Raw genomic sequence first — 71,382 nt, forward strand, 5'->3', positions numbered from 1 at the left:
CACAAAGAGTACCACAATCTCTACGCAAAAAGTTGTGTCGTAAAGCAAAAAGCCCATTTTTGCGGTGCCAAAATCTCAAACGCGTTCCAATCGAAGTTCTTGAAACTCTTTTTCATGGTGTAGAATTCATGCTTGTATTGCATAAAATGCTAAAAATATTCTTTCATGCTTATGAAGCTTGAAACTGTATCTTTATTTGAAAGGCAGTCTTGCAGAAAATTGGTATTGTTGACTGTCTGGGCGTTGGCACTCACGGCGAGCCGGCGGCCATGCTGCCTCGGGCCGTTCCGTCTCCTCGGATTTCGGGTTTCCTGTGAGCTGTCGGTGTCGAGTCGCTAGCTTCGCCCGGAGTTTGCAACGGCTCAACGTGCGGCGCTGCTTTGACTTCCATCACCAAACTCTCTTGCCTCAAAGTCCCGGGCGTGCGGGTGTAGTCTCCGTTTGGTGTGATGACCGACTGCGAGATTGGGGTTTTCGGTGCTTCCCGGTTCATGGGTGGAACGGACTCGCAGAGGTGTGCGCCGTACAGTTTTGGGAACCTGTATGTCGCCCGCCGCAGGCAGGGGACCCCGGAACCGGGGAGGGGGGGGGGGGGGGGGGGGGGGGAGGGGAGGGTTAATGGCTGGTTATTTACCAAATCACGGCACAATCTTCGCACACGAAATTTCAGAAAAATGAATTACGAACTAAAGCAAAGATTCAGTAATCTGCTGGCGAAGCGGCAGCTCCGAGAAAATAGGGAGAGAAAAAAAGAACGGCGCCTGCGGGATGCATAGGACAGTCAGGGAGATTTCCATCTCTTCCCCTGCTTGGTCGTTTTCCTGGGTCCCTCTCATACTGCACTCGCGAGTTGGCCAAGCGGGGGAACGCGCAGCGCACTGTGTTTGTCCACCTAGCTAGCCGCACCTTCTCCGTTTTGCTTCTATTTTGAGCAGTGACGCTTCCCAAGGAACACACAAATTTCCTCTAGCTTTTTTTTTTTTTTTTTTTTCTTGTAGCGGCGTTCTTTTGTTATTGTTATGGCGGTTTCAGCAACCACGAGGGTCGAGTTATTGCTTCCGTAAGGAGAGCCGAAACTCGAAACAAAAAAAATAATCTCCACGAAAAAAAAAAAAAAAAACTTTTTGAAAGTTTTTATATACAGATGTATCAAGTTGAGGGTATAAAGTATCCCAACTCCCAAGGCAAAACGAGGCCCTAGCAGGCGGCACAGGTTGTCAAGGGGGAGATCGCGCTGCAGTCTGTGTTGAAGCGCCGCTGTTACGGTGGTCGTCGGAGACATCAAAAAATCGTGGCATTCTCGATCGCCTCTATTTCTGTGTCGGCTTTTCGAACCACCGTTTGCTTCTTGCCGAGCCAGCCTCTTATGTTCAGGCGAGCACCCTATTATACATGCAGACTGTTTTACACTCTTTTCAAAGACGACCGCAAAAACAGGAAACATGCTGAAATAGAAAATGGCATCGCCGGTGAAGGTTTACCACCGAAGGACGACCGCGTCCACCTGTGGTAAACATTTTTCAATATTTTCAAGAATGCATTGTTATAACTATTCATAGGAACGGAGCTGCGCCGACATGATTCCACAGAAATGCGTCCACGATTAAGATACAGCTTCGTTGAAAATGTGGTCTTTCTACGTGCAGACGCCCGATTTACAGTGCATTTTACATTGACACCATAGATTGATGCCACCGTAAAGCAACTATAATATTGGATCCGATTGTGCCAACATCTCATTGCTTCGTGACAGGAATTTTGGATGAATTAAATGTATGGACGCACGGTAAGGGTAGTGATGAAGTGATACAGACTGTTCTCTGCTCTCGTCCTCCTACACCTAGAATACTGCGCCGCAGTCTGAGAACCCCCCCCCCCCCCAACCAACTCTCTCGGTCTGCATCCCTCGAGAGTGTGCAGCGACCTGCGCTGCCTACGCAGTTCTGCGGCGGCAGACCTCTCCCGATCTCCCGCATTACCGCGACATAACCACACAGGAACTCTTGGCGATGGTGGGGTGGAACCCACTCACTCTTCGTCGCCAGGTGCCATCCGTCTGGCTCCTGGCCACCTGCCTCCTTCCAAGGGACTCTGAGCTTCCACTAGTGTAGCATCTGCGCCGGACTAGGTCTGGTGCTCTGCAGCCGCTGTTTGGCCGGACTGAGCGGCATCGGAACTCTTTTCTGCTAAGGGCTGTGGCACTCTGGCGTTCTCTGCCAAGGGAGCTGACGGAGTGTCCGCCCCTCGAGCGGCAAGACGTCAAAGCCTGAAGCAAGGAGGCATCAGGCCACCTCCAACAACAATGATTAGCCTCTTTTCCTCTTCCCCTCCTCCGTGTGTGCGTGTGCGTGTGCGCGTGCGCGTGCGCGTGCGCGTGTGCGTGTGCGTGTGTGTGTGTGTGAGCGTACATGTGTGGGCATAGGCGTAGACTACGGGGGGGGGGGGGCATCAGGGCTCGTGCCCCCCCTGGTGACATCCAAAAACAAAAGGGGGGGGGGGCAGAGCCCCCCCTTTCCCCTCGGGGTTATCATTTTACTCAGACGCTTTTTACATGGCATGTAACGAGCTTCTAGTAGTGGTATGTAAACAAAATAACGCACACAGCGACGGACACATGGTGATATACATACGCTGTAAAATGTACCCCCTAAAGTAAACTACTGATAATTGTCGGTGTAAAACAAATTGCGCGGAAAAGCACCCCCCCCCCCCCCCCCCCCGGGCCGGGAAAATGGGAAGTCTACGCCACTGTGTGTGGGTGTTTGTGTATATGTGTGTGTGTGTGTATGTTTCATGTGGAAATCTTCATTTGTTCTGTTTTGTTTTGTTTGTAGTAATGCGGGACTGCAGGCCTCAGGTATGGGCCAATGGTCTTTCTGTGGTGTCGCAGCCCTTCAGGCTGAATAAAGATTATTATTATTATTATTATCCTTCTCTATACAGTAAAATCTTGGTAATGGTTGCTTTTTTTCGGTTTGAATCGCCCCCCCCCCCCCCCCCTTCCCTCTAAAATACACTTGCGATGTCGTAGGCGAGCACGCAACGAATATGCGAACACTATCTTGTCGGGAGCGATCCAGTAGGTTTGCTCGCTCTGAAGGCCGTGTTATCAATCTACCTACAAATTATGTGCGCAGGAAAACTAAAAAAAAAAAAACGTTCTTTCTGTTTTTCCCCTAAATTGATTGTATGAGTATGAAACTTTATGTTCTGTTTCCTTTCAAATATCATTTTTTCCCCAGAATTACGCGTTGTCTGCTTGTACATATCCGTCGACATTCCCCTTTTGAGTAGTGCTTTTATTTTCGTAACACTCGGTAGTATTCTGAAAATCGACTTTTCATAGTATCGATAGTCTACGAAAAGTCACTAGCAAACTATCGATCGTATTATGCCGACTATCGATAGCGCTGTCGATAGAACTGTCGAGAATCATGTGTCGATAGTTTCGACGCTATCGATTCTTTAGGAAAAACTATCGATAGTTTCCGACAGTAGTGATAGTTTAGGAAAAACTATCGAGAGTCAATTTTTCGATAGTTTTGCATCGCTAGTGGACTCACTTCACCCGCCTGGATCCGACCAAAGAGCCCTAACCGGCCTCCTGGATTTCGTCTACGAGGCCTAGTTTCTTCATATATTATCTCCCCTCTTCGTTCGTGCCAGCGTCCAGACCGCGTAGACATCGACACCCTCCCCCTCCCCATCCCCGTCGTATTATGGCCGGTGGACGCTTTCCGAATGAATTGAACCCTGTAGCTTCACGTGGCAGCTGCGTGCAAAGCCAACTCCAATAGGCACGTGGATTTCTTTTTTAATTATTGAATAGACCGATCTCACCAAGCGTTCCACGCAGCGTGACGCCGCCATAACTGTACACGCGACTCCAGCAACCTATAGGGGGCGCCACCACCAAACAAACATGGCGGCTGAGTCCAGGTCGCGTCGGCTCGGCCGGGTCGCTTGAACAGGTGGCGCGTTCAATTTAACAGATTTTCTTTTGTTTAATGCCAATTTTATAGGTATTTGAAATGAGGCGGTTAAGTGTAGCCGGTGCACATAAACTTGCAGAGCATAGTTTTGTTTTCCAATTGTGTTTTTGTTCTTTTCATGTCAAACTTTCGTTTCGGAGATTTCGTTTGAAACCGAAACTATGGGCTCTGGAGAGACGGTAATATACTAATCAGTTTTGATCATCTAAGGAAAGCGGCAATGAATGCAGAATTCTCCAACCGACATTAATTTTCAGCCAACTTGCATGCCTCGACTATGCGACTTATCTGTCCGCGAAATCGAGCTTTCGTGCGTATCCGCGTTTAAGAAACAGCTTCAGTCGTATGCTCGGCCAACAACACCGGCTGCAGGAAAATTACGAAAATTAAGCAAGCGATTCTTGAGCCAAGGAACACGTTAACCCGCCGGCACCCCACTAAGCAGCTGATACTCGTATTTCAATTCAGGTTTTAGTAGCAATCGAGAAGTCATTTTGACGAGCGGGTTATGCATTATATTACGTACTATGCCCCACTAAAGCGATATTAGTATATTCTTCGGTTTGAAATATGAGATTAGTTAACTAGCAATTAGGTGAACTGCTGAATAAAAATATATTTGACAGACAAAGAGATAATAAGTTAAACTTAACCAAATGGTTCTAGCCGGTAGCACGGAGACGAATGCGAACAAACTGAAGAGAGTCTTCATTGGAGATTCACGTAGAACCTCTCTGGCATTGAACTTGACTTCGAATCCTGAAACCTGAGCAATGTAGACGTATATTGCTGCTGGCTTAATTCGACGGGGGTATAATATAAATATTGGAGGCGCGATAGATCATAATGCCGTGACAGCTTCTAACGTTGCGAGACGCGTCACCCACCTTTTGAAAACAGATAATTTCCCTCATTCATCATTTGCAGCGAGCAGGTTTTCCTGAATCAAGTAATTGCGAAATCAGCCCAACTGCTTCAGAGTGGTCCAGAGGATTTTTCGGCGAAGAGCAGCCAAGATAAATAGCCAACGCACCGACCGGCGTGGGTGGCTCAAACTTGAAGTTAATCGAACACAACCAAACTCAAGAAAAGCAGCTATCGAACCTTCCCATTCACTTGACTGCAGCATTGGTGTTCCCTCCAGTAAAATGCCTCGTCTGACGTCCTCCCACTGTTCTACATCCTTATAAAGAAACCTCTTATCAGTTACCAAGTAGTCGTCACTTTGAATGCGATTCGAGACAGACAAGAAATCAAAACGTTTTTTCGCGAATCGTCCCCATCCAAGAAATCGAAAACACGTGATGGAAGGAAGCAATCTACTGAGGCTTCGCCACACTATTGAACACTCAGGCAAACTTAAGAATTTTTCGCACCTTCGTGAAATTACACTGTTCGCCATCGCGCCGACAACACGTGTCCGCGAAAGCCACCGAGACGCGGAGGGGCGCGGAGCGAGCGAGCGACCTGGACCGGCTGGTTCCCGGTTTTCCCGCTTGGAGGCGTCCGTTTTGCTGGAGAAAACTAGGTATTTTCTTATTCACTGATGGCAAGGGGGTTTCATAGCCTCACTTTCTTTGCACTGCGGAGTGAATATAGATTTCACGTTTAAATATTCTAAGCTTAAATGGTAAAACAAAATGGCTAGGTGGCGTAAGCTACCGCCCGATCCAAAGGGCTCAGCCGTATTCATCCATCCATCCATCCATCCATCGCGAATAGAGGCAGGTACCAGTTCACGAGATAGCTCATGCCGCCTTGCGCTCTGCTCGCGCAGAGCTCCAGCAGGGTTGTCGCGCGTGCAAAAAGACTACAGCTCCCACGATGCATGTCGGCAGCGGTGGCGTACTCAAACTTGCTGCGAGATCGGTCTATTACTGCGCACGTGGCGACATGATTCTACCGATTAAATGCGAAGAGATATTGTGTCACATCGGGGATCAGTGAGGGGTGTCCGATTTCATCATAGTTACATCATGGCCTGTGTTGGAAACTACTTTACGTACATACTACTACAAGTGGAACATTCTCTGGGCATGTACTTGTACTTTATTTAAAGTATTTTTTTTTTTTTTTGGTACTTTCTGAGGAAAGGCAAACTCCTGACTTCAAAGTACATTCCCCAAATTTGGTCTGGTTAAATTTGTATTATAAAATCATGCTTTGTCAACTCTGAAGAAATACTAGGGGCCAGTGGCGAAGCCAGGATTTTATTTCGGGAGGGGTTCAACGGCATCCCCCCCCCCCCCCCCCCCCCTTTAACGGAGGGTGCAGCTCGCCGACATGGACGCTCAGGCAGAGATTAGGGAGGCGCTGTTAAGATAAAACTGGTGACGCTGCATTGTCATTTTTCAAAACGGAGCAGGCTTCATTTACAGGAATACGGGCGGGGTGGCCCACCAACTTTAAAAGCTTCCTCACAACACACAACTCTCTCCGCTTTTCGAAGTAGCACTGCATTACCAACGCGTGAAGGCCAGACAATTAAAGCACAAGGATAACTATACTTTCACAAAAAAAAAAAAAATTAAACAGCAAACAAAATTTTTTTTGACACTGAAGAATTGGAGCAACCGACCACGCACAAACACCAGGGGCCCATATTTAGCTGGCAAAGGTAATTCTGAACAATCACAAAACCAAAATCTATTATCTAGTAAAGGTTTAACAAATCCATGCTACAGAACCAGATGCCGAAGGAAAGAGAGTGTTATCTTTGCTAGGCCGTTTTATCTTGCAGCGTGATCCAAAGGCAGCAGCAGCATATCCTCGGGGTAAGGAGAAGTCATAAGTCCGAACTCGTCGTTCCGTCACTAGGAGGAATGACATGACGCACCACAACAACACTACACGCCGATCGTGGAAAGGAACTTGACTAGCCTTGCGCTTGTGCGTAGTGAGAATATGAAGGCTTGTCTCTTCAAGTTTCTGATGTTCCGCGCAATGAAGAGATTAAGCTAATAGTAATAAGGAATTGCATCGGATGCCACTTTGACATACAAAGCAGAAAGCAAGACGGCCTTCATCGCATCCGTGAGCGACGATTTTCGCAAAGTGAGGGAATTTAAACTTCGCCAAAAATCGGAAAATTTTAGGCGTTCAATGGGCCAGAGGGAGAAACGTGAAGCGCCCGTCACGTCTGCGGTATACAGGCGGTCGTCCTCTGTCCGGAGGCCCTATTTCAGAACGTCCATCGTCTCCTCAAGATCCTAGTGGCTCTCGTTCTCTTCACTACGACGGTTGAAAACATACCTGAGAGCGTCCACTTCGAGTGAGCAACTGCTCGGTCTATACTTCGTTTCAGCTTAATTCCAGACGCAGCCGATGCTACAGGCGTGAACATGTGGCCCTGGACAGTGCTTGCACTGCACGAGCGCGCGTGCTTGGCAGGGACGCTGAAAGCCCGGAGCTGGCACTTGATGCATCGGCTACGTCTGGACCTAAGCTGAAACGAAATATAGCGTTTTTGAATGTTCACCGCGACATTAAAGTTCAAGCGGAGGACGTCCGGGATATTGTTTTCCGTGAACGCAGGCGGCTTCATTTTAATGTTAGGCGCTGGGCATAAATGAGATAATAAAGAGAACCTGTAAATTGCATTCTAATATAACTAGTCACAGTTACCTTTTTATTCGCGGTAATTTTTAGTCGAAAGCACGTAACTCTGATCACAAAAGGTGTGCGTGACCGCAGCGCCACCCGTTGCTTACAGTGCGATTGTTTTTTTTACAATTCATTTATTATTCCTTACATCACTGACATTGTTTTATATTATCACCGTGTGTTCGTTTTATCATGTTCACATTGGTTTGATTGAACTGTGTATTTCAGTGAGGATAGTTTGTCATACTTTGCGTTGAAATTGCCATCCTGCACCCCACAAATGTTTCGAAATATCCGTTCTCTATATATCTGAGATCACGTTCCGCATCCCATCGAATAAACATGAATTAAGCAATATTGCATATTTTATTAATTTGAGCTTTTTCTACCCCACAAACAGTTTTGCCGAAAGCCGTTGGAAATGGTCCGTGCTCCCCTGTTGCTCCGTGCCTCGTGTAAAACCGACTGCGTGAGCAGGGGAACGAGCGGGCCCGTCGGGGGGGGGGGGGGGGGTAGTTTTGGCATTTCGGGAGGGGTTTCGACCCCCCAAACCCCCCTCTGCCTACGCCACTGCTAGGGGCCTCACCAGAAAAGCGAGCAGACGACGCATCGCTTCGTTTGTTCGGGGGGCTGCTTTCCCGCAGCTTCCCGAAATTTCTCTACCTCTCGCTCGGTCAGCGCAAGCGAGGAGGTGAAAAATATCAGGACAAGACAATTAATCATTATGTCAGAACTGAAACTCGTGCAGAAAAATTAAGAAACTTTTAAGTCAAAGAAAAAGACAGCAGAGGAGAATGTCTCAACGGTTTAGACTTATTCTCTTTCGTCTTTTCCTTTGGCTTGAAAGTTTCTTGATTCTCTGTGGCAACACGCCAGTACAACTAGGGGTGTCGCGAACCGGCCGAGGTTCGAGTTCGACCAGGTTCGACTTTTTTGAACTTTTAGTGGAAAATTCGACGAACCTTGTATTGAGGTTCGACTCGTGTGCGCATGCGCGACAGGCTGGCCAGTTGGCTTCGGATTGGGTGGTAATGGCTAAGGGAAAAATTAAGGTTTAGTAAGGTACGTTGTTGGGCTAGTTGGTTCATCTTAGTGAAAACATGTAAAATAGCGCAACAGAAACAAGGACAAGAAGTAAACAGGACAGGCGCTAACTTTCAACTAGTTTTATTATGGAAAATCGAACACATATATACACACGACAGGCAAAGCAGCACCACGTAAAAGTTGATTAATTTTTCACCCGATCATTCAAAAACTGAAATTCATTACAATGAAGAACAACAGAAGTGTCGCTGACACATGCCGTCCCACTTTTTTTGATAAAGAAAGCTTCCAATAGCTCTCGAGCGACCGTCTCTCGGCTTCTTCCTAGTATCCGCATCTGCTGAAGTCGCGGAACACAGCCACACGTGTTGCAATGTATAGGCAAATGCGAGCCATATTTATTTTTTACTGATAATGCCTGCTCCCGTGCTCGGTCATTGATGCACCGCCCCGTATGGCCAATGTATACCTTTCCACAACTCAGGGGGATTTCGTAGACCACACCCACTGTGCAGTCCACGTAAGGGGTGACGTGTTTTTTGTCACACGGTGCTTTTGCCTCCTCATGAAGAAAGTTGCAACCAAGTACGATGTTCCAGTTGTATTCTCTGCCCCAAAGAAGTTGGCTGGGTTGTGCGCCCGCATCTCTGATGAGGAGGCAAAAGCACCGTGTGACAAAAAACACGTCACCCCTTACGTGGACTGCACAGTGGGTGTGAACTACGAAATCCCCCTGAGTTGTGGAAAGGTATACATTGGCCATACGGGGCGGTGCATCAATGACCGAGCACGGGAGCACGCATTATCAGTAAAAAATAAATATGGCTCGCATTTGCCTATACATTGCAACACGTGTGGCTGTGTTCCGCGACTTCAGCAGATGCGGATACTAGGAAGAAGCCGAGAGACGGTCGCTCGAGAGCTATTGGAAGCTTTCTTTATCAAAAAAAGTGGGACGGCATGTGTCAGCGACACTTCTATTGTTCTTCATTGTAATGAATTTCAGTTTTTGAATGATCGGGTGAAAAATTAATCAACTTTTACGTGGTGCTGCTTTGCCTGTCGTGTGTATATATGTGTTTGATTTTCCATAATAAAACTAGTTGAAAGTTAGCGCCTGTCCTGTTTACTTCTTGTCCTTGTTTCTGTTGCGCTATTTTATATGTTTTACTACGAAAAATTAAGGGCAGCGCTGATTTGTTATTTCACTTAATACAGTACAAAAAAAATTAAGTTATTAACCTCTTCAGTGATTAGAATTAGTTTGTTTTAAAGGGATACTACAACGAAATTTCGGCGCTCATTTTTTGGTCTATATGTGTTCAAAAGAGCAGTATCACATGGAACATACCAATATCTTGTTAAAAAAGTCTCGAAAAGGAATTTTAAAACGAATTAAACGATTAGCAAAGAGCACCTGGTGGATGTCGCTAACGCCTCGTTTGTAATGCTCGTCTAGGAACCTTGACAGCTAGTGACGGAGGTTGTCTCGTCTCCGGCCACGACGAGAGAAGGGGGGAAGGAGGAACTCCCCTCTTCCCGAAAATCCCTTTTGTGTGTCGCAGAAGTCGCTATTGTCCCCCTAGAAGATTATAGAAGATTAACCCGTCACTCAAAATTCGTACAAAAGCAGCCCCTTCGGTGACTGGAACGACTAGGCCATCCTCTCGACGTGAGCCTCGCCGTAGCTTTCCTCGTCTTGAGACGACCTACGTCACGATTGCGTTGGATGTCACGTGCTCTAAGCTGGGCCTTCTCCGAACGCTTGCCAAGTGGGCCGTTTATAACGAAAAATACAGCCACCAGGATCAAAATACAAACGTGCGATTGTCATTTACGGATATTGTGGATCATATTCAACCTATTTTTGAACACGACGGGAATATTTCAAATTTCGTTGAAGTATCCCTTTAATTGCAACTGTTTATAAAATAAAATAACCCTTTTCTTAAAAAAACATTCTCCAAACCTAGACATGCTTGTATCAAGGTCTGGCCACACTGTCCACAAAGTCGAACCCGTCGAACCGGTCGAATCTGGGGAAAAGTTCGAAGGTCGTCGAACCGGTTCGACCCAGTCGAACCCCGAAAGTTCGACTTAAAAATCTGGTTCGACAAAAGTTCGCGACACCCCTAAGTACAACCGGTGCCTGATTCAGAAGCCGCACTTCTGAATTTGACGCCATTTCTGAAAATAACTACTCAGTGGCCACTTGACTTTATTCAATATAAGCTGCCATTTCCGAAAATAACGGATGCACCCCCAATTACCCCTGGGGCAATGCACACCAGTAAAAAATTCACTGTATATGGGAATGAAAGGGCAGCATGAAAGACTGTGTTAAACTTTACTTTAAAAGTGCATTCTATTTATTGTACTTTACTTCAAGTACATAGCACCCGGTGTAGTTATTACTTTACTTGAAGTATATTACCTCTGATTTACTTTGTACTTTACTTCAAGTGCTTTGAGATGTACTTTACCCAACACTGATCATGGCTATTTACGCAGTTAGAAGACTACACATGAATATGACGAGCCGGTGAATCACCCCTCAATTTCGAAACGCGCGGGGTTTTAGCCTTGTTACGTTGAATGATGGCAGAGTATGCGGTATGAGCTCTTTATTCGAGGCCTGTTGAAATGCATGAAGGAACTAAATTATGAAAGAGTCGACAAGAAGAGGAGAAACGAAACAACGCATTTAGTTACACGCATAAGTTTCGGTTTCGACTAGCTCGAATACCGCCATGTTATAACTTCGCAGACAACTTCCAAAAAAACAAGCATATTTATTTAAATCAATTTTTAAAATATAATATAAATATTAAAACTAATTTTGTTTTTAATATTTGAAATTAAAGTAAAATAAAACTTAATTTACGGGTATTAGGGCCGCGGAAAAGAAATGCCAGCGCGCAAACCGAGTGCTCTGATTGGCGCTCGTCAGCTCTTCTCTTTTCCGTTGCGCAGAGTTTGAAAAGCCGTGGTTCGGTGTGGCTGTCTCTCTGGACAGTGGGCAGTGGGGCAGTGGTTTGTCAAACCGTCGAACTGGTGGCTATTTCTGTGTGCGAATCTCCTGAGGCGGTGAGGATATTCGTTGTCAATCAGAGCCAGTCAACATGTCCACCTGGGATTTCAACTGCCCGAAATTCCGGGGTTTCCTGAACGACGGGGAATCGAGCGACAGCGATGCCGAGGCTTACTTCGGTATGATTTGTTACGTTTCTTCTCACAAAATTCATTTGCGCTGTAAAGTTACGTACCCCCCGGATACATGCCGTAACGCGAATTTCCCCATGGGAAGGACGAAAGAAAAAGTACTACGTAGACTCTAACCAATTTCCTCAATGTGCCCGACGTTTCGAAGCCAGCTCGGCTCCTTGTTCACGGGTTCGAAGCTGGCTTCGAAACGTCGGGCAGATTGAAGAAATTGGTTAGAGTCTACGTAGTACTTTTTCTTATTACTTACCTAACCAGGCGGAGTTCCGCCGAAATGTTTACATTGAAGGACAAAAAGAGTTGACAAGGGCTGAGGTTGCGTGGTTTCCTAGTAGACAGTTGACAAAAATAAAAATGGCGCTTTTTTTTTTTTTTTTGGTGATAAGGGTTTGTCGATTGAGTAGGCGGATTCCAGGTGTCATCTGACACCCTCCAAATATCGCGTCCGAAGACAGTCGTTACCGCCGCGTTGGAACCTGAATGCCTAGTCAAGAGGCCACCAGGTTCAGCTGGCTTGTTGGTGGTAGGACCGAGCGTTCCTTGTCAGGTCTCCCTTTTATTCGTTGGTCGTAAATCGGCCCAGAGTACAATACGTTAACTGAACACGGCTTCTGTTTCTGTCGAAACACGTTAGCGGATGCGCCCCCGGTATTTCGCCATCTGGACGAAATACTTCACGCTCTAAGTGTCGAGTTCTCATTTCGGCAGACTGGCGTTCGACTTTGGTGGTGTTATGCATATGTGGCAGGTTAGGTAAAAGGATGGAAACAGGAACAGAGGAAAGAAACACACAGACGACAGACAAGCGGAAGGTCATTGGCGTTAAAGCGGAATGTATAAAACAAACGTGTTTTAGTGTATTGCAATCGAAAACAAGAGTTTGAGAATGAAAAATTTTAATTGTTTGAGGTGGGGTTGCAGCTTTATATGAATATGTGCTTTCTTGCTGGAAGAATGCTCGCATTTTGTTTAATGCCAACGGCTCTAACAGAGTTGTAGAGTTGTTGGTATGCTCATTGTGCCGCCTGAGTGTGAGACCCCTTTCGTGCTTCAGATGCAGTCCACCCAAGCCCTCCTGCAACAGAAGTCTCCAGTGTATTCCATGATGCATCGGACAAGTCCCGAAATTCCGGCCGCCCTTCCAGGTCTGGTTTTGGTCTTTCTCTGTACTCCATTCACCCCAGAGGCGACAGTGCAATACAAGCTATGTATTCACCGGACCGGTGAAGCGCCATTTTTCGTCACCTGACCCTGCACGTCGGTATGGAGGGGAGTGAGACCATGTCTCAATAGATAGACCAATGTTACTAAAGCCCTCAGTTGGGAAACATCCTGGAAACCTGGGCTGCTGGCGTCCACTGAGACCGAGCTAAATATGATAACAGCACCGCCCTTTAGCGACGAGTTGAAACACGAAAGTGCTTTACATACATACGCGAGATCGCCCTGCGAGATGGCGCCACTAGTCCTTGCCCGACTCGACGTGCAGCCGTGCAGTTCCAGGAGTGGACGCTGAGGGAGAAATGGCGGCGTTGAAATCGCCATTAGCTCGGTTCTCAAGTATGGATCGGAGCCACTTTTTTAAAGCAGAATCTATGGCAGTTTCCCAACTGAGTAATTCTAGTAACGTTGGATAGACCCACAACTGGTCCAATGTGCGCGTAGCTTTCACTGCACTGTGCACCTGGGATTGATTGGAATATGCTTAGTCTTGTTTGCCGCTTTGCAGAGCTCCCTCATGTCGGCAGAATGTTATTGCCCAGCCACTGGCACCTGAGAGGTCTGCTCGGTATTCTATTTGTCACTCCAGCGAAAGCAATTCTCCTTAGGTGCAACACCAAGAAGCTTCAAAAGAAGGATCTTTTGCCATAGCAGTCTACTTTTGCAGCTTGGTTTTAATTTGTAATTTGACGAAGGTCCAAATATTTAAATTTGGTTGAGTGTTCATTAGTGTGGTGAAGCCTCAGTAGGTTGTTTCCTTCCATCACGTGTTTTAAAGCCCATTTACTCCAGAACACTAGGTTGCATGCTTTTGATTTCGTGGATCGGGAAGAATCATGGGAAAACGTTTTGATTTCTTGTCTTTCTCGAATCACATTCAAGGTGACAACTACTTGGTAACTGATAAGTGGTTTCGTTATAAGGATGTAGAACAGTGGACTGAGGGCGACAGACGAGGTGTTTCACTGGAGGGAACACCAATGTTGCAGTCAAGTGAATGGGAGAGTTTGATAGCTGCTTTTCGTGAGTTTGGTTGTGTTCGATTAGCTTCAAGACCGAGGTACCCACGCTGGTTGGTGCGTTGGCTATTCATCTTGGCTGCTTTTCGCCGGAAAAGCCTCTGGACCACACCGAAGGAGTTGGGCTAATTTCACAATTACTTGATTCCGGAAAACTTGCTCGCTGCATACGATTAATGAGGAAAATTGTCTGCTTTCAAAAGGTGGGGGACGCGTCTCGCAAAGTTAGAAGCTGTCACGACACTATGATCTATCGCGCCTCCAATATTTATATTATACCCCCGTCGAAGCCAGCACCAATATACGTCTACATTGCTCAGGTTGTCCGGCCACAAAAAATACTGAATTTCTCCGTTCAGGATTCAAAGTCAAGTTCAATGCAGAGAGGTTCTGCGTGAATCTCCGATGAAGACTGTCTTCAGTTTGTCCGCATTCGTCTTCGTGCTACCGGCTAGAACCATTTGGCTAAGTTTAAGTAGTATCCCTTTGTCTGTCAAATATACTTTTATTCAGCAGTTCACCTAATAGCTAGTCAACTAAGCTCATATTTCAACCCAAAGAATATACTAATATCGCCTTTGTGGGACATAGTACGTAATATAGCACATAACCCGCTTGTCAAAATGACCTCTCAATTGCTACTACAACATAAATTGAAATACGAGTATCAGCTGCTTAGTGGGGCGCCAGCGGGTTAACATGCTCCTTGGTTCAAGAAGCGCTTGCTCAATTTTCATAATTTTCCTACAGCCTGTGTTGTCGACCGAGCAGGCGACTGGAGCTGTTTCTTCAACGCGGATACACAGAAAAGCTAGATATTACGGACAGATAAGTCACATGGTTGAGGCATGCGAGTTAGCAAAAAATTGCTCTCGGTGGAACAATTCCGTAGTCATCACCGCTTTCCTTCGCTGATGAAAACTGATTAGAGTCTGTTACCATCTCTCCGGAGCCCATAGTTTTGGTTTTGCACGATATCTCCGAAACAGAAGTTTGACATGAAAAGAACAAAAAGCACCAAAAAACAAAGCTATTCTCTGCAAGTTTAGGTGCACCAGCTACACTTAACCGTCACAGTCCAAATACCTATAAAATACGGCATTAAACAAAAAAAAAAATTGTTAAATTGAATGTGGCACCTGTTCAGGCAGCCCCGCTGAGCCGACGCGACCTGTTCCCAGCCGCTAATTTTGTTTGGTGGTGCCCACTGTAGGTCGCTGGCGTCGCAAATAGTTAGTTGGAATAACAGAAAATCTCCGGAGTAGCCCTTTAATCTGTCTTTTTCCCTAGTGTGTTCTTTTATTTTTTTTTAATGCTGTCCATGCAGTGTTTTTTTATAGTGGCATCAAGAGGTGAAATATCAATGGGCAAAAGACGCGGTATTTACACCACTAATTAACACATCTCGGGCACTCTAGCAGCGATCTGTCCTCTCCTCAGCTTTTCTGCAAAATGTTAGCAAAGTATTTCTTTTCTTTATCGTAAAATAGAAAAGGATAAAAGCGCAGAAGACGGGACACTCGCAGGTCTTTAATGTAGCAACAACATTTAATGATGTCCTCCACAATTCGATGGCCCTTCGTGCAATCCGGAAAGCTGACGAATACGGAAGGGAAGTAAGAGGACAGGCAAAGGAATGCGATCAGGAAGAGGCCACCCTGTGGTACAACCATTAAATGTTGTTCCTACTTCAAGTACCTAGGCACCTGTTTTCTTTTCTAGTATGCTTATTCATTCGCGCTTTTCCTGTCGCTACCAATGCCGTCCCGGCGACTCGGAGGCAAAGTGCCGGCCTACGGGTCCTCAGGTGGCGGGTTCGAATCCCGGCCGAGGTGCCCGCAATCCGACGGAGGCAGATTGCGGAGGAGGCGCAATGTAACCAAGTTTCGAATTTCACGTTGAGAGATCCCTGTGTGGTTGAAATTATTCCTCAGTCCTCCGCCTAGGCATGCCAGATACCCTTTGTTAGTTTGGCACGTAAAACCCCCAAATTTGACTTGGCCATAGTTTTACTAACACTCTTCTCAAACATCTCATACCTTCTGTGACTGGCAGGCTACCTACGATGTCACAGGACAGTCCGATTGAGTTGAAATATTTTAAGGGGGGGACTGGCCAGGAGGTTTAACTTCTGAATTACTCAAGTGATCGGAATGAAATTTGCAGGGGAGATTTAACACCAGATGCATGTGTACTGTGTAAACTTTCAGCTCTTTGGGATAACTTGACATACCTACATAAAAGAATGTGTCACTCTTCATTGAGAAATCTATGATATGCAAATGAAGCTATTAAGCACCACTTTGACTGCTTGAATATAAAGTGGCGGATGTGGGACTTCGGTGTATCTAGTTCTTATAAATCAAATGTAAATATTTTAGGAAGTGTTATTACCTCAGAATATGAGATGAATATCTGTCCAGTGTCGGTTCTTAAAAAACGGTAGTTTTTTCAACGTGGACTTTTACTTAAAACAAGATGAAGTAGAGAGCCTGATTCCCCATTTAATTTAAGTTCAGAAACATCTTGATTGTGGTATCGGAATACTTTTACTTTCAAACAGAAAATCCTTTGTATGAAATTTGCAGCAAAAAGTGGATTTGAGAAAGAGGCATTCAAACATTGAGGTCCTTGACTTCGTTACTGCCTCACAATCTCTTGGAAATATTTTATATCAACGTCACTCTTTTGCACATGGTTATCAAATTTAGTGTAAGGGTGTATAAAAATTCGAAATTCGGGCCCATGTTCGCCTTTAATGGAGCTGTCTTCTTCCGCAGGCCCTACACGCGGAGCCGCGCGGCCGCGTCTGCGCTGGCCAGTCCACCGCTGCAAGAGTCTGCGCCCGACCCGGCCAAGGAGAACGAAGCGCCGGCGAAGCCATCGCAGAAAATCCTGCCAGGACCGAAACCCCGAGGAAAGCCTCAGTCAGAGCTGGCACTTCACGCCGTGAAGCGTGCAACTGGCAAGGTAGGTTTAGCCACATACCTCGCTTCTCGTCTCGAAACTCCGACTTTCGCGCGTGCAGACCCCCCACAGCTCCGTAGTGTTTCTAGCCGCCATTAGCGTGTAGCCCCACTGCGGCGCCTGGAACGGATTTCAGACCGGTGTGTCATAAATGATGTCCTCCACAATTCGATGGCCCTTCGTGCAATCCGGAAAGCTGACGAATACGGAAGGGAAGTAAGAGGACAGGCAAAGGAATGCGATCAGGAAGAGGCCACCCTGTGGTACAACCATTAAAGGTTGTTCCTACTTCAAGTACCTAGGCACCTGTTTTCTTTTCTAGTATGCTTATTCATTCGCGCTTTTCCTGTCGCTATGACACATCATTTATGACACATCATTAATGTGACATAAAAAGTTGCCATTCGATTTCCTCCCGACGACGTTGCAAAAGTGTCGCGCCTTCGGCGGTCGCCATCCTGGCGGTGTCGCAGCACGGGTGTTTTGGCAGACGACTGTTCTGCTGCGGGTCGCTTCCAGTCTTACGGTCCACAGAAGCTTCAACAGCCGTGACGACGGCAACACTCACTTGTACTCTTTGCCGGGACTTGCAGCTCCAACCGCCAGGACTGTGACATCCAAGAATGTCGCGTACCGGCTTCCATGACGACATTTGTTGCCGCCTCGGGACCGCTCTTGATGTAAGGGTAGGACAGGGCGCTAAACACACCGGGCGGACACTCGCTCCAGTCACCGTAGCCAACACCACATAGAGCTGAAGGCCGCAGCGCTCCTCCGGTGACGTCGCAAGAGTCGGCTGACGAGCGCCGCGGAAAAGCGCTGCACTGAAGGCGTCGCGCATAGATTTACCGACGTAGAATGGCATTTTTAACTGACCCAAACATTTGTTAATTGGTAAAACGGACTTATAAATATCTATATGACTGAGAAACATATTTTGTTACACAGGCAGCATATTAGGACATACAATTATTGTTATGATATGAAAGAGCAAGGTTAACAACGTTTTGAAAGAGATGGGTTTTCGTTTTAGGCATCCAAATCTTGGGTGCTTTAATTATCTCTAGCAGTGAGAAGACAAACAAAAAATAAATGTCCTGAAACGTTATTGTAAGTGATGGGACCCGCCAAAATGCGTAAGAGCAACAATCAAGTTGGTGCTGACATGTAGGTTACACATCTACCCGCGTTCATTCACACTACAAATAGATGCTGTGAATATAAGTTCTCTTACCTTTGATAGCTTCAAATTGTATATTCTCGCGTATCCATACTTTCTTCTTGTATCCATCTTGACACAAATCAAACACAAGCAACTTAGATGCCGCTCTATAGCTTTCGCGATACTAAGACACAGCACGTGCACGGCATGTAGACTTTAATGCTGCTTCGCAATAATAATGCTATGACAACTGTTGCACTGAATATAAAATAATTATTTAGATTTTAGGGTTTCACATTTTCCTTTCTTTGACTTGGAATTAGCCTCATAAGCTTTTGGTTCACCCTTCCACAATAGTTTTTCAGCACAATGTTTGTGCTGCACCAGAACAAGTTCTTCAGCACGAGCTCACTTGTGTATCCTTCTTCACATGCGTTGAAGTCGGAAGTCTCGTTGGTAGACAGCAGTTCCATTGTAAGCTCGGTGACGAACTGAAGCTGGATCGGAACCTTCAGAAACTCTGCCAGCTTGGAGAGTTCTTGAGCAACAATGTAATTGTGTGTCACGGCATTAACGGCGAACATAGTTGGATAAAGGAGCCCCCCTCGATCCAATTGCTTGACAAGAGAGTAGTTCTCCTGCGCAGGTGAAACTGTTGCTGTCTTATCTTTTTCAGTAAGCGCTCTCTTGCATTTTTGACATTTCGACTTTTTCAAATTGGCATAAACTGCACCCTGTCATGGAGACTAGGACTGGGAGGGTCTAATTTATCGCTCGTAACATTGCCTCTTCTGTAACCATGGGCGTTCCAACTGGGGGGGGGGGGGGGGGGCAATGGGGGGCGGCTTGCCCCCCTGTTCTCAGAGTGGGAGGGCAAGACACATGTTTTGCCCCCCCCTCCCCCCCCCCCCCCCCCCCAAAACAGCCACCACTGGACAAGGCAAACACTGGCTGGCAGCGCCCAAGGGATAGGGCTCTGCCCCCCGGCACTGGGGGGAGGGGGGAGGGGTCTGGTTTGCCCCCCCCCCCCCCCCCCCCCATTCAAAAACAGGTTGGTACGCCACTGTCTGTAACTATACTATGTTGCAGCTGGGCCGTGTCGTGTCTACTTGTTTTTCAAGCTCCTCCCATCGCTTGTCTTCACACGGGATTGTCGGCAACATACTCTGGAGTCGCAACTTATTTTCACCTTCGGAAAGCTGCCTTATAGATGTGTGATATTGCGAGCCAGCCAGCTGCCTGTAATTCCCGAACAGTCTTCCAAGCTATCAGTCTGAATCTTTCCCAGCAGGACATAGTTCAGCCCAAGTTCAGTGAAGCAGTATTCGGTGATCTCTACAAGTGCTCGTGTTGTTTGATGGAGTGCTCCTTGAGTCTCCTTGGTTAGCGTGCCACTGGTAAGGTTCTCGCTCTCCCAGAAGTCCCTGGTCCTTGAAAGTCGTCTGAGTCGCGTTTCTTTGTTCGGCGTCCATGTTAAAATTTCCTTCAGATTTCGAGACCTTGACGATTTTATTGATTCCTTAAATAATATGCGCCACAGAAGTAGGAACAAGAAGGGGACATGGAGCGAAGGCTACAGGCTCCTGACCGTGGTTTTTTTTAAAACGGGAGCTTGCGCTACAAAGATACGTTTCTAAAATTAAAAGCGAGAGCTAGCTTGTGCTTGTCGCCTTCGCTGCCACGTCAGCGTAAAATTCAACGAAATAAATTCAATAATTAAAAAAAAAGAAAACAAAACAATGTGAAAAGATGTCAGTGTCCTCACCTTGGTATGCGTCGGTAGAACCAGGTTTTTTCGAGGAAACGCCCGCATCCATACTTTTCGCAGTTCTTCATCCTCCGGGAACTTAAACACACACCTTCTTCGACGACGTTTCATAGTTCCCATGGCACCCAAGGACACAGCATTTGTGAGACATGGCTATCCCGAAAACCGCCCGTAACTTGGCAACCACCACGCGTTAACCGCCATGCACACCAAAGACAAAAGCGACGGTTAGAGCAGTTCACATACTCCTGCCGCGAGACTTGTGCAGGCCGCCGTGCGCAAAGGAGGCAAAAATTGTTAATTGTGCAACTGCCCCGGGAGAACCCTGGGCTTGGAGAAAGCTAAAAACAAGAACAAAAAAAGGCCGAAGCATGCGCCGCTTGGCGTCCTCGGGAAAACGCATATTAAAAAAAGCGAAGAGAGCAAGTGTTGCGGAGAAGCCTTCCTCTCAGGTCAGCCCGCTCGTCGTGAATCTGTGACGTCGCAACTCCGAGCGCTGCGGCCTTTGCTCTAGGTGGTGTTGCCGTAGCCCTTCTTTCCCCTGAGCTATGCACAACAACTCTCCTTTGAAAAGGAATCGTGGGGATGCCACGTAGTGCAGGCCGGCGTTTTGTTAGAGCTAGTCTCGGAGCAAAACTTCTGCTGCTGTTCTCTATAATGCTTTTCGAGACTAATGTCTGGTACGAGTGATTTTTGTTTTTCTTACTTCTGTTTCTTGTTTACTTTGTCACCGGTCTTGAGCTCCCACCCACCCATAAATTTGAAAGATCTCGGTCTTCCTAGTTTGCTGAAAAGGATGCAGACTATCGTTGACGTCCTTTGGAAGCTTATTTGTTGGGGTTGGCTGTGGTATAAGCCTCTCAACGAAAACTGAAAGAAGTATTTGTCTAAATTTAAATTGGTTACGGGGCAATCTTTTCCTGAAATCCCATGGTCTCCGCAAAGTTTTGAAGTGTCACGATTCTCAGGAACGTGAAATTGACGGCACAGTTGTGAGTCAATTGCTTTAATTTTGTGGGCGCATTAAACGGTGCCTCATTAACTAAGTATTTCGGCCAGGTTATCTTTCTCACATTTGGACGGCGGTGACAGACGTGCGCAAGCTGCCTCTGTTCAAACTTTGCTGCAGGTCTGACATGCGTGCGCGATATATACTTGGGAGCTGGCAACTGTTTGTAAATCGCATATTCCTTCCTTTCAAAGGCGAAAACCAGAGCACCAAGAAAGGCTTTGTGCGAGAATAAATGCCAGCGGGATACCAAGGCGGCGTCGCAAGCACCGAAGAGGCCTCTTCCCGAGCAGAAAACGTTGGCGGAGCTGGTGAGGAACTTCGAGAGGACTCCGATGCGGTTCCGCACTCACACGGCTCCGCAGAACTTCAAACGTGAGTGACCAAGGTCACCCCTGTTCACCTTTTAAAAACAATATTCAGGGTCCATGATGTATTCTCCCTCGTTTTCGTATTGCGTGGCGGCTCACATAACACATTATTACTATTCTGTCTATGGAAGCATTATCTTTGCTGTTTTAGCTTTTTAGTGCACTTGGATTCGGAATTTTGGCTTTTCTGAAGCAGGATAGCTTGCTGGGCTGGTTGGTTGAACGACATATTAAAAAACAGCGCAAAAAGGATGGGACACAAAGTAGGACACAGGACCTACGCTGACTAACAATGATAGGTTTACTAGAACTTCCACGCGTGACAGGGGCACGTGCAAGAGCTTGTGCTTGCGCGTGCTAGCTCAAGCTCGACAAAAATCCGTGTGTCGATCAAATAAGTGCCAAGAGAGCATAAAACATTTGAGGCTGCCCATAACAATACTGATCTTTTTTATATGCCCTCGTTCGCATCGGTCAAATAAAATGCGCTGATGCACATGCAAAATAAGAGAACGAGTGAATGCATGACCCAGACGGAGAGTTCAAAAAAAAAAAAGCTAATCTTGGAGCAGAGTGGTGCATATTCAAAGGCGTAAGCAAAAACGAAGGTATGCAAGAGCGCGCGTGGCTCCGCCTCCGTCGCGTTGCTCGCTACCACACATTCTTGATTTTGGCTTACCATATTTACGCGAATATAATGCGACCACGAATATAACGCGAGGGCAGGTTTTGATGCCCTCAAGTATACATTTCTCGCACTCGGGGGCATAGCAGAAGTGAAAAGGCAATGGAAATAGAAGATCCTCACTGCTCAGTCCTTCCATTTACAATCCCCCCCGCGCACATAAGCAGCAGTACGGCGCCGCTTGTATGGTAGTTCCTTTTTCTTCCGCGTCGCTGCCGCAGTGTTTTTCTTTGCAACGTGCGTCACTTAAGAGCAACAATTTACCCTAAATCAATTACTTTTCACCGAGAAAATTTGCTATACTGGTCATTCTTGCTTTGTGGGGCTGTGAAATTTCTTGGTTAACAGAAGTATTTGTTAAACAGGAATTTATTGTAGCATTCTGAAGAACACATTTGCTTCGTTAAACGGGCTTTTTTTGTAGTAGAGGCGTTCGTTATGAAAGGCGTTTGGCTGTAGATGCCAGAAAAGGTTGTTCTTTGTCTCTTTAGGCTTCCGGCCGACAATCCCAGTGACACCGCACCTCGCCACCAAGCTGCGGTCACGGCCCGTGAAGATAGAAACCAAGGCTGAGAGAGATCAGCGTCTTGTGGAGGAGCTCAAGAAGTGAGCGTTTTGGCTTCTTCGTCCCTGAGCCTTGCCTGTGCATGCAACCGTCACGAAACGAACCTTCAGAAGGACTCTGAGTGGCAGTTATTGTTTTTATACGGTGCCTAGAATGCATCCTCTGTCGCTCCCTCCGTTTGGCGTCGTAACCGTACCTACGAGGGGCGTTTTATAAATCTTGCTTCCTGGTACGTAACACTTCTGTTCAGTGATAGAATTAGGATGCTGCATTCAAATGAAATATCAGAATCTCTTCTTTCCTATTAGCACGTCCCTTTTCGATTTAGTCTCCACCGCCGGCGATGCACTAGGCTCTGCATGCCACCGTAGAAGTACAGGGGGCCGCTGTTCACAAGACCGATGCCGTGCTGGAGCAGCTGCAGTTCTTAGATGTTTTGGCCTTGCCCACCTGGCAGCCCGGACCTTGCAGCGTTGGACTTTTGGCTGTTTCCCAAGATGAAGGAACATCTGAAGGGTATGCGGTGTGCCTGCGGCGAAGGCATCACCATTGCAGATCACTGCTGGTCTCTTGAGCAGCTGCCCTTGATCTTCTACGACGGCATGCAGAGGAGAGACTAGTGCACTGGTGGCTGAAGTGCATTGCCACTAGTGAGGACTATGTCGAGAAGTGACGTGCTCCTGGCAGGCATTCATTTGAATGTGAAGGCTGGTTCACACAATAACAACTGCTTACGAGAGTGTGCCTTAAAAAATCTTAGTCTCGTACGGTGAGAAAACGCGCAGGTGCCATCATTGGGTGGCCACTTGGCATTGCCATGTATTTGTTTCTTTGTCGCGCATCATTCTTTTGATGACTCAAAAAAACCTTACATTGTTATAAACTACCGTTTCTCATAGATAGCATGAACATTTGATTCGCAGATACCGCCAAACCTTCGCTCTTGAGAAATGCAGTTCACGGTCACCTCTTAGATGGCAGCTTGGCAGTGTTTTCTTAGAAGAGATCACAAGAAGTTGGTCCTAAGCAATCTCAAATCTGCGAACGGGCCTTAAAGGGACACTGACAGGGTATTTATGCTCGCCGAGGTTTTTAGTTGTACACAACGTATAAGGGCCCAACCATTCAGAAGAGAATTTGCGGCTTGAAATTCGGTTTCGTTCCACCCGAAAACCGCCGATCGACAACTGGCCGGTTTGAGTCGCGCTCATTCTCTTCTCCGTGGTCACGGGCTGTTTTCTAAGGTTTAGACACAACCACCGAATTTAATGAAAGTCGTGGGTCATTGAGGGCACACACTCAATATTAAAAATAGAAAAAATATGAAGCCCATTTTTTGTGGCTTCTAAAAAGTTGCAAATACGTTGATTGAAAAAAAAGTTGCACAGAGAACCGGAAGCATCCTGTGCATTCACTGCACAATTCTCAACGTCGCGTCGTGTCCCGTATTGTGGGACTCACGGGCTGGACGGTGATGGCAGTGGACGACGGACGTGGAACGTCTACTTTAGAACTGTCATTCGCGGTACCGGCGAATCTGTCTTAATTCGAGAGAGAAATTTTGTTCCAATTAAAAGAATTGGTATTCATCCCGTGTGACACGCCTGACCACCAAGCCAATTTGCAAGAAGACATTGCCAAGTCGTCGCCCCTTCTTGTGGCCAAAGACATCGCTCGTGGAAACGTCGAGCACGAAGTGCGTATTTTGAGTTGAATATGCATGCATGCGATTTCTTCACTAGGTGCGAATGTAGCCAATGCGTGGTGCTGCCCGACTTCGGGCCAGGAGTGCCTTTGCTGGAGAGAAATCGGCAGCCAACTTTTCGAACTACGGTAGACTGGCTGCATTACTACGAAGGGTTTCCCCAGTAGCTCAGTTGAAAGAGCTCCGCTTCACTCGCACACTTTTTTTTGCTTTATTGAAAATATATGTGACTTGCTTTATTAAAAATATATGCGACTGTAGCAAAATATTAATTAGGTAGTCTTCTGACACCATAATAAATTGCCTGGCAAGAGGGAAAAAAATATTTAGGGAGTGTCTGTCCCTATAAAAGAACACTGACACCCCCCAAAATTTATTTTTTGTTGGGCGATGCTTTATGGTGTCAGAAGGCCAATCAATATTTTGCTACAGCGTCCTATATTTTTAAGAAAGTAAAAAAACGCAACTGCTCAAAGCGGAAGCCGAAACTGAACTGGAGAAGAAATATAGAGGAGGAGTGTTGCCAAAAATCATGTGGCTGTGCAACATTTTTTTTTTCAATGGATGTATTTGCAGTATAATATGCATCATATTTTGTTTCTATTTTTAATATTGAGTGTGTGCCTTTGATGATCCACGACCTTGATTTGGTGGTTCTGTCTAAACCATAGAAAACGGCACGTGACCACGGAGAAGGGCGCGAGTGCGACTCAAACTGGCCAGTTCTCGATCAATTTTCGGGCGGGAAGAAAACAAATTTCGAGTCGCAAATTGAGGCTCGAAATGTACAAATAATGTACAAGTACAAACCTTGGCGAGCATAAATACCCTGTCCGTGTCCCTTTAACTCCCTTCAATTTCATACAGTGATCTTCAATCACTGTATGAAAAATTTAGACTAGGGGGCAAAACTTGTTCAGCGTCGTTCGTATTATAAGAAGTGCATCTGCTCGAATGCCCCCATGCAGGTACAGAGTGAGGCCCAGCAAGGTTGCTCCACCACGCAAGGCGCCGAGAAAAGAGGCCGAAGTCGTCGCGGGGCCGTCCGGCCACGGCGAGTCGCAGCGCCAGGCTTCCGCACCCACCTCGGACCGCCGCAAAACGCGCGTGGTGTCTGCTCCCGCCAAACCCGAGCACAAGTTTGTTGCTCGGCCACCACCCAAGATGGCTCTTGCCGGCCCTACGGTAAGTTCCACAGTCTGGGTATCATATCTGGTGGGCGTTTTGCTTGCTCGCAAAAGATGCGCACGTTGTTTAGACCGTCGGTCTTCAAACTGAGTTCCTACGAGCCCAGGGCAGTTTGTTAGTGAATGTGAGCATCTTTCCTGGTGACTAAAATCCCCTACAAGGTGCTTCTATATAAAACAGTCCAAACATCCCCTTGAAAATCAGATGTAATACTATAGGAGCGTTGTCTTCTTGTATCCAACTTCCATGGTGGGGACACTCGATATAGTGAACGAAGCTCGGCTGCCCGTTGCTTTTTGCACGATTCGATTGTGCCGGTAGTGAGCACATCGCTTGCGTTGCGGGGCTGGTAGGCCGCCAAGCTAGGATGCATGCAGTAAGATACGCAGCAAAAAAGCAGTACTAAAGAAAAGAAATGAACGCGCACATAGGGAGCAGGGTGCTCGCTGTCGGAATGGTAGCCTGCACCCTTTCTTCAAACACTGCTGATGCTGCGCGGCTCCCTAACCCCAAAATAAAATTAGCAAAAAAAAAGTCTTTGGGTAGTTGAGTGTTTGTGTCGACAACAACGGTTGGGCAATCGCACTTCAAAGGCCTTGCCTTTGTTTACCTTTTTTCTTTTGCCGTTGTTGCTTTTCCCGTTTACATGATGTGTCGCAGCCAATGGGTATTTAGTAGGTGCCATTTTTCGTTGCTATAGACATCAGATAATGCCGGCTTCGCTTCATAGGACAGATAATGCTTTCGCTTTAAAAGAGGTGATGTCCGCTGGCTATGGTATCAACACTTCACTTAATGGCATGCACGAAATGGTGGTTGAGACTCTGTGCTAGAACTTTATTCTTTCTTCTTTTTTTTTAATATAGAGCACTGCAATTTGCAGTTGGTCTTGCTATTGAAATTTAGCATTATTTTGTATATTTTAAATGTTTTAGGCTGCCATTTTTTGCCGAGATGTATGCATATATTTGGAAGTTTTTGTTGTGTGAAGGAAAGAGTTGACAAACGTGATGCAGAGATTGCGACTTCCCATCGCATCTCATTCACCTGTTCATTTATGCGACCTCACAAACCCATGCCTCATCACGAATCTGCGCGATTAACCCCTGTAGTCTGTGCTGCATGCTGTTGAATTTTGTACCGTCCTGGTCTCTTCTCCTTGTGCGCGCCTAGTCTAAGCCACCGAAGACGACGGCAAGACGCACGGTGGCGCAGTCCCCCGCCTTTGCCCTCAAAGCGAGGTGCGAGAGCTGGAACTTGAAGAGGAAGCAGGCGGAGGAAGCGAAAAAGGTGACGTGGCCTGTCGTCCTTGTGCCGTCCTTCCTTTGTTTGTCTCTGCACTTCGTTTTCGGCTCAAAAACCAACGACCAGTTCGCACTTTCCACTTTTTCCTCGCTTCCTCCTCTCCCCCTTCTGCCCTGTCCACCGTTGCCTGTTTCCTCCTCTCCCATGGTGAGGAGGACCTTCTGCGTAGCTGAACCTCGAGAATGATCGTCGGCTTTTAACCGTTTCGTCAACGTGAAGCCGTCCCTAAGCCGTTCAGGACAAGTATAGCTCGTCTGCTTTCCCCGATTCGCGCACTCAATCGTTTTAGACAAACCGGGCTCCCTAATGGCTTAGCGTCAAGCTTTTTTACAATTTTGCTCCCAATTTGTTTATGACTTGAAACTTGATTTTGAAGGCAACAAATGTAATTTTGAAGACAACAATTAAGCAGTTGAGGGCCAGAAATTCCCTCAAAACTTATAACGGTAAAGACCACTTAAATTCTTAAGACTGGTGCCACCTGTTGGGTAACTGTAAAACACTTGGCGCATCATTTTTTTTTTTCTTGTAAAATGTTTGACAATGTTACAAAACGACCATTTCTCATAGATAGTATGTACATCTAGTGTCACAAGTACTGCAGAACGTTAGCGCTACGAAGCACAGTTCCAGGGTTACATCATAGACAGGGCCAAAATGCCAGTGTGTTCCGTCGTCGTAAGAAGTTGCAAGAACAACTCAATCCTATGCAAGCGCAAGTGTGTGAATTTTCGTAGTGCAATGGGCATCATATAAGTGTGTCATTGCTTGCTGAAAGAACTGGGAGTGTCTGTCCCTCGTCCATTTCAGTGTTTTTTTATTCTTTTTGTGTGAACTATCTATTCTTGTTACAAAAAGTGATGAGTACAGTCTAAGCTCGTTATAACAGACCTTGATTTTGACCAAGATTTCGGTCTGTTGTAAGAGGAGTATGTTGTATGCAGATACGAAGTTGAGTCAGTAGTATGTATATAGGAAAACCAACTGAACTTCACAAATCAGTATGTTATATCCCAATGTCTATTGTAACCAGGTCTGTTGTAATGAGCGTAGACTGTAATATTCTCCAGTACCAGAGAGGGACCCTCAATCATCAAAATTGCCTTGCCTGCTACTGAACCTGCTGAAAATGTCAAATGCTGCTTCCATCATTGGTATTGATTACACATTCATGCTTTAGTATGATGCTGCTTATCCAGATCGAAACTGCCAGTGGCGGGGATTAAGCAAAGGATCAGCGGGTCCTATGATGTGAGCTTTCTCTCTGCTTGCTCCTGGCTCAGTGCACTAACAGTCTTGGCCAAATTGTGCCGAAACGGAGCACAGGTTTCTGGGATAAACACATTTTTTCTCCTTTCCTAATTACAAATGTCCACCTCTTATTAACCCCTTAACCGTTTTTGACGAGCCAAGCTTGTTCACTCGGAGCCGTCCCCAAACTGTTTAGCACGAGTGTTGCTCGTTTGCTCACCCTTGCTCACCCCTTGGCCGTTTTGGACGACCCAGGCTCGTTCAGAGCTTAGTTTATGGCGCTGCTGGGAGTTGATAGCACATGTGTTTTTATTGTGCATGTTCATAAAATGGCGACCTGCGGTGCAGATTCATGTGGCCCAAACCGCAAATGCAGTAATTAAAAAAACAAAAACAGGTTAGGATAAAAAAACTGCCAAAAATAAAGAAATGGCAAGGGTTTAAGGAGTTATTATTTTTCTAATTGCGATAGTGGTTAGACATTGTTCGAGTTTACTTGTACGAACGTGCACATTTGAACGGGGTGGTTATTATAGGCAACTAAAACCTGTTGCCTGCCTCTTTTTTGTTTTGAGTGATTGTGTTTTTAGTTATTTTTTGTTATTGTTTCCTAAACCTTCTTACAGTAATCTCCTACTGTGAGACCAAAAAGTTTGAAAACCCCTGGTCTAGAGGAACTGAGGTGGTTGCAGCTGTCGCAAGACTTGTGGTTTCCTCGAAACGAAGGAGTATGATGGCTAAGACGGCTAAACCACTGGATGTCTGTCCCCCCAGCAGGAAGAGGCGGCGGTGGCAGCTGTGCCCGCCAAGCGCCCCTCCAGGTCCCGCCAGAGGCGGAACGCCCCGGGACAGCAGCAGCAGCAGCAACAGCAGCAGCGGCCGACATCTCGGCAGCGCAGCACCACCCCACAGCCGTTCTCGTTCCAGACTCGGCAGGACGAGGCCCTCCGCAAGAAGCAGGCCAGGCTGCAGGAAATGGGACAGGAGGAAAAGGAGGTGCGTAGAACTAGAGCCACTGTACGTAACAGCTTTGTCTGCCAGAGTGACGCTACACTTTTCTCTCTGCCGCCTTTTGCCGCAATCGGTCTAGCGCGGTACGATAGCAACTGGCCAAGATGGCTTAGTTTCTATAGCAACCGACAGAGCCAAACAAGACCGACGATTGTCGAAGTACCTTTTCGGAGCACTGCCCGCGTACCTGTCGTCTCCTTCCTTTACTTCTTGAGTAGCGTAAAGTTCAAATTGTCAGTGGCACGTCTATGCGTGCGTTGAACGTGCTGTGAATAAGGTGCTCAAAACTTTAGAAATGCTCGTGCCAGTATGCCAACCATGCTTTTATGTGGCTTTTACTCACCTTTGCCTAGTACCTCTACCAGCTTGCAATGAACGGATGAAGAGATGAAATTGGCCATTCTAATAAAGAGACTGGCAGGTGTTGCTAGCAGTTTGGTTACTGAGGTGATCTCCAGGCCCAAAAGGGAGATCACTATTGACGCATCTGCCATGGTACATATACAGTCGCCGACCGATTTTTCGGAGTCTGATAATTCAGACTTGTTCAATAATTCGGACCTAAAGGAGGAACCGTGACTTACCCCATAGAAATAGTGTATATTCACAACCAATGTTTCGGACAGCTTGAGTCCGAAAGTTCGATTATTCGGACAAAATCGTCACAAGCAATCAGCGGGAAATACCACCAAGAAGTGGCCATTTTGAATTCTATGTTGGCCGCAAATGGATTGGCTTGGTTTGGCAGCGCGACTTGAGTACTCCCGAGTCTTACCGCTAGGTGACGCTATGCTAGCCTTTTTTTTCCATTTAGCCGCACGTCATCGTCATCATCATCATTATTATCATTTTGCTTTGTTTCCTTCCATCCCTTCGAGCCTCCGCCCCACTTTTGCATCGCCAGTCGCCATTTTGCGCTCGTGGATTTGCACCTCTCATCTCGTTCCTCGCATCAGCAGAAAATGAGACTGCGATGACGACTACCGCCCGCAGCCATTGACAGCGGACACTACGAATGCATTAGCATTGCTGTTGAATGTGTACGACAAGAACACGACGCTCGCGCAATTGCAAGCAGACATCATCGCGAGCAGGTGTACCCTGGAAGCAAGCCACTATTGACGGCTTTTTAAAGCCTGTTTAGGCGTGATAAAGGCAAGCTTTTTTCATCTATTGAATTTTTGGACTGCTTGATTATTCGGACCATTTCGGGGATCACGTCCGAGTCCAAATACTTGGTCGGCGACTGTAGGTCTTTTTCCATCGTGTCACTACTCTGGCAGTGAAAGGCAGTGGCTCTAGGTAGAACCAGTGCCACTCTACAGTCGCACCTCGCGAACATTGACCCTGTTAGTATGGATACCCCCAGACTTCCTTTTCGGAGCCGAACTTCATAAACACGCGCATTTTTGTCTCATTAATATGGACAACTTACATTAGGGATGATTTGGGTTAGGGGGGGGTTATATTGCCGCACGCAGGGATCGAGCATTGCTTGCTCGGTCCCCTTACGCGGCTGTATAATCGAGACATTGCTTTGTGCTACCGTGAAGAGTAGCACGGGGACTTCGCCGACAGAGTGAGGGGGAGCTAGCACCTTAAGTTTCTAAATCACCAGTGCCTGTCGTGCGACGTCGTAGTGACGGGAGAGTGTCGAAAGGATGGAAAATTTAAAAGGAGACGCCGACCTCGCACTTCTCCAAGCTGTTCAGACGTGGAACTGGTACAACTGTGGGGCCCGCAACGCATCCCCGGGGAAATTTATCCGCTAAATTTAGTGGGGAAATTTTTCCGCCAAGTTTAGCGGGGAATTTTTCCGCTAGATTTAGGTGCAATGTGACGTCACTCACAACTTTCGTGACCCTTGTGACATCACGTGTCGCGTCATTATGGGAAACGTGCCACAATGCAATGTGCGGTTATGCCGACACCGCTCAAGCCGGAAGCAGGCAACTAAGAGCTGCGCTCTAAAACGGGTTACAGAAATCAGGCCGGTTGGAACATGGCTGCATGCTATCGCTTAAGTAGGCAGGCAATGAAGTACTTCACGCGACAGTCACGTGGACACTGCACGTCGGGGCACGGACACCTGCAACGCACTTAACATTTCTAGACAAGTGTTCTGGAATATCTTACGTTTTTGCATTTGTTTCGAATGTTCATTCACAGAAAGCGAGCCTTGCTCGCAATTTCGGCGTGTGTCCGACGCGAGAGCGAGACGGACTACTTTCTCGTGCAAACGAATGAAGTGCCACCACGCTTCCTCTTTGCAGCCGCAGCACTTCAAGGCCAAGCCGGCTCCCCCGGCCCTCCGCGTGTTCAGGCCGCGGTGCCGGTCCGCCCCGGTGACGTCGCCCGCGCCCTTCCGTCTGGCGTCCCTCACAAGGCACGAGGAGCGCAAGAGGAATTTCCAAGAGCAGGTGAGGCCCACAAAACCTCTCGGTGAGCGTGCTTGGGTGTCTATGCCACTCGAGTAAGAGATTCATGGAGTGGTGCCGTGGAGAAACTACTGCAGGGCCTACGAAGTTGTTTGAATGCTACTTTGTTGCTCTGTATGAGAGTCCCTCTTTCTAGCGTTTTCGGAAAGTCTGCACATTTCTGACTGAAATGCGTGCATTCTAAGTCGATATATTTGGAATGACACAGACGATTGGGCTAGACGGTTTGTTCTTGGACCACGGCCCCTAGATTCAATCCGTGCCGTTGCGTCGCTTTCCGGGGAGAACGATACAGACTCCGTTTCTCCTCAGTTTGAGGGAGTCGCCGCGAGGTGCGTTGTGCGGCGGGGGACGCACGTCGCTTGTCTGGAGGCGGGAAGTAGAGGTCCGTGCAAGTGTACAGGCCCGCCTGCAGGCCGCAGGCCAGGCTCAGACTTCACAGCTGGGACCATCAAGAGCCCTGACTAGGCCAGGCTTTGCGTTCGCATTTACGAGGCAGGCCTGGGATTTTCCTGGGCACAAACATCTTGCAAAGCTCTTTGGAGGAGATGGGTAGTAGGAAAAAATGTGTCACGCTGATGGCATTTCTTTTATTTATATTTTTTTAGGCAGTGCTTATACGAGCAGGAGATTATTAGCGACGTGTGGGTCGTCGGGCTCTTTTCTACCACCCCGAGTGGCGTGGCGGTAATTTTCATCGTCAGGGGTGCCGCCAAATTCTTTCTTTTTTAAGCACGAACGCATATGCAGCCGCATACAGGCACCCCCTTGAGTGTGCGAACCATCCGTACACACGAGCTGGCACATCTTTAATATGGGTAAACAGATGCCGCTTTTGCATTGTCAAAAATTTTTGCCGTTCGTGTCGTGCTGCAGCAAGATGCGGTTGTGTTTGTAGAAGTATTCCTTGTGATAATTTTATGCAACATGCCCCACTGAGACGTAACGCGATCGTGGGGCATGTTGCTACTGCTTCGTTCCCCTCTGTCGTACAATCGGATTCTTGTGCCAGCAGATGTGCCGTCAGTTTTTTTGGAGTATTTATCTTGCACTCAACCAGTTCCTGCTTCAAATTGAAGACTTCTTGATCGCGATTCACATGAAGTCCCAATCATTCCTGCTGCAATGCAACCAGAGTTGCCAAGTGAGGCTGGAGCTTTTTCTTGGAGCACATTTATATATGGCAGCATTGCTCAAACTTAGCAGCGAGTCACCGACGATATGGAGTGGAATCAAGCTGATGTCAGCAAAGCAAGTATCGAAGCAAAGGGTTGTCAGACCGAGTTTGGCTTTAATTCCTTCAAGGCTCACTTCAAAAAGTTGGAGAAGCTTCTTCAAATGCAAGCAAAGCATCTCAGCGATAAACTCTCTTTGCTCCAAACAGCCAATGACAATAGGAAGTTTTAGAATAACGTACGCAATTTTAGCGCACGCTAGCGCTAAATTTAGCGCTTGTATTGGCGCACGCGATGCGACAGAATTTTAGAATAGCGTTTCTCCGTCGCGGCGCAAAAGCCCAAGCACCTCGCGCTTGCGACGCCACCAAGATACAGTCACAATTTTTATTTCACGCACGAAATGCTGTAACTTTATTAAAAATAAAAAAAACAACAAGATTTTTGGTCCCGAGTACAGTGTAGACCGCATATAACGTATGTCGCGGGAGTCGCAAAAATCCACACTATAAGCGGTACCGCGTTATAACCAAAACATCAATTTTTCAGGCCAAAATACATGCCATGAGACTACTTAGCTTTGTAAAAGAATTTACTTTATGTTAGGTGAAAAATAAAGCTTAGTTTGAGGAAAGTCTTTATTTCACCAGACTAGAACAGTTCTGTCTCAAGTGTGTCACACATTTTGAAAGAAATGAGCGACTTTTGCCTGGCGCAGCCTTTTAACAGCGTCGCGGGTTGCGGACGGACGTTGCGAGCGTTCAGGATTGCTAACCCTAATCACTTTTCTCCGGTGATGAAAACGCGTGAAAATTTGCATCCTTCATACGGTACGCGCCAGTAACACCTTGAACTTGAGCACAGGCATGAAATGCTCCAAATAAGAAATCCGGGCGATGTTCGAAAACACAGAAAGCACCACTCTAGTCGAAGTAAACAAACACGACGACACAGGCGTTTCTGCCGTCTTGAGAGTGCCGCCACGACATCGCCACACGAGTAGGTGGATCTTCCCTTCTAGTACGTGCTGGGTTATCATAACGACACACAACGAAAATTCACAGTCAAGGGTAGCGCTTTTACGCGGAACGATGAGCCTCCATCACGCAATCTACGTCGACGATCAAAACCAGCGCCATGTCCGGATAGACGCAGCCGGCCAAGCCAACACCTAGGAGGTGTTGAGCCGGCCCGCGACCGGAGAGGAGGATGGCGGGGAAAGGAGAGAGCCAATAGTGTGTACGCACTGCCGGCATGCAACGAGCGCGAACACTTCTCCTCGACCTGCGATTCGTCTGTCGTTGCGGTTGTTTCCAACCATCGCAGCGGAGGGACGCGTGCACGAGAACGACACGTGCATGCGTCCCTCCGTCGCTATGGCAACTGCAGCCTCTCTCTTCGCATCTCCCGGTTTCTTCGAGCAACCTCCTTGCCCCGCGAGTGCCGCTCGCGGCTCGCGCAGCTCGCGCCGTTATCTAGCGCCGCAAAGGGAAGCGTGCTCGCTGCGCCGGTCGGTCGGCACGGCCGCCGGGCTCTTCCAGAAACCGCACTATAACCGGTATTTCCCTTCGCGCGCCTGCATTTTAAGCGGTATGTAAATGCATGGAGTTCTATGGGAGGCGAACCGGTGGTTTAAAAAAGCCGCGTTATACCCGGTCCTGCACTATAAGCGGTTACGTTGTAAGTGGTCTATACTGTATTATTTTAGATTTGTTTGAACATGAGAATACGACGCGAGCGGTTGACCAGTCGTGTCCGCTTGCGTCGCCTTGGCAAGAGAGGTCTCGTGTACTAACCTTCGCACATCGTACCTTCGCCGAGAAATGTTCGCGCGTCACAAGCATCAAGTTGCCGGTGATCGTAGCCAAACCAAGTGCAATGTCATCCCGTATTGAAAATCGCAGTCGCGAGGATGCCGCCGACGTCGCACTTACGACGCCGCCAAAGCAGCCGCCGACAAAATCCTGGAAGCCGCCATTTTTTTAACTCTGCTCGTCTCGGCTTTAGCCAACTTCTTACCATGAATCCACCTTGGAGAAGTGCAAAGACTCTTTGCGTACGTACGCTATTTCCGAGAAATAGCGCACGCTAAAATTTCGCACGCAAGGCGCAAAACCTGGTTTGCGTTCTGAGCATGTGCAGTGGCGACGACGCTATTCTTTGCGCACACAAAACTTTAGCGTGCGCTATTCTAAAACTCGCTAATATCTGAGCACATTTAAAAAACGACCAAGGCAACATGCTTGTTCAGTGTGTCCTGAAGGTTGAACGAGCAGCACAGGACGACGCGGCACTATGTTTCTGAAGCAGCAACTTTTGAGTTTTGAAAAGGAGCGTTTATCCTGGACTGAGCCCATACTGAGATATTGTCCTGTGAAAAGCTTGCTCGAGCAAAGGATACAATCACGCGAAGGAAAGAAACTTGTTCAAGCTGCCCTGCCGTACTACACCGCAGAAGTATGTTGGATCATCCGACGGCGAGACTGGTATCACGAGCCTTATTTTGGAGCGCTCGAAAATAGGAGCTGGTCTACGATATTGGCACGAATGACAAATGGTGAGCCGGCGAACAACTGAAAAAACTAAACGTTCAATGGGGCGAACTTGTGCTCAAAACAAAAGAGAGAAACGCTAGCGTCGCAGACGTCCATGTCTGCGAAACGGCAGGATCGAGCGCTGGGGCGAGACTGACTCCGGCTCGCTCCGCGGAGCCCCTTATGTACACGCGAGGGCTTCTGGAACATTCGGTGCCTAGAACATTCGGACCTCAAATACGCAACGGGGTTCTCAAATTTACTAGAATGCGTAAGTTTATAAAGGTAATAAAAATGTATGTTGTATGTCTGCTGCCTGGAATCGAACTATGGCCTTTCGCGTGGGAACCAAGTACGATAATTGTTAGGCCACGGGCGCGCTGCCTACTTGGTCAGCTGCGTGCGTGGCATTATTCCCCCCTTTAGAATGAAATCGGCACAAAACGAAATCAGAAATCCAGAACAAAAGGACAGCAGAATTGAGAACCACAGTTAAGGCAAGACACTGGTTCTAAAATCAACTTTTTTGTTTATTAATGGATTATAATGAAAATCAGTGTGTATATGTGTTTTGGCTTCCTCTTTTCAAATATTCAATTAGTTCTGCAATATCTCAATTACTTTTCGAGTTACGAAGAAAATAATGAAGCCTAATTAGGTCATTCCTTACGACTCATTAAGGAACTTTCTAATACGAATTTTTTTGCATAAGTGATATGGATTTGTAGCTAAAGACCTGTCATGCAAGATGATGCTATTTATATTTTTGTAAAGATAGATCAGTGTATAAAACTAGTCTAATTAGGTCAAGTACACTATTTACAAAGCCTAACGAGGTCACATTATCACTAATAATAAAATTTCGGGCCCATACTGTCATACAAAAATAGCGTCACCCTGCAGTTCACTTCTTTCTGAATTCAACGGTTTAAAGTTTATAGAAATCCTTGAAGAATAATATCATGAAAACAACCGTAAGGCTAGGCATGTAGACGAAAAATGCGAAGCTGAGAAAATTGCAGTTGAAGTTTTGACACTCATTGCATAAAATTAAGGGATCCCATGCAATAATGTTCAGCAATATGAAGCATAGTTCTATCTGAACAAATTGAGATGAAAAATTCTGCAATCCGTTCACAAGAACCTTTAAAGGGATACTACAACGAAATTTCGGCGCTCATTTTTTGGTCTATATGTGTTCAAAAGAGCAGTATCATATGGAACATACCAATATCTTGTTAAAAAAGTCTCGAAAATGAATTTTAAAACAAATTAAACGATTAGCAAAGAGCACCTGGTGGATGTCGCTAATGCCTCGTTTGTAATGCTTGTCTAGGAACCTTGACAGCTAGCGACGGAGGTTGTCTCGTCTCCGGCCACGACGAGAGAAGGGGGGCGGGAGGAACTCCCCTCTTCCCGAGAATCCCTTTTGTGTGTCGCAGAAGTCGCTATTGTCCCCCTAGAAGATTATAGAAGATTAACCCGTCACTCAAAATTTGTACAAAAGCAGCCGCTTCGGTGGCTGGAACGACTAGGCCATCCTCTCGACGTCAGCCTCGCCGTAGCTTTGCTCGTCTTGAGACGACCTACGTCACGGTTGCGTTGGATGTCACGTGCTCTAAGCTGGGCCTTCTCCGAGCGCTTGCCAGAGGGGGCCGTTTATAACGAAAAATACAGCCACCAGGATCAAAATACAAACGTGCGATTGTCATTTACGGATATTGTGGATCATATTCAACCTATTTTGGAACACGACGGGAATATTTCAAATTTCGTTGAAGTATCCCTTTAAAAAATATTATAAAACTGAGAAATAATGCCTGCAATGTAAAATAGTCATAAAAGAATGAGTAGACTCTATAAGGGACAACGGGAGGAGGCACCAAGGGTTGCACGTTCCGAAAGCAGATTTTGTTTGGCCCTGAAAAGGGCCTCTGTTCGTGTAGCACTTGAAAGGGGAGCACCTCACAGCTGTCCAGGACTGTAGTCCCCAGCTGTTCCAGTTTGGTGTTGCCTGGAGAACCTCTGCTTTGCATTGCTGCTGCTCTGGTGGGCAGCGTTGGCCTTACGCAAACGCAGATTGTCCTTCTCCATGCTTTGAGAGCTTTCATGTCCACTACAATGAACTGTGTCCCAGCGTCGCGCGTCTGGCCTTCTGTGGTGCCGCCGAGAAGGTCGAATTTGCGCTGGGTCGCCGACTTTTCCGATAGCGCACGCTTGCATTCGTCCGATCGTGCGACTCGTTGCGCCTTCTCGGCCGTGGAGTAGTATGCGGTGTCGACATGAACCGCGCTCGCAAAGCTCGACAAACTGCCGCTGCTGCATGGAGTCGCGATGTCTCCGGCTGATGTTTCCGGAAGATCCAAGGCATCCGGCGGTGCCGATCGCGGTGCCGCACTTGCAGCAGACAGCTTCGGCTTTTTGTTCCACGGTCGCTTCCTCTTCCTTCTGAACGCTTGCCGCGTGCTAGATTTCAACCGAGCGTCGTCCGGCATCTCGAGAACTCGAAGCGAAACAAAACAAAACACGCGCGACTTCGTAGGAAAACGAACCAACAATGTTCAACGCAAGCGCGCAAACGGGAACTAAACGTGCGCTCGACCACGGAGGAAACAAAGCAGACAGGCCTAAGGAGACGGGCCCAGGAGCAGACGACGCACCTCTCGCCAGCGCGGGAACGGAAAGGAGAAAAAGAGCGGAGGGGCGCGTTTAGGCCAATAGCAGGGGCGCTAGGCGCCGCGCGTGCTCTGACGTACGGGCACCTTGCTAGCCGGCCAATGAGCGATCGCAATTGGGGCCTTCGAAACCCGCGGAATGCGGACGTTCCCCGATGTTGTCGCGATAACAAATGGCATGGGGACGTGGGGAAAATAAGCGGCTTTCCAACAAGACCAAGATGGCCGCGATCCGACGAGCGATCGCGAAACGCGCGGGGCGCGAAGTTCCACTTGTTTTCATTGAACTCGCTGTGTCAGGGCTCTGCGGGGACATCGTAAATATCATTTTTTTCATGCTTAGACATTGAATTCGGCATTGAAACTTTGCAGGCAGGTACCTTAGACTACAATTAATCCAAATAGGTGAATTTTGAAAAACGTGAAATTTCGTGTTTTTTGACCATTTTAAGACCCGCGTCTCCCCTTAAGAGTTCACTCTTTGACGAGAGTCCAAAGTTCTATCGTTCGTAATATGGCTTGAGCCGAACAATGTGCACCACCTCGGGTCGTGGCTGGCGTCCTGCAGGTGGACGCGTTCCGTCGGGAAGAACATTGTAGTTCAGATCGCTGAGGCGTCGGATGATTTTGTAGGGCCCGAAATAGCGTTTCAGAAGCTTCTCGCTGAGACAGCGGCGCCGTATCTGTGTCCACATCCATACCCGATCTCCGGGTTGAAAGTGGACGTCCCGGCGACGAAGGTTATACCGGCATGCGTCGACTCGCTGTTTGTCTCTAATCTTTGTTCTCAGTGCGTTGCGAGATCAGTTGAACGTCGTCGTTTCCATCGTCAGTTGCCACATGAGGCAGCATGGTGTCGAGCATTGTGGTAACCGTTTATTCGACCGTTTACCTGTTGGAACGGCGTCATTCCGGTGGTTTCTCGAACCGCTGTATTGTACGCAAACATAACATACGGCAACACCTCGTCCCATGTCTTGTGCTCTACGTCGACGTACATGGAGATCATGTCGGCGATCGTCTTGTTCAGCCTCTCCGTTAGTCCGTTGGTCTGCCAATAATAAGCAAGGGTTCGCTGATGGCTGGTGTGACTGAGCCGAAGAATGTCTTGAGTCAGCTGTGCCATGAAAGATGACCCGCGATCTGTGATTAGCACTTCAGGTGCCCCGTGTCAAAGGAGAAGGGACTCGACGAAAAACTCGGCAACTTCAACCGCTGTTCCTGACGGCAGGGCTTTCGTCTCGGTGTATCGTGTAAGATGGGCGTCCACACCCACACCCTGTCTCCGGGCTGGAAGTGAACGTTTCTGCGACGAAGGTTGTAGCGCCCCACGTCGACGCGTTGCTGGTCCTGAATCATGAGTCGGGCGAGCTGGCGGGCTTCTTCGGCACGTTGAGCAACCACCTGGGCGTCGCTCTCATTGTCAGATGGCTCATAGGGCAGCATTACGTCCAGCATGGTCGTTACCTTCCGACCATGTACCAGCTGGAAAGGGGTGAATCGAGTGGTCTCCTGAGCGGCCGTATTGTAGGCGAACGTGACGTAGGGCAACACCTCGTCCCACGTCTTGTGCTCTACGTCGATGTACATAGAGATCATATCGGCGATTGTCTTGTTGAGTCGCTTGGTCAGCCCGTCGGTCTGCGGGTGGTATGCAGTGGTTCGACGATGGCCAGTGCCACTGAGACGAAGGATCTCTTGCGTGAGCTGGGCCATGAACGAAGATCCACGGTCTGTGATGAAGGACTTCAGGGGCGCCGTGCCGGAGGACAATGGACTCAATGAAAAACTTGGCGACTTCAACAGCCGTGCCTGCTGGAAGGGCTCTCGTCTCGGCGTACCGTGTGAGATAATCAGTGGCGACGATAATCCAGCGGTTTCGCGACGTTGACGATGGGAAAGGGCCAAGTAAATCCATTCCGATCTGCTGGAACGGCATAGACGGGGGAGAAATCAGATGAAGTCCTGACGGCTTCGTTGGCGGTCTCTTGCGTCGCTGACACTCGTGGCATGATCGAATGTATAGGTGAACGGTCTTCGGTAGCCTCGGCCAGTAGTACTTTTCTCGAATCCTGGCGAGCGTCCTGCTGTAGCCAAGGTGTCCAGCCGTTGGGTCGTCATGGCATCCTTGGAATATTTCGTCTCGAAGGCTGGCTGGAACAACCAACAGCCATGCTGTGTTGTTGACGAAGTTCTCCTTGTACAGCACCCCTCGCCGCATGGAGAATGTATGCAGGATTCTTAAGAAAGCATGGGGAACCGAACTCGCTTGTCCCTCTAAGTGCTCTATGAGCGCTCGCACTTCAGGGTCGTCTCATTGGAGCGCTGCCATGTCGCTGACGTCCAAAGCGCCGAGGAAACACTCATCGTCGTCGTCTTCGATACAGGCAGGACCGGCTTCGGCAGGAGCTCTTGACAGACAGTCTGTGTCATGGTGCTTCCGGCCGGACTTGTAGACAACGGTCATGTCGAACTCCTGCAGTCGTAGGCTCCACCGGGCGAGGCGTCTGGAGGGGTCTTTCAGATTCGCGAGCCAGCAGAGCGAGTGGTGCTCCGTGACCACGCGAAAAGGACTTCCATACAGATATGGGCGAAACTTCGTTATTGCCCAGACGACAGCAAGGCACTCCTTTTCAATTGTAGAGTAGTTCCTCTCCGCCTTAGACAGTGTCCGACTCGCGTTTGTGATGACTCGCTCTGCCCCATCCTGCCTTTGAACAAGCACCGCGCCAAGTCCGGTGTTACTGGCGTCCGTGTGAATCTCTGTATCAGCGAACTGGTCGAAATGGCCAAGAATCGGGGGCGTCTGGAGTCTTCGTTTCAGCTCATCGAATAACCGCTGGTGTTCGTCTGTCCATTCTAACTTTACGGCGTCCTTCATGAGGTGCGTCAGCGGTGCGGACAGCTTGGCGAAGTCCCGAACAAATCGTCTGTAGTAGGCACAAAGTCCGAGGAATCTTCTCACGGCCTTCTTGTCAGACGGCGGCGTAAATGCAGCCACGGCGCGGGTCTTCTCAGGGTCAGGGTGAACACCTTTGTTGCTCACGACATGGCCAAGGAACTTAAGCTCACCATAGGCGAATCAACACTTTGTTGGCTTGAGTGACAGGCCGGCGGTCTTGATGGCTTGAAGCACGGCTCGAAGTCGTTTCAGGTGCTCGTCGAAATCTCGTGAAAATACCACGACGTCGTCGAGGTAGACGAGGCAGCTCTGCCATTTCAGACCTGCCAGCACGGTGTCCATGACATGCTGGAAGGTGGCTGGCGCAGTACAAAGCCCGAACGGCATCACTTTGAATTCGTACAGTCAGTCGGGAGTGACGAAGGCAGTTTTCTCCCGGTCGCGTTTGTCGACTTCAATCTGCCAGTAGCCACTCTTCAGATCCATCGACGAAAAATATTGGGAGTGGCGCAGTCGGTCTTAACGTATCGTCGATGCGGGGGAGCGGATATACGTCCTTTTTCGTCACAGCGTTCAGTCGACGATAGTCCACGCAGATTCGCAGGGTTCCGTCCTTCTTCTTTACAAGGACGACTGGGGACGCCCATGGACTTCTTGAGGGTTGAATGATGTCGTCGTCGAGCATTTCTTGGACTTGATCCTGAATCATCTTCCTTTCCTTTAAGGAGACTCGATACGGCGACTGGTGGACAGGGAGCGCGTCGTCGTCGGTAATAACGCAATGTTTCGCCATTGGTGTTTGGCGAACTTTCGACGTGACAAAACAGTCACGGTATTCAGCGATGAGATCAACCAGTTGCCGGTGCTTAGGAGCTGGGAGCTCAGGGTCAATGTCGATCGGCGGCGGCAGCGTGCTGTTCTGCGACGAGGTTTCTTCGGAGATTGCGGTGACCACGACTGGCGCCTGAAGCTCCTCAATGTGGCCCACAGTGGTACCCTTCGTTAGGTGCTGCGGCTCCTCTTGGAAGTTTGTCACAAGAACAGTTGTACGTCCTTCTTGGAGATCCGTTACGCCTCGTGCGACGCCAATTCCTTTCTCAAGGAGAAGTTGGACGCTGCTTTCCTGAAGAGCGTCACCGTGTATGGCTGCGTCGGTTATAACGGTGACGAAAACACTCGACCGCGGTGGTAAGTTCACATGGTCGGCGATAACTCGGATTGTGGTTGACGTCGTGTTGGTCTCCACCGGCGGTAAAACAGGCTTTCGCAGCGTCAGCTGGTTTGCCCCGAGGTCGATGACGGCTCCATACTCGCAGAGAAGGTCCATTCCGAGGATAACGTCCCTTGAACAGTCTTGCAGAACGACGAACTTCACAGGGCACGTCTCACCGTGGATCTCGACGCGAGCAGTGCATCTCCCGACTGGTGTGATGAGGTGCCCTCCGGCGGTTCGTATTTGTGGTCCATCCCACGGCGTGGTGACTTTCCGAAGGCGGCGGGAGAGCCTCCCACTCAAGACCGAGTAGTCTGCTTTGGTGTCCACGAGTGCTGATGCGTCGTGCCCGTCAATGACGACATTTAGGTTATTGGACACCGCTGCCGGGGCGTCGTTACGGTCTCTGGTAGCGTTCGAGTGGGGGCCCTCTGACGTTCGTGGAGGATCTTGGCATCTGTTGTCTTCGGCAACTCCACCTCCAGGGGTTGCCGCGCCTAGTTTTCCCGGCGTGGAGCGAGGGGCGACAGGCTTTCACGTCGGGGTCGGTGCATCGGCGAAGCTGGACGTCGTGGCGAAGGCGACCGGAACTTTCGGCGGAACGCAGGCTCGGGGGACTGAGGTTGTTGCAGGTACTCGTCGATTTCCCGAGGGCGTTCACCATAACGGGGTCGCGGGTCGTTTGGGTGGAACCCCCGCAGCCCAAGTCATTGGTATGGGCATCGGCGGTAGGTGTGGTCTGCTTCCCCGCAGTGGAAGCACAGAAGGCGTCGGTCGGGCGTTCGCCACACATCGGTCTTCCGGGGTGTACGGTGTTCCTGGCTGGCGTACTGGGACTGGTCGTCGCGGCGTCGGTCGTGCTGCGGCGCAGGAGACTGACGTCGGGGCGGCGCAACATAGGTGCGAGGAGGAGGCGGTGGCCGTCGGGCCACTGCGGCGTAGGTCAGGGTGGGCTCCTCGGGTGCAGCTATGCTGGCAGGAGACTCCGGTTGAATTGCCTGCTGAACTTCTTCGCGCACCACTTCGGCAATCGACAGCGAAACTGGCTGGTTGGCAGCAGGCAGCAGCTTCCGAAGCTCCTGCCAGACAACGTCTCGAATGACCTCACGGATGCCCGGGATACTGGAGGCAAGCTCGCAGCTAGACGGAGCGAGGGCAGCGAGGCCGGGTGGTCGATGGTAGTGGCTGGCTCGGGCTTGCAGGGCACGCTCGATGTTCGTCGCCTCGGCGACAAAGTCTTCGACAGTTGTCGGAGGGCTGCGGACAAGGCCACCAAAGATGTTTTCTCTCACGCCCCGCATGAGGATTCGTAGCTTCTCTTCTGTAGCCCGAGGGTCGGCGCGGGCGCTCAGGCGCAGGACGTCCTCTACGAAGCCGGTGACACTCTCGTTGGGGCCCTGGTTTCTGGTTCGCAGTAGGTCCTCGGCTCTCTCTCGGCAGTGGTGGTTGATGAAGGTAGCCTTGAGATCGGTCTTGAAAATGTCCCACGACGTCAGGGAGGACTCATGATTCTCGTACCAGTGCTTGGTGGTCCCCTCAAGCGAAGAATAGGCATTGTGCAGGCGCTGCTCGTCTGTCCAGCAGTTGTGGCGGGCAACGCGTTCATACTGGTCAATCCAGTCTTCGACGTCTTCGTACTGTTTGCCAAGGAATGGAGCCGGTGTTCGAGGAGCGACGGGTAGGTAGACGACAGCAGGAGCGGCGGGGGTCTGCGACTGGTTGGCCATCGTCGGCTGCCTGGTCCTGGGTGGTAAAAGTCCGTATTCCGGGTGTAGCCCTTGGGTTCGGCGACTTGATCGAGTCTCGATCTGGTCTTCGTTGGGTCCTCGGGAGCTTGCGTTCGGACTTGTAGCGCGGGAACTCGGAGGGTTGCGCTGCACGGACATGCGGTACCCCGCACCTCCATCAAAATGTCACGGGTGGTGACAAAAAAAAACAGGAAATAAAAAGGAAGAAATAAATGTTTAATGTGGCGAACTTGTGCCAAAAATGAAAGGGTACAAAAGATAACAGAGCGTCGCGGGCGTCGAAGTCGGCGTAGCAGCAGAGTCGAGCGCTGGGGCGAAACTGACTCCTGCTTGCCAGGTGGAGCCGCTTTTGTACACGCGTTGGCTTCTGGAGCATTCGATGTAGAAGGTTCGACGCGTAGAATATTCCAACCTCGAATCAGCTAGACTGTTCTCGAATTCACCAGAACATCACATTACAGTGTAAACAAAAAAATTACACCATCTTCCCGAGGGGAACCGTGGGGTGATGCGGAGCATAGTTCCATCACACTTCATCGGAAGAACGAAGTGAAGTGGAGTCAACAGCGGTGAACTGAACGCGCGCAGAAATTGGTTTGTTCTCTATGTTTATACAGCCTTAATGGAGATGCGTGCCTCAACGGGTAATCGGTCTCTTAGCTGTAGATGAGAAATTTAGCCAGTGCAGTACAACCGGTAACCTGGGATTCTTAACGTGCATCACGCAGTAGTCATCACACCAACGCGTGCCGGTACGAAACTCATCCGGATCGAAACGGGCGGGGGTGGCGGGGACTCGAACCCAGGAGGTTTCCAGCGCAAGCGTTCGCGCCACGCTCCGAGATGAGACGCGTTAGCCCACTTGGCCACTTCCTCCCCTTGAACGAGCGCAGCGCGCTACCGCTGCTTATATTCAAACTTGAAGGAGAAGAAACTAGAGGAGGAGAGTTGCGTCTGCGCGCGCGGTGCGAGTAGAAGCGAACGCACGCGAAGTGCACGCAGCTGGTAGCTGCGTGCACTTCGCGCAGCTGTTGGAGAGAGAGAGAACGCACGTGCAGCGAGGAGAGCTGTGCATGCGTAGTGTGAGTGCGGACTAGGACGCCGCGGGACATAGCCCGAGCAAGAGATGCTCCGCATCTAAAATGCGTAGCCGCGGCCAGGAATCGAACCCTGGCCATTCGCGTGGGAGGAAAGCGCGATAAACCGTTAGGCTACGGCCGCGCTGCCTACTTGGCGCGCGGCAGTATGTAATATCATACATAACCCGCATACTTCTCGATTGCTACTGAAACCTGAATTGAAATACGAGTATCTGCTGCTTAGTGGGGGCCAGCGGGTTAATATACCCCTTGGCTCAAGAAGCGCTTGCTTAATTTTCGTAATTTTCCTGCAGCCTGTGTTGACTGAGCAGACGACTGGGGCTGTTTCTTAAACGTGAATACGCACAAAAGCTTGATTTCGGGGACAGATAAATCGCATGATAGATTCATGCGAGTTAGCTGAAATTATTCTCGGTGGAACAATTCTGTAGCCATCGCCGCTTTCCTTAGCTGATCAGAACTGATTAGGGAACTATTACTGTCTCCAGAGCCCATAGTTTGTTTTGAACAAAATCTCCGAAACAACAGTTTGACATGAAAAGAACACAAAGCACCGGGAAAGCAAAACCATGCTCTGCAAGTTTATGTCCACCGGCCACACTTAACCGTTGCAGTTCAGATATTGGGGCATTAAACAAAAGAAAATCTGTTACATTGAATGTGCCACCCGTTTAGCCGGCCTGGCACCATGTTTGTTTGGTGGTGGCGCCCCCTATTGGTCGCTTGAGTATCAAATAGGGGGGTGGTCAGAGCGCTAGCGACAACGTACCGACAGAGATGACGCAGAGGGTCTAGATGTAAGAGAGATTCCAACCATGGAGAGCATTTGCAATTTAATGGTGGATGCCTCCTGGCAGATTGGCGGAAGCGTGCCTGCATTCCATCTCGGTGTCGCTGGTCTGTGTGGTCGCTCTTTGCGCAAAAGTCTAGCTTCGCTCAAACACCGATTCGGCGACTCATCACCACTCCACAACAAGTACCAGCACCTCGACGGGGAAAACGGAGGCAATCTCCTCGAAACAAAAGCGTGCCGCCATCCTCGACGAAGTGCACATAAACGTAAAATATGCCGTCCACCGCCAGCGTCCTCCGCGACAGCAGTCGCAGCTGCAGGAAAGCCTAGACTGTTTTCTGCAGGCACGATAAACGTCTGCCCGTGACAACCCGTAATATAATTTCTTTTTTTACGTGTGTTTAGGTATAAGGGCGGATACAGCAAAGTGATTTCCGATTCCTGTTGACTTTAATATAACCAGTCTTGACAGTAGCAATTAAGAAAGCAGCTGATGAAGGTGATGCCGAAACCAACTTTCAAATTTTCCTGCATTCTCCCGTGGGGCGAGGTCACTTGCTGTGTAACTTGCAAGTTGAGTGGGCAGTCTACAACGTGCAGTGTTTTGTGCGTGATGTTTCATTTCGCTGACGTCATCCTACCAGCTTCTTGTAACCCGTCGAGAACGACCCGCAATGCCCCTGTAATACAACATTTGGCGTCGTGTCATCAGTGTTGCCAGTGGAACCTTTTGAAACATTTTTGAAATTTCAATAGCTTTGGGAAGAAGTTATTTTTACTTGCAGTTTGAATTACTTGTTTAGGTATGTCTATTTAATGTGTTGAACCAATTTGGAGGCAAATAGGCGACTATCCACATTTTGACGGAGAAGCACAGACACCCCAAATACGCAAAAAAATGCCACAATGCAAAAAAATTTTCCCATGCAGGCGTGCTTTTTTGTTTTTCTCTCCCTCTTCTCACCACCTCACTTTGTTTTATTTGTGACGTAATCAATTATAAAATTTAGAAGCTTTGTAAGCAACATTTCTCTAACATTTAATAACGGCGTTCGTAAAACATGTTTTTCAACTCAATTGTGAACGCACTACGGTTCTTCTTTTTCAAATACCGAAAATCGGGAGTCCGGAGTGATGTCGCCTCCTGGCTTTTTATCCTCCCTTGGAAAACACGGCGGCGCGTAGCACTGAGGGTAATCGGTGAGTCGGGGAAGCGGACCAAGTTCTCTTGGTCCGTTTCCTCGATTCTGACCTCTCACACTTCGAAAAGGAAATCGTCAAAACAACCAAGTTTGGTGTCTGTGAACCGTAGTTTTGGTCGTGATTCCGCCGAGGCAGCCTTTCACGCAGAACCGGCGAGACGTGGCCACTCACGTCGCCCACAAAAGTCGACTGCGTGTTCTCTTCGCCCTCGCACCGTTTCAAAGAGTTTGAGATTGCCGAAAGGGCCCTAAAAGAATTTCAAACCGTTAAGTCAGGCGATGGGCGGCACACACGGACAAGAGCGGTTAATCGCGGGCGACCGTAACACTTTGGGTCGCACGCAGTATTTGGCATTGTGCGTTAACGCTTGGCTTTTGGCCCTTTGCAGATGGAACAAATGAACAAGCAGCTGGCCAACCTCTCTAAATTTGTGGCCAAGCCGTGCCCTACCTCACGTCCCTTCACGGCCAAGCTTGAGCAGAAGCACACCGGTGAGTGGTTGTGGACGCGGGTCATACTTCACCTTATTCTACAAACTTTTAAAAGTGTCTGCATACTGCACTCCTAACATCCTTTTTTCTTGAAATGCATTATTATGGTGAAAAGTCATTTCATGAATGCAACATTTGCATTATGAGACAGAAGTTTGAAGGAGCCATCAATGCTGTGTACAAGTCATCCTTCTCTCCGCTTATTTGTTTCGGCGCCTTTTCTCGATGCAAGGAGGTCGCAGAGCGCATTTTTCTGTGCAAAAATGTACTATCGTGTTTATTCTAAAATAGGTCAGGCTTTCCTACGAAGAGACACGTGTCTACTTTCCCGCAGAACCCACAAAGATCAATCATTGAGGCTTACGAAAGGTGCTGGCGAAGCAGACGTAGCGGGGGTACACGGGGTAAAATTTTGCATTTACACACTTCGAGATTCGCGGAGGTGCATTGATTACAGGAGGGGAAAAAAAAAAAAGTTAAAATATTGATACCCTTGTAAGGGGTGCGTTTATTATGCGAGTAAATACGGTATTCATGGGCTTCGTCGGCTGCCATTTTCCCATTAAAATCAGTTAAAGCCCGACCCAAAAAAAAGTTTTTTTTCGCAAGGTAGAAAAATCTTTGCCACCACCCTTCCCATTTCCCCCTCCCTCTGGTATCTTGACTTGACGGCGTAGGGTACTTTTGTTGCTTCTCCCAGATGCCCCAAGATGCGGCAACATAAGTGGTTCCCCCCCACCGCTGTCAAGACACCAGTAAGAGGGGAAAACAGGAAGAATGGCAAGGAGGATTTTCCTTTGGAAAATAATTTTGTAGGGTGGCCTCATTGAGATTAAATTGATTGGGTGGCACAAGCTACCACCCAAGGCTTCACAGATTCATCCACGTTGGATGTCGCCGCAATGTTGGCGTTCAAGAAATGTTATTGTTCAACCGGCGCACATGGGTTGTTGAAATCAGTCCAGCTAGACATTGCCTCAATTCTTTTTTTTTTTTTTCGGCAAAAGCGCACTTTATGACAGGGAGTTAAAAAGATGTTTGTTCAAAGTTCGGTGCCATATACAGTAAACTCAATTGAGCAAACTTCAAAGGACCCATGGAAATAGTTCAATTAACTGAAAGTTCACTACACTGAATATATTGACTAGAATATGGTACAGCATAGGGCACAGCATACATTGAGTCAAAAGTGTGTAATTCAATTTAGGGAGCCATGTACATCGATATATACCGTATTTTTGCGCGTATTACACACCCCTGCATTTAACCCGCACCCCCAACTTACGACTGTTAGAAAAAAAAAAAAAATACCTTGTATTACCCTCATAATTACCTACGGAAAGCAATGTCAGTCACCAAAAACAGTACCTTTGTTGGAACGTTACTCATCGCTGCATTCACTGCAGCTATGAGTTAAAGAATCTTTATTGGCCCAGAGAGCGTCGTCACCCCTGCCGTCCAGGTTGTTGCTGATACAGCACTTCTTAAAACTCTTGCGAATCATCTCTGCAGAAATCGCCTTCCACGCATTGATACTCCACTTGCAAAGTACTGCTATGTCAGGTTTGCGGATGCGGCCCGTGGGCGTGAGGTTTTACCCCTCCTCGGCAATCCACTCCGTGTACATGCGCTTCACGTGCGCCTTAAAAGGCTTGTTCAAGCAAATATCCATCGGCTGAAGCACGGACGTCATCCCACCTTGGATCATGACGAGGTCAGTCTTGTCATCCGCGAGACGGGTCTTCACTTCCTCGGTGTTGTGGCCCCAGAACGCATCCAGCACCAGCATGGACCTCCGCGCTAACATCGCGCCCGGCCTGTTCTCCCACACGTTTTCAACCAGTCTACGACAAGATGACTGTTCATCCAGAAGTTGTCCTCCGCACGCACAACTATTCCAGAGGGCAAATCAGTGGGAAGCGTCTTGCGCTTAAGGATCACGTACGGCCGTAGCATCGTGCCGTCTGCTAACGCGCACAACATCACTGTGCAGCGCAGTTTCAAGTTGCTGCCCGTCAAAATGCTTACAGACTTGGAGCCCTTCTTGTGAAGTGTTGTGTCCAGTGGCATTTCAAAGTACACAGGAGTTTGGTCCGCGTTACCAATCTGCGAGTACAAGTACTCGTGTCGCTTTTGGAGCCTGATCATGTAGCGCTGGAAGTTCACTAACTTCTCCTTTTAGGTGTCAGGAAGTCGTTGGCATAAGGCCGTCGGCCTCCGGATGGAAAATCCTTGGCGTTTCATGAATCGGTGAAACCACCCACGGCCGGCACGAAACTAGTCGTGCGGTATGCCGTCTTCTCTTACCACCCTCAGAGCTTCGATCTGGGCTGTCTTCGTTGATACGGCGTGGCCGCGGCCTCTCTTCTCCTCGATGAACTCTGCCAGCTTGGCTTCGATCTGGGGGTAGGCTCCAGTCTTGGGACCGCGGAAGGACCTGCAGTCACGGCTTGCATTTTGAAGATCCTGCTTCTTTGCTCTCCGCTCGCGTATACAGGTTTCGTCGACATCATACTTTCGGCCTGCCGCATGGTTCCCGATCTCTTCGGCAATGCTGATTATTTTGAGTTTCTGCTCCGCCGTGAAGAACTGCTGCCGAGCACAGGTTATGTCGAACGGAATGGGACGACCAAGATGGCAAGATCGGAGTTTCTTGCTTCGTTCTCCCTTCGTGGGTGCACTGCCAGTCCGGCTATTTGTGCGCAGACAATGCAAAAATGGAAACTCCAAAAAAGAAGATAAACAAGGAGAGACGGGAGAAAGTACCTAGGAAGCAACGGCTAAGAGGGATTCTGGGGAATTTACGTCCCTACTGACCAAGCGGCTCGGCCCGTACTGCTGCCGTGAAGCCACACTCGCCCTCAAATTCGCTTATTACTTTGCCCTACTTTGCCTTGGATTTTTTTTTTTAAGTTTTGATGCGGGTGATACGCGAGAAAATATGGTACAAAGTGCATAACTTACGTTGCTGCCTTCCTCATTTTGAAAAAGAATCTGTAATTTTCATTTGCACCGGCACTCTTAAAGCGCATGTAGTAATGAAGCTGTCCAGAGAGTATGTCTTTTGCACTTCCTCTGGTACAGCTTGTTGCTGTGACGAAGCCATACCGCAACGGCGTCGTCCACTGGCTCGAAGTATCCCATGCAGAGTTGTTTCCTGTTGGGATTGAACGCAGTTTCTCCTTCATGCTTCTACTTCTGCTTCACCATCATTGTCAACGTTGACGGTGGAATCCCATAGTCCTTCGCAACGTCCACTTGCTTTTGACCGTTGTCCAGACGCTGAAGGATTTTGAGCTTGTCTGATAGAGACAACCGCTTCCGTTTCGTCACACTCATTACAAAAGTGGGCGCACAAACTGCCGTCCGGCCGTCGTTACCCAAAACTAGGATGGTTGCATGGAACTGATGACGAAGAAAAAAACAGACACACCATGTGGTTCGTTTTCATCTGCCGCACTGCCGCTTTGCCTCGGCGGCGCTGTTAACGCCAGCGATGATATGGCACAGCACCGCTGGAGAGGCGGCGGGACAGCGGGCATCGGCTAAGCCAGGAATGCAGAGCATAAAACTTCGTTGAACTGATTGCAAAAATAATCCTGGGTCCACCGATCAGGTTCTTTGAACTGAAATATTCGCTATTCCGAAATTCGTTAATCCGTTCAACTGAAACATTTTTGCATAAAATACATAGGAAAATCGCTGGGGATATTTTAAAAGTTTGTTATTCTGAAATAATCCTTCAACCGACGTTTGCTCAAGTGAGAGTTTACTGTAAATGCTACTGATAAACAGGTGGGCCATTCAGGGTTGCTATAGACGCTTTGCAGCAGCTGTGCATAGGCGCCGCCATAGCGGACCTTCAGTTTTTGTTCCCCCTTATTACGTTTACTTCGCTTCATTATTACCATAGCAGGCCAGGTTATTGACATCTTATATTTTATTCTGTCTTGCTCCCCAGCATTGGCCTTTGTGGAGGCTCGTCCACACTAATTTCAGTGGCTCGGTGTCTCGGTAAAACAAGAGAAGGTCAGCAATGGCGGCTGTATTCTGGCGCGTGTGTAAAGCGTCTATAGTGATTACATTGACTTCAAATTGAGGCTGGTTCACACACTTGTTACTGCTTATGACCATATAACTTAAAATCTCTTAAGATGAGAGACACGGTGGTGCCATCTGTTGGGTGGCTGTAGGACACTCGGCCTTTCGGTACATACGTTTCCTACGCACATCCTTCTTTCTTTCTTGGCTCGGAAAGCTTCTGACAATGTTATAAATTACCATTTATCACGATAGTATGTACATTTGATCTTGCAAATTTCGTAAAGCCCTCTCTCTGGTGAGGTGCAGCTCCAGGGCCACCTTGGAGCTGGCGCCAGCGTGCCAGTGCATCCTCTCGTCATCGGGGATCACGACAACTCGGTCGTAAGAGGTCACAAGCAAATGCGAGCGTGTGAACGGCCCTTTACGGTGGAGTCAGACATTCTTACCCAACTCGCCGCACCGTCATTTCAGTGCCAGACAAAGTGCGACTGCACTCCACGACGCGAGCCCAGCAGCGTCACGACTTCGACAGTGCGCTCTCGAGCCGCATCCAGAAGCGCGCGGCCGAGTCGGAGGAGCGCAAGAGGGCGGAGGAAGAGGCCGCCATTCGCGAGCTGCGTCGCAAGACTGTCTTCAGGGCCAACCCCGTGCCTCGACCGAAGCCGGCGGCGGCGAGAGCGGCCAAGAGAGCGACACCAAAGGCAACAAACTCCGCCTCTTCCTCGCTGCGTGCACGGAAGCCACGGCGCTCTCCCAGGAATCCCACTCCCGGGATGAAATGATCCTCGCTACGACGAAGTCCGACATGTACATAAATGTACGCATTTTTTAAGTGTTTGTCTGGGCCCCTAATAGCTCGGATAACCCCCCCCCCCCCCCTCACGGTGTGTTTCTAAGCACTTTTCAGGAGTAAAAAGTTTTTTGTGAATGAACCGATGGACCGAGCGCAATGACACTTTTCGCAGAGATGTCTTTGTGTGGTGCTTTTATCGTGCCTAAATTTTATAAATGTAGGTTATCATACGTCTTACAAGTTACGCATTCGGCATATTTACCGTACGCCATTATACATCGTACACATACGCCACCCTAAAGATACCGTATTTTCACACATATTACCCGTCCCTGCACGTAACCCACGCCCCCGACTTACTATTTGGAAAACTAAAAAATTCCTCGCGTATTTTAGACAAAAAGTTTTAATGGACTTTGCTTATCGGTTTATTTATATGAATCGTTTACATCAGAATAGCACTCAGAAACACCCTGTATGTTGTTTGTGAATGAGGTTCATGTGTAGTGTAATGAGACTAAATCCCTGGAAGCTATGAGAGGAGCTTTGAGTTGAGTACACACAGCATTCTTACAAGTGTATTTGCATCGTGTCATCAAGCTTGCCCAGGAAGTGCTTGTTGCGTATAAAGCGAGATAGTTGTAGCCATTCTTTGTCCGACTGTAAAAATGATTGTACATATGTTGGTGTAGTCCCTGCCACATTGTTTTTAGTTTGTGTTTGATATTTAACCGAACCATAAGAGTGTCTGCCTTAGTGTGTTGTACGTAATATTTTCAAACAAGATCTAGCCACAATATAGTGAATTTTTATACTTTCAATATTAGACCGATGCAACAGATTTTATAATATTTGATGCAACGCTTCCAGGCCTTCAAGAAAACCGGCAACAGTGTTGGGGGGTCATCTTCTACCTAATCGAAATTTTACCCTCCTTTTTATTTAAGAAATTTCACTTGTGTATTAGCATATACCTGTTTGTTTGGAATGGATATTATACTTGTTAATAACGAGGCTTATAGGGGTTTCATTTTTTAGCTGAATTTATGCTAAATTTTTTTTGTGCATTTCATCGTAAGATTGGTGGCTTTTTAAGTGTTCCTAAATATGTAGTGCAAGTTTCAATAAAACGGCTGCATTCTGCCTATTCTCCTCTGCGAGTGAAATCCAATAATTAGATTCAACTTAACTGTGCCATCGACGTGTCTGTTATGCAAACTATAGCCAATTTGGGAAATACCGCTTTCTCCAGTGTAGGCTGCACAAAATTGAGAATCTTGGAGCTGTTTTTCAACTTTACTCGCAAACATGGGAGGAACGAAACAACTGTATCTAATGAATACAGTTCCATGTTTTAGGGGTGTTTATTTTATTTAGTTATTTTTTATTTATTCAGTACTGCCAGCTGCCTTTTGGCTGACTGGGCAGGAGTGGTTACGTCCAGTTTTTTTTAATACATGTGACATCTCTTGACATGAACAAAAGCATCAGAAAGAGAAACCAACAAGGCATATTGTACTTTCAATTGATAGTATGGGTAAAAAAGATATGCTACACTCAGGAGTGAAGATAACAACTATAAGATCAGGCAAAGTTGTTAACAGGGGACATAAACATAAGGTGCCACAATCGCCGGTAAGATGCGACAAAAATAGCGGGGTGTTGCTGTGAACTTCTAGAAGAGATAATGGAAAATACAAGCAAAATAAACGCACTTCACTCAGGTAGGTGCCAATAGAAGATAAAAAGACATCCTGGGGTGTTGTACCGACCACGTCACGTGGAAGATCGTTCCATTCGGTTATCGTTCTCGGGGGAAAAAAGAAAACCGATACGCGTTTGTCCTGCATTGAATCATCAGTAATGTTTTATTGTGTTTATCCAGAGTTGGTCGGCGCTGTCTTAAACTGCATACCACTTACACAGTGGGCTGTTTACTCATGTGAAAGGCAGATTGAGAGGTCGGATGCCAGTTGCGAGCCCTGTGAACATGTCGCCATCACCGACAGGAGTAGTGAGGGACGCTCGGCACTTCTTGCAAGTACCGTCGACCATTGTTCTGCGCACGTGCAAGACGGGTCGCGAGCGGGTGCTCCTCTGCCATTCACTTTCTAGGCCCGCTTATTTCAGCACAGCGCCGCCATTTGCTTCCTAGGATCGCACAAGGCGACGCCTTGTGCGATTCTAGGAAGGCGAAGATAAAGAAAGAAAAAAAAAAAGGTAAAGATAGCGGAATTTCTTCATCTTTTTCTAGTACCTTCTAGTATTTTCGTCTTCACTTAATTTTCTCCGTATCCAAGGTGGTTCATCACAGTGTAATGGGCATCATTTAAATGTAGTTGCTCGTTGAAAGAACTGTGTGTGTCTGTCCCTCCTGTACTTTCTGTGTTTTTATTCTTTCCGTGTGATCTGTACTCTATCCAACGCGCTCTGCTATTTGTAGCTAAAAAGGCTTTAGGCACAGACGCATTTGTGTTGTTTGTCTCTAGAGCTGCTGTGCAAACACTAGGTTTTTGCTTCAATATAAAATAATTTATTCACTTGCTTAAAGGATGGGTGACAGCAGTCCAAAGATTGTTTCTTCTTCCAGTGATGGCCACTGTTCACTTGAAATGGATAGGACGCCTTAGCAGCTCATACATCGGACTGAGTTGAAGCAAAAAAGAAGATACCTGAGTCAGTTTTGAGACAAAACATTGTGGTAGGAGTTCAATCCAACGATTTTAATGTTTAACGAATTGACAGTTTGTATTTTTTATGTTGTTTATCCAAGCGCTAGTGACCAAAAATGCCACACCTTGCCCCGAAAAACTGCTATTCCGGTGCGTAATCGCAAAGACGAAAACGAAATATTTGCCGATCTGCAGCCCCATGTGGTGGTTAACGAAACTGATGTCTGACGCACTCTGGGGGATGCGGGGAAGTGAACAAAACCTGTCCTCCTTCACTGCTACACTTGGCGTCACCCTCGTGGCGAACTGTCTTAATTGTGTCAATCGCTCGCCGCGACCTTCGACGATGCTAATCCTTTAAAAGTCGATAATCGCGGAGGAAGTGGCCGGGGGTCTCTGAAGAGAGAACCCAAGGGGAAACCACATGATCCCCCGAGTACGTGACTCGAAAGGCGACGTGGAGAGTTGAGATGCACTTTGACCTTCGATTTGTTTCATTTTTTTTTACATAAAAACTAGCACTCGCAAGAAAATGTTTTTTTTTTTTTTTTGTTTTTCGTGTTATGGGGGGGGGGGGGGGGGGGGGGGGGGGGTGACACATTAGTTTCCGCAGTTGATTGGCCAAACTCTGAAAATCGTTGCACTACTCCTTTATAACTTGAGATGCGGATACGGTTAACGTCTCTCTACAAAATTGGTGCCACATTATGCTTGGATGTCCAACTTCATCAACTTGGAACCTCCAGCCGAATTGAAACGAGGATCTAGCCAAACTGAAGCATGCAGCCGAATCAACGAGGTAGAGGGGCTTAGAGCGATAAACCGGGGTTCCGGTCTGCACTCAAAAGTGACCCCCATAAGGCGGCTGCCATTGTACGCAAAGTTGACCACTCGTCACATGACCGAACCAAATGCGTGACGTCACAGGAAAGATGGCAGCGCCCATGCAGCGGCTGGCCCCAGCTGGGCCGGAGCTTGTCGGATGCTTTGTTGGTTGTCGTTCGTCTTGGCGAGTTGATTTCAGGCGCAGAAGCCGTCATATGAGGCCGGTCGACAGCGACTTCAGAGTTCAGCGTGGTGTCTGACGTAGGTACAAGGTGAAAATACTGAGGAACGTTGTGCATTTCGCTGGTGACCGACGGCGATATTGCCACGGAAGAGACAATCTGCCCTACGTTGCTCGCACCTCGGATTGATTCGGATACCGCTAGGATAAAATTTAAGGCGACGTTTCTGTGCTCTCGTTGACCGTCGGAACCTTCGAGATCTGCAGTAAAGCGTGTGCAGTGTATGGATACACTACAGTTTAGCGACGGAAATTGTGTGAGTCGTGCTTGGCAGTGTGCAATCGTGGTGTCGCTTCGTTCAAATGCCCAAAGGCTCACTTTGGTTGTGCGGTGCACCGCAGAGCTGCCTTGCCGCTTGTGGTTCCCGTGCCGTGCTAAGTGATACTGTGCTCCTTCCCAAATTGTTTTGGCGTAGACGTGCTCTTTTACGGAGCACAGGTGTGCGACGCGCCGAAGAGCTGCCTTTAATCTGGTAGTTCCTGTGCCGTGCCTTAGGTGATGCTGTGCTGCCTACTAAATTGTTCTGGCGTAGACGTGCACCTTCACTGAGCACAGGTGTTGCAGTTGGTATTGAGTCCGCTGGTCTGTCGCACGTTTCGTCGACACCAAAGTTTCAACACTCGTTACGCGAATTGCAAGCTGTGTGGACATTTCATCGCGCGCGTTACCTACCCAGTCCACCCATTCACGCCGCTTTGCGACGGCAGTCTGCAGCGGCTCATTACCAGAAAAGTGGTCTCACATCGATTTCAGTTCAGCTCGTCCACGGCAGTCGCCAGACCCCGAAGGAGAGGATTTATTCGGACAGAATGCCACTAAAGCAGTGCAGCTTCTTTAGTGGTCAGGATAGACTCTTTTCTGTCTGTTTTGTTATATTGTCTTGGATGCTTGCTCCAGTCTTATTTTCTATCAATATTTACTATTCTGGAAAGTTCCAGGCCATGCTCAGCTGTCATTATATGTTCTGGTGGAGGTGCTGCGCACTTTACCCATAGCCCTTCACTCTGTGTCTACCCTGGTGGCTCCTCAGCCGAGCTGCCGATAACAAGACACGGGTGGCACATTATCTCGAGTCTTAAACCCCCGGCGAGCCGTGAACCAAGTCCTATCCCGAGCCTGGCAGCAAAATTGCAAGACGAGCGAGTACCACAAGGGCGAAACTCGGAAATACACCACGAAGAACTTGAAATCCAAGCCAGGCGCTGCTACCAACAAGAACCAACGGAATTAGGTCTTTTGCCAGAAAAACCGAAACTGGCTAAGCCAACAATGACAACCCTGTCGCAGCAAACCACGTTCGCTCCCACCATTGTTTGCATGCCCGTCGCACCTCGCACTCCGATGCCCTTTCACGCAAGGTGCACAAGACGTCGAGGGCTGGATTGAACAATATGACCGTATCGCCCGCCACAGTGGGTAGATGGACAACCAGCTCCTGCAGAACCTATACTTCTCGTGGAAGAAAGTGTGAGGCACTGGTTTGAGAACCACGAATCCTCCTTGACGTCGTGGGAAGTTTGCAAGACCGAGCTGAAGTGCATGTTCATCAGCCAACATTGACAAGAGAGAGCCGAATTCCCGATTCTGTCCAGGACACGGCCCCAACAAGAGCGTCACCACCTTCGTGGAGGATGTTTTGCTTCTGATCGAGCACCCACGCCAACCCTGATGCTACAGAAGACAAGAAGCTAAGAATCCCATGTTCCTCATGTGAGGGACACCTTCAGCAGCCTTGTCCGCAACCCCACGACAACAGTCGAAGGGTTCATATCAATGCAGCTTCCAACATTGAATGCACACTGCAGGCCCGAGCACGTCACTATTAAAAACTCCCCAGCGTCGCGACACTCAAGTCGTCCAGCTGCAACTTCGACGCCAGCCCCCCAGGCATCTGTGACATCATTCACAACGGTGTCCGGGAGGAGATAAGGAAGCTAGTTCCTGCCATCAGTTGCCCGGCTTTAATTTTGATCGCCGAGATTTTAGAGCGCAGCTCCTAGGGGCCCGTTTCCAGCCTGAGTGGCGTCGGCGTAACCGGGGGGGGAGGGGGGGTGACGTGATCGCCCTCCCCCGAGATCACGTGACCCCCCCGGACTCTTGTGACTACCCGCAGGTGACGTGACCCCCTCAGTACCCTTCCCTACTCCTCCTCAAGAACTGCGCTCCAATTCGGCGTTACAGGGATTTGTAAACGGCTTTCATTTTTTTTTTTTTTTCAGAAGTGTGACAGGCATTTCAACTGGAGACTTCTTCGAGCGAAGCGGCATCTGACGAAACGAGGGCGACTTATGCCACAAAGTCACAACGACCACCACCGGCTACCTGTTACTATTCAGTGCCAATTCAACGAAATACCCCAATGCCGAAGCATTCCCGATATCGAGAAGAACCAGTGTAGGTCCGCGCTGAACAAAGTACACTGAGGAAGACGGAGGTACTGCGAATGGCCAACCGAAAACCACTCTGCTACCACTGCATGAGGCCGACCTTGTCTACTGGAGGTGCCCGTACCAATGAACTGGCTTGCAAGGGTTCGTGCCGAACGACCCTCGACCACGTCTTGACGAGAGTCCGGGGAAGATTGAGGATTATCTTCGGCGGTCTTTGTCCCTGGTGCCGACATTACCCCGAAGCTCGTGATCTACTTCATCTCGACGGGAGGTAAGCACGACAAAGCAGGTGAGCGGCAATGCAAGGAGAGTTGATCTGGCGTCGGTTATCGCCCAAGGACAATACCTAATAATTTGCTGACACTAATTATCTGTGTCCACGCCATGAAGCACACGATTTCCAACTTTGAGGGAGAATGCCGCTCAGTGACCTTAAGAAATAGAATGGTTGGTTTCTCTCAAAAGTGGACTGCAAGCATCACGAGACTTCACTTTGCCACACAAGATTTGCACAAGTTGCAGTGGTCGTGGGATGCACAATAAATCTCCATTACGAAATGGAAGTGAAATGGCTTGGATAGCAAACATTGTTGCCAGCTATCAAGTCAACGGTACAGCAAAAGGCACAGCCATATAACCAATACATGCCCGAGCTTGCTGCATTGATGCAGAAAACTACCAGGAAAATTTTGCGGATTAGAAGCCAGCCCTGCAGCTTCAGTGCATCAGATATCAGTAGGCGCACATGACGTATGATTACAAGACGGCATCAGTCGGTTAAAGTTGCTACTCGACCAAACTGAACACCGACGTGCCAGGAGCGTCATCCCACAACAAGGTCCACAGGTATTACGATTGAACGCCTGACATGAGACTGTCGCAGAAAGAACTCGTTCTAGAACCATTAACTAAGAATCAATAATTATGTAATGCCGTGGAAATAAACATTTGATACACTAACCAGATAAACCTATTTCCGCTTGCCTTTATGCCTTGAGAGTTTATACACCAAGAATTGTGTTCACCACACGCGCAGGTCCTTTTGGAGGACACTCGCATCTCTGACCCTTCAATATTAATTGATGGGACATACCAGACTGGCAGACTCGTTGCATTGGGCTGCACTCATTCCACTTTTCCTGAACACACCTCTGAGCATATACTTTAATCGTATGGGTTGATGCATTGTTATATAGCAGGAGACTTCCTATACGTAGACCCTTTGCAGAAACCCATCAAGCTACACAACTGTTGCCATTTTTTTTCGGCGTAAAGCACACAAATGGGCCCCAGTTCACGTCAAATGCTAATGCAGCATTCGAGTCCAATTGGCGCTGAGCCGAGTTCACAGTGATGGCGGACGTAACATTCTTGTCGAACAAATGACCAAAGTATGAAAGCCTGGGGTAATTAGAGTAGTAGCTACTGTAATTTGTTTCATCACAATTTGGCAAACAGCAAAGGCTACAGTCTCGGTGAGACAATATGCACGTTGGAGAGAGGCATATGACAACATGTCATTCAGAGTGCTCGTCTGCACAGATTTGTCACACACCTTCGCTCTGTCTCTCTGGTTGGCTCGAAGGGGCTGTGGCGGTTGTCCTTTTCCAGGTTACAATGATACGAAGTATAGACAACCCACACTTTTCAAAAAAAAAAAGGTTATTGAAGAGACCGAGAGGAATGGTCAACATTTTTCAACAAGACTGCTCTTCAGGGAAGGGATGAACACAAATGTGAATCATCTTATCCAGGTAATTAGACCAAGTAAATAATTGACTGACTAATACAATGCAGTTTTGATGAAAAAAAGTATTGCTGCAATAAATCCTACGAAAGAGAAAAAGGTGCAGTTAATGTATGCATACACCAAAACAGTTGTTGTTATTGCAAGTCGAATAGCTTTGAAGCAGGTGCCTGCAACGATTTATTCATCCCCACACTCAATAAAACGTCATCCTCGTAGCTGAAAATAAGTGTGCACTTCGCACTCACCAAAAAAGGAAGAAAGGCGATCGAATGTAGAATCGCCGATTAGCACAAAGGGCGCAGGAGCTTCCTCGCTAAAAGTTGCTATGGTTATTCGGTGACGCAGGCCTGAAACAACTTCTCCTAAGCCCTAACGCGACGTATACCTTTCGCGTCGATTCATAGCCATTTCAATGTTCAAACAAAGCTAAGAGAACGCGAAAATTTCATGCTAAAAGCACTCAAAGTTCTATCGATCCTCGAACACGTTCCGGAATCCGAGCACCGGTACGGCGATACGGCTGATGCTGTCTCACAGGTGTTAATATCCATATGATCCAGAGCGATCTTGCGCAAACAGGGTATAAAGTCTCATTCCTTCATATTTTCACAATATACCTGCGTCAGCGAGCACGAAAAAGCCCGAAATCGTCGGAAAGCCGCTGCACATCACGGCTGCCGCGCACCGAACAAACTCGCATCCGCCAGCTCTGGGCGCTGACATCTTACCTGCGACGTCACGGCTCTTGTGAGGTCACGTGACGAGTGGTCACATTTGCGTAAAACATGGCGGCAACCGGGGGGGGGGGGGGGGGGGGGGGTGCCACTTCGGAACTTCCGGTTTATCACTCTAAGCCCCTCTACCTCGTTGAGCCGAATCGAAACTTGTAGCTGAACTGGAGATCTAGCCAAACTGAAGCGTGCAGCCGAATTGAAACTACTAGCCCAACTGAAGCGTCCATGCAGAGAAATTTAAATTTCGAGCCGAATTGAGGATGTAGCCGAACTGGAGCGTGCAGCCGAATCGAACCTTCGAGCCGAATTGAGGCAATAGCCGAATTGAGGCTTCAGCCGGTTTGGGATGACACCCCTCTTTTATGCCCTCTAGGTTCCGCGTTCAAAGCTCCCATCGTCTTGAATAGGTTTTGCCCATTTTTCTGTTGGCTCCATCCGGCTTAATCTTTATTTTCGTTTGTGTGCTTTTCAGTTTAGGGTCGTAGTATAAAACAATTTAAAGAACATATTTTTTTTAATATAAAGTGACTTTAAAATTAATAGCAAAACTTTTTCCGTTCCAAAAATAAAGTCACAGACGTAAAAAAAAATATCGAGATGAATGACTTCATGCAAGGCTAATGATGATTTTTTTTTTATAATGATGTACCTTATGGCGACATTGAAAATAGCAGATCAAAGAGAAACCCTGCTACCATGTTTTTTCATGTAACTGATTATCGCATCTTCTTTTTCCTTCATGTCAGTTGGACAAGCGGAACTATCGCGGCTTCCCTTCTTTGGTGCTCATTGGGGCCAGCACTAAAAGACGTGGACTTTGGACATCTGAATCATACTGTAGGCAGGTTAATAAACCATTTAACCTTGAATAATGACAACTAGCGCAATGCCGGTCAGAAACGTGCGACTACCATGCAGGAACGTAATGAATTAAACATTTAGTCTCCCCAAGGCAAGAGCCAATCGTTGTTGCCAGTCTAACTTTGTTACCCTTCCAGGGTTGAATCAAAGCTTCCAACCGAACTGGGTTATCACCCGAACTGGGGCCTCCACTGAATGGGAACGTTAAGCCGAATTGCAACTTTCAGCCAAATCGGGTCTTCGGCCAAATTGGAGCGTTAGGCCGAGTCTAACGCTAAACCGAAACTTTAAGCCGAATCGGGGCTTTGGCCAAATAGACACATCAGCCGGATTGGTACGTAACCGGCTATGCGGAGCGCAAGTTCGTCTGTTTCTTTTGCAGGTGCTGTAGTGATGTCAGAAAGCCGAGCTCCGATTGGCTGATTGTAGGATAGTGGCTAGACCTCAAGCAAGCTGCCTTGAGGTCTACCCACTATCCTTCCGATCAGAGCCAATCAGAGCTTGATGGTCTTACGTCACCACGACCCCTGGAAAAAAAGCAGGTGAACTTGAGCTCCGCATAGGAGCATTCCAGTTTGTTGCAGACCACCTGACAGTTTGTCGGCGAACCGGTTGGCACACGCGCGTTCTTTGTCTGCGTCTAAAGAAAACGGAAGTATCAGGGTTGGCGATCCAGGCTGCGGGGCTTGGCGGCTGGAGGGCCGCTCCTATATTTCTCCTCTTGCGACCGAGCCTTGTCGGGGGAGCTTCCTGTATTATTCGTCGCCGGAATCATTTCTTTTTTTAATCCTGAATGTATCTGAGCTCTGAAGATCGGTTGGCGCCACTGCTCAGTTCTGTGCATTGTTGCGAGAGGCAGGGGCTCGGGTACATGTTGTTTTAAGAAGTGCAATTTCTCACTCACGCGATCGCTGTTTGGAAAAAAAAAAGTTTTGTCGCACTGCGGCTGTACAGAGGACTATTTTTTAATGTATTTGTAACCTGCTAACCCCATGCACAAAATGCCCTGCCGCCCCCCCCCCCCCCCCCCCTCCAAAAAAATGCTCACAGTGTTTTTATTTAGGTTTTTTTCATCGCAAAAATAAAGTGCACATTGCGAAACGCTCATTATCTGCCCAAATGTAGCATTAACAGTCCGAACCAGGTGCCAAAGTTTCAACAACAACCGTTATCTTAATAAAGAAAAATATAAGGAGTTTGCTGGTTGTCCGTACCAATTGCGCCAGTTCTCCGCACTAAACATCAAAAGGATAGTGCCGACGATAGAATCGGCGAATGAAGTGTCGAGTTCATTGAGTACCTTGGGTGATCTCGCACGGCTCATGAGAATACGAAGAGGGAAACAGCGCCAAAAGTAGAGGGGACAAAGAACGAGGAACACACAGACCGAGCGCTGTGTGTTCCTCGTTCTTTGTCCTCCGTACTTTTGGCGTTGTTTCCCTCTTCGTAACTGCATAACCAACTCGCCCAATTTTCAATGGGTCATGAGAATACGCTTGTCCAGTACACACTAAATGGGTTTTGCGCCCTTAAGAGTGTAACAAGAGTGTCCCAGAGTTTTGCACCCTTTCAGCACCCTAATTTCGATATAATACACCTTTTTCAATCGTACAAGAGGGTTTAGTGGCATTGAACACCCTCCAAATTTCAAGGGTGTAAAAAGGGTGTGGAATAAAGTGAAGTGAGTAGAACAACCTCTTTGAATGGTGTTCGCCAATCTAAGACCCACTTTAGCCAGGCTGTTTCAGCGACAAACTCAGCGACAAATTATTAAAGGCAATACTTATTGCCTCTAATAATGCATTTTTACTGGAAATACATTTCTTGAATTTACATGCATTCTGCACACCGCGAAATTTTGACGAGAACAAAGCAACGTACGTGTAATCTTCGTAATTGTGGAGGTGGTACAGATGCCAATGAGTGTCTTTGAATTGTGGAGTATATAAGGCGGATAATTCCTTTCGCATGCGATTCATCAGGGCCATGATTCCTCCGAGGAAGACGGGCTTAGTTTACTATACGGCTCTTGAGGTGAATACGAGCGTAGCTTCCCGTCAATGCAGTAAAAGCTGCGCTGTCACGCACCCGAGTCACCACCATGTCTCACAACTGGCGCATCTGGTGTCTCAAGATACAATTATGAACATAGGGTGTTCTCAAACGCTATTCGGACGTAAAATAATTACGCATAATTATTGAGAGCAAATTAAACTTTCACAAAGGAGTTATCAAGTGGCGCATTCATCGTGCCTAAATTTTATCAGCGAATTTCAAGAAAAAAAAAACTAAAATTTTTTTTTTATGCACGGGCAGGTAAACGGCGAAAACCTTTTGACTGACGCTGCTACCCATGACAAATGGCACAACATATAAAGCAAAAACGTAAAAGTGTTTCTTTATATCAATGCCGGAAAGCAGATCCGGCAGATCCGAGCATGTCCGTGGTACCATCTGCGAGTAGCAGGTTCAACCAGACGTTTTTTCTCTTCGTTCATATAAATAAAACCGCAGTTTTTTTTTTATCAGGCTTAATTTTTTTCCCGGAAACATACAGTCATAAAATATTAAATTTGTCACACCTTTGTAAAACGTTTTATTGCACTCTAGTAGTCGGTTTATTCACACGAAACTTTTTACGCCCGAGCATCGCTGTGAAACACCTTGTATGTAAGGCATCCGTCTGCCTGCTTCTTTTGCTTCAACCGGTACATTCATGTATCTCGCAGGAAGCCTCTCGGTCCCTAGGTTTTGCCTTGGCGTTCGCAGCAACGACCGGCGTTTTGACTTTTTTTCTTTTTTAAGTCATCGCGTCGACCTTTTTCGTTCTCTCGCGTTTCCTGCCAAATCTTCTCCCTCGTATTCGAAGACTCCACGCTGAATTCACGAGGCAGACTCGATGCATCCTGAAAGGCTGTTTCACACGACTTTCTAATATGCTTTCCACGGTCAACGTCCTTGTAAGTTTCGTTGCGGTGATGGGCGAAATTTCGGCGTCAACTCCACCGACCAGGCTCAAATTCGAGTATCCTGAGACGGCCTCCTGGCTTCAACTCTACCAGGACGCTTGGAAAGTGAGTTTTTAATTGTTGTTTAATTTTTGTTTTTTATAATGGATACGCTTTGGAAACAAAAAGAGTGGAGGAATAACATTGTCTTTAATAAGTGTGCTCACGCTGTTTATACATGATGTGAAAGACAGCATGCCGACACCGCCTCACGCTTGTTTCTTTTTTTGTGTGACTGTCATATGTCAGATTGTTCAAACAAGAACTATCTGCGGGTATGTTTGAAGCGAACATACGTGTGAAGCTTTGTTTCGAATATGGTTGATGCGTGTCCACAGATAAATCTGCCATCGTGCCTGCACCGGACGCCGTGTCCTTCGTTTGGTGTACGAGTTGGGGGACTTTAAACTGCAGTCACACAGCAAGACCCATGATAATTAATTTTCTTTTTTAAAGAAAATTATAATGACAGCCAACAGGCAAGATATACACTTATCCGTGTTCCAACACATTGCCTTTGTGGTTAACACCTGTTATGTTAATAACTGGTGTTAAAATTATACCAGTTATTTTAATGAACCACTGACGCATTTGAGTGACCATAAATTATTTTCATGATAGTGCAAATTATGCAGTCGTAATCAAATTAGACACGTTTTAAAATTGTCAATTCTTACTTCTCTGAATATCTCGATTAGAAAAAAATGGGAGACCTATATGGCTGTTAATTCATAGGCGCCGAACTGTTTACGAAAGATTAATCATCGTTAGTTGACTTCGTAACCTATAGACTTGGAGTAAGACAGCACTTGTTCTCTTTCCCTCGCAGTTTATGACAAAAGAGGGTTCTCTCTACCTCGCCTACACCAACTTTAAGAGCAGTCGACTTGGACCTGACATGAGCTGCGTCAGAGCGAACAGAATCGCCATGAACGAACCAAATCAAGAAGTCGCTCATAACGTCACGTATTACGACAGGACCGCCGAGAAAACGTGAGCGCATACAACCCCGGCCGTACTCCGCAGCTCGGAGGAAGTGGAGCGAAAGCTCGCTCTGCAGATAACCGTAAATGCTGGAAACTTTTGTTGAAGAACACGTTTGATGCGAGCATAACTCTATGCAAACGCATGTTGTAAAAGCGAGACGGAAACATGTTGCGGCCGTCGAAAGCAGTTTCGGTATACGTAAGCAATACGCCCTTTTCAGAATTCCAGTGAGCAACATTAGCGGTCGGGTTGGCGCCATTATTTGGCGACCGCCAAATAACGGCGTTATTCAACCCCATGTACTGGCGCCACTCAGCCCCATGTATTTGAGAGCTCCGACAGTTGTCATTTTTGTACTAAAAGTTTTTAGAAAACCATAAATAAGTTTTGAATAAGATGTTAGTTCTGAAACTTTGGAATCTGAATCTCACGGCTGGTGCTACATTTTGACAAAGAATAAGCGTTCGGCGGCGCGTAGTTTATATTTACGGTGAAAAAGAGCCTGTCATTTTCGGCGCGAGACACCTTGCACATCACATAACTTCACACTTTATCCTTCATTACAACATGCTGTTTGTATTTGCATGTGGAGGAAGTGTATTTTATTACAAGCAATTAATAAAAAGTGTCACTGACGTGGCGGTCAATATTTCTTCTCTTACAAACAAGCAAATAAGCAGTTATCGAATTGCCTAACAAGTATGAAACCTGTAGTGCCAGCTTACGAACTGAGAAGTTGATCTATCGCTGGTCGTGTTTTTTAGATTTGCATTTGCGTGAGATTCTTGATATAAATTTTAAACAGTTCTAGTATCATCCACGCCGCAACTACATCGAAGGAACATCTCCAAATGCTGTTTATGAAAACACTCAGCTTGTTTAAACTCAGATTGATTTGGACAATTAATTGTTTAACTTTAATTTATTTTCAGCATGAGCTTGACAAAGGTGTATCGCGCTATCAGCTCGGAGGGTTACACCACAAAAAATATTCTTATATCAACAGTTCCAAGGGGTAAGTCATTTACTCGTGTTCTTACAATTCGTTTTTTTTTGTCATTCCATTGTCGATGAACAAAGCATGTTCCGAAATTGCTCTTCCTTTTTTTGGAACAAAAAATAGTTAAACTCTTGTGATTTTTATTTAAATTTATAGTGCGTGATGAGCGGTATCATCACTTCAATTCAACTCATTGTCAATAAGTAATTGCTACAGAAATGCACTTTATGCAATATTTGGGAACGTTCTTTCCCAAGCTGTTCTTCCTATTTCAGATCCCAATCACTTCCAATCAGACCAAGCAACTATTTTCATTGCATAATGACCACCGATGTATTTGTTAGTGAGCGAAGTTTTGAAGTCTAAAATATTTGAGAGTTCAACATAATTTATGTCTATGTGCTTGTGTATATCTATTTGTTTTGAACGTTTGAATTATATTATTATATAAAAAATTTGCTATGTCAATATGTTGTGGAATGTATGCTTATTCTTAAATGTTTGTTGACGCGTACTAATTCCATTCAACTTTGTTAAATTTTTATAGAATGTTACAGCTTCCTAAAAAATAACGCAGAATATACCTTTGACGTATTTTGAATAAATAAATACCTGAATAAATATAGTCGCGCACCATATTGTCTAAGAGGTAGGGCTAGTATGATGAGCATTTGTATTCACATGTAGCAGTTAGAGACAAAAATAAAATATAAACTGACTTGTAGGGTAGTGGAATAAATTAGGGATGCCGCGAACTTTTTTCGAATCGAAGTTTCGATGATCGAATCAAGCGGTTCGAAAGGTTCGAAAGATTTCGATTTTTCGATTGTTTACATCGTAAAATTCGACAGAAGTCGAATTTTCGAACTTGTTAAGCTAAGAAGTTCGACGTTTTTCGAACCGTCGAAATTATTACGCTAAAAAATTCGATATTTTACGAACTTTCGAACTTATTGCGCCTCAAAGTTCGATGCTTGTCGAACTTCCGAACTTGACTGACCAAAAAAATCGATGAATTTTGAACTTTCGAACTTATTTATCAAGAGAATTCGAAAAGCTTCGAACTTTCGAATCCTGAAAAGTCAGAAGTTCGACGAACTTCGAACTTTTAGGGTAAAAGTTCGACGTTCGTCGAACTTCGAATGACCGGCGGACGGTTTCATTTGAATTCAAGTAGTGAGGTACATTCGTAATATTTTTTTCTCTAACTTTTACACGCGGTGCTACGTTCCTTACGAAAGACAATGCCGTTTGTTTCAATGTTCTGGCATGCTTAGTTTTAAAGAAATAAATTCCCGAAGAAGCGAGGAAGGACGACGGGTTTTTGACGATTATCGTTTGTGCCAGATTTGAAGCGCGCTGTAGCCGAAGCTATTTATGGTAGAGATGTTATACTTTTTTAAGAATGCTCTATGTATAGCCTAGGTAAGTGCCGTCTTAAGATGTGATTATTGTTATTCAACGTGAGTTTCGAAGAAATGTCCAAACATGTATCTACATGCAATTATGCCCTAAACTTGATATCTATTTTTGTCTAAGTTGTTTGAGGTATCGCATTTAAATTAACACCACATACAGTACATATCATTGCCATCTGCAGAATACAAAATAATGTATTTATTGTTTTTTCACGTTAAGGAATAAATTAACTTATTTGAGAAGATTTCTAAGAGTGTTCAAGTTCAGCACGTCGTTAAAAGAAAACTTTTTTTTTTCGCTTCACGTTCCTGGGACGTGTTTCTTTTAGCCTGTACACATTTTGGTAAAAGAAACTTGTTTCGAAGTTCTGAACCTCTGAATATGCAAGAATACAGCACTTCCGGCGAATTCTTGATAGTTTTTTTTTTCAGCTTTTTATTCTTGCTTTATTTTTATTATTATTATTGGCACAAGTATTTAGGTCGAAAAGACATAGCTTTGAACTTCCGAACCACTAAGCATGTGACGAGTAGTGCCTTCTGACAACGAGTTTCTAACAATGACCATCTACGCAACTTTTATGCAGTGAAGAGCGACAGTAGCGATATATATGCATAAATAATTTCAGATTAAAATAAGCTCGACCACGCCCTCTTTCCCGTATTGTTTCCTTTAACAGTCCGAAATATCTGGAAGGGGGGAAGGGAACTGAAGACCCCCCCCCCCCCCCCCGCTACCCTCTTTCCCCCCGTTTTTCCTCTTCCGACGCCACTTGTATGGTAGAACGCTCCTCAACCTCGAGTTGTGTCGGCTTTTGCGAGGCGATTCCTCCGTCCCAGAAAATAAACCTCCAGGACAATTACAAACTTAACTTACTATATGCCAGCGTCACTCGGGCGGCGTTCGATCGGATTACTAGCAGCGTGCAGGGGGTGGCGAGGTGGTTTGCCAGGTCGCTTCAAGGTATTTCTGAGCCTCAACCTCCTGCTCGCCCCTGGCCCTTTCGAACTGGACGAGTCTCGTAAAACAGTGTGTTCGTGTGATCACTACTGCGTGATGCAGGTTAAACCCCCCCTTCCCCCCCCCCCCCCCCCCCCGGCCTGGCGGTCCCAGTTACTGATCTATGGTCACAAGTCACTCTGCAGTGGCAAATATTCCAGCACATTCGGGACACTCGTCGTCTCATTTAATTGCCTGACCAACTTCGCAGAATCTAGATATCACACCCTAACTTTTCTAAACTTGATTTTGTGGAAACCAGTAAGTCGTGAAAACGTTATTTGAAACAAACTGTGGAGGAATTTGAAAACTGGACTTCGAACTTTGAAAACGTGGACTAGAAAGGAATTCAAAATCTTCACAAATTTTTTTTTTCGAATTTAGCGTTAAAAGAAAATCGAAACCTTCGAACTTTTCGAACTTTATGCAGAAAGAATTTCGAAATCTTCGAATTGTTCGAACTTCATGTCTATAAAAATTCGAAGCGTTCGAAGTTTTCGAAGTTTATTTCCAAAGAATTTCGAAGTCTTCGAATTTATCGAACCTGAAGTAAAAAAATATTCGAAATATTCGAATCCGAAATTTTAGAGACCGTGAAAGTTTCGAACTTTTCGAATTCGAAACTTCACTGTGATCGAAAGTTGCGAATTTTTCGAATTCGAACCTCGGTCAATACGAAAATATCGAAATTTTTCGAAATCGAACTTCAGTTCGCTTCGCAAATATCGAAACCTTTCGAAATCGAACCTGGGGCGGTTCGCGACATCCCTAGAATAAATTATCACCCCCACTCTATCTGAGCGAATGAAATCCCCTCATCACTGAAACGTTTCTGTATTTTTTCCCTTGAATCTAGAGGGGAACAATATTTACGCAGTCGCATATGCTGGTCCGGAGTGTGCCATATTGCGAGACGACGGAAACAGTAATGGTGAGTCCTGATTTAGCTCTCTATATAGTTGTATAGAGCTTTCTATGAAATTGTCATTCATTCGAACACACATTAGATAGTGTTTTATTGAATCAAAATAACTATTTTGTGAACCGTTCCATATTTGTTGACCACATTCTTCTTCTTAAAATGGCTTTTTGGTTGTTCCGATTATTTCAGAATCGAGTTGCTAAACACACTTCTTCCTTCCATACTTTTCAGCCTTTCCGGTGGTTGCTTCGCACTCTACCTCTCGTTGCCACTTGAGTGTTTGTTTCTACAGCGGAAATGTTAAAGGCTAGCTTCCCCAGTATCGTGTCCGCGGGCAAACAAATGTCGACACAAAACTCCGGACAGCTACCGCCATCTATGAGCGACGGCGGCAACATTTCCAACCTTTCCACTCTGGCTTGCCGACTTGCGGCCGCCATTACTTCATTCCCACCATAGTATCGCTTCGCTGGTCTTTCTTCTTCACCAGAGTGGAAAAACTGGAAGTTTTATATGAAGTGTTTTTCTATGATCCCCCGAATGGTTGTCTTATAAAGCTCGTTGATTGAAACTCTCTTTCTTACTACATACTTTTCGGCAAATATTATCACTCGATTGCCGAATCTAGTGAATATTTATCGGTGTACTACGTGCCTAATAAAGAGTCCGTATTACAATACTATTTTTTGTTGCAGTACAAAAAATCCCCCAAAACACACACGCGCACGCACACACGCACACACGCGCGCGCACACACACGCACACACACACAAACACAAAGCTCTGCTATGATTGGAGGTTTTCTCTTCTCTGCAACGTTCGATAGTAAGTGGAAAGAGTGAAGGGCTTTGTGGGAGGAGCTCTTCGCACATTTCTTAACCTGCAACAGACTATAGGATGGAATGTTTCGCATTTTAGACATGCATGCGGACACTAGTGTGGCTGATGTACTCGCACGCAACAGCACTGATTCAAAAGCTTCCTTGTCGTGGCGTACTTCCAAAGGTAAACGCAGTTTATTTCTACGACCTTTCCTTCACAGTTCTTAATGAAAGTCGCGGGGATTACCACATCGTAACGATAGTTGATTGCGGCTGATAGATTAAAGGAATACTGAACCAAGGAATTTAGTGTCCATAATAAGTGGCGCACGTTCTTTCCACGAGCCAGCAGCCGCCGGTGTGCGCGAGCACGCGCAACAAAAATGACGTCAGAGACCTCCATTCGCGGTTAAAATGACAGTGAAATGTATGGGCTTCGGGCCAAAGGAGAATAAAGACAAGTTTTTCATCTACTCAGTGGTGTCTGGTATAAAAGGTAAGCGATTAATTGGTCTAACAAGCACGTAGCTTCACTTGTAGAGATGAAAAGCC

The 71,382-nt window shown here is 47.3% G+C and overlaps 2 protein-coding genes across 5 annotated transcripts in view; both read left to right on the forward strand.

The window, feature by feature from the left end:
• Positions 1–11,599: 11,599 nt before the first annotated feature.
• Positions 11,600–53,347, forward strand: LOC8029770 (targeting protein for Xklp2-B). 4 transcript variants are annotated; one of them, XM_029972406.4, is made up of 11 exons: positions 11,600–11,852; positions 12,919–13,009; positions 16,885–17,074; positions 21,205–21,385; positions 22,558–22,672; positions 25,305–25,521; positions 26,698–26,814; positions 28,858–29,076; positions 31,365–31,511; positions 47,261–47,363; positions 51,879–53,347. In XM_029972406.4, exons 1-11 carry the CDS (start codon positions 11,765–11,767, stop codon positions 52,187–52,189), a joined length of 1,779 nt encoding a protein of 592 aa, XP_029828266.3. In that variant the 5' UTR covers positions 11,600–11,764; the 3' UTR covers positions 52,190–53,347. The 4 variants fall into 4 exon arrangements, with proteins under 4 accessions (XP_029828266.3, XP_042146608.1, XP_042146610.1 ...); XM_042290674.1 differs by having other exon boundaries at positions 11,634–11,852; positions 28,855–29,076; XM_040499559.2 differs by lacking the exon at positions 11,600–11,852 and adding an exon at positions 12,281–12,387 and having other exon boundaries at positions 28,855–29,076; positions 51,879–52,267.
• Positions 53,348–65,525: 12,178 nt separating this feature from the next.
• LOC121836039 overlaps positions 65,526–71,382 on the forward strand; it is a 9,411-nt gene continuing 3,554 nt past the window's right edge. Inside the window, exons 1-3 of the mRNA XM_042290677.1 lie at positions 65,526–65,675; positions 66,602–66,684; positions 69,944–70,018. Of these exons, the coding sequence (XP_042146611.1) occupies positions 65,581–65,675; positions 66,602–66,684; positions 69,944–70,018 (253 nt within the window). The 5' untranslated portion in view covers positions 65,526–65,580. The remainder of the gene's footprint in view (positions 65,676–66,601; positions 66,685–69,943; positions 70,019–71,382) is intronic.

Source organism: Ixodes scapularis, unplaced genomic scaffold (genome assembly GCF_016920785.2).
Source record: "Ixodes scapularis isolate PalLabHiFi unplaced genomic scaffold, ASM1692078v2 PGA_scaffold1__304_contigs__length_218370807, whole genome shotgun sequence".
NCBI lineage: Eukaryota > Metazoa > Arthropoda > Arachnida > Ixodida > Ixodidae > Ixodes > Ixodes scapularis.

What these genes read in the sequence shown, in the direction of transcription:
- LOC8029770 (XM_042290674.1), top strand. Translation starts at nt 11,765, where the DNA reads ATGTCCACCTGGGATTTCAACTGCCCGAAATTCCGGGGTTTCCTGAAC. An exon ending in AATTCCGGCCGCCCTTCCAG is followed by an intron (nt 13,010 to 16,884) that starts GTCTGGTTTTGG and finishes CTTCTTCCGCAG; the next exon opens with GCCCTACACGCGGAGCCGCG. An exon ending in GGCTCCGCAGAACTTCAAAC is followed by an intron (nt 21,386 to 22,557) that starts GTGAGTGACCAA and finishes TTGTCTCTTTAG; the next exon opens with GCTTCCGGCCGACAATCCCA.